Source organism: Mustelus asterias, chromosome 18 (genome assembly GCF_964213995.1).
Source record: "Mustelus asterias chromosome 18, sMusAst1.hap1.1, whole genome shotgun sequence".
Classification (NCBI taxonomy): domain Eukaryota; kingdom Metazoa; phylum Chordata; class Chondrichthyes; order Carcharhiniformes; family Triakidae; genus Mustelus; species Mustelus asterias.
In genome coordinates this window covers 90,121,790-90,193,878 of record NC_135818.1, presented here as the reverse complement: position 1 = coordinate 90,193,878, position 72,089 = coordinate 90,121,790, and the positions used below count along the sequence as shown (strand labels likewise).

Here is a 72,089-nt window from a genome sequence, read left to right as displayed (position 1 = left end):
CTGCCGAGGATGTTTCACCCCCCCACAGAAGTAACACCGCGGGCCTCCTGGAGCTGCTGCCATCGTCAGGTCCGAGGCTGGGAACGCAATCGCGCAGTTTTTCGAAACCGCTGAATAAAGTGGAGTCTGCGGCTGCACCTGCCACAATGTCCCCACGCGGTCGTCGGGGTACATCTCCAGACTTTTGGAGGCCGTTTCTAGAGCGTCAGCTAACTCTACGGTTTTAGTGAGGTCAAGGTTACCTTGCTCCAGCAGCCGAAGGCGAATGTACGACGAGCCGATTCCCGCCACGAACGCATCTCGAACTAGGTCGCTCATGTACTGGGCTGCCGACACTGGCTTGCAGTTGCAGGCTCTGGCTAGCTGCTGAAGTTCACACACGTACTGTTCCGTCGTTTCGCCGGGCTGCCGCCGTCGAGTGGCTAGAAGGTGTCGAGCATGGATCTCATTCGGTGGTTTGTTGTATCGCTTTTTGAGAAGCTCGATGGCCCCTTTGTAGTCGGGGGCCTCACGGATCACTAAGTATACAGCGTCGCTTACCCTCGCGTGGAGGACCCGCAATCTGTCGGCGTCGTTTTGAACTGCTGTGGAGGCGTCGAGGTAATCTTGGAAACACTTCAACCAATGGTCGAAAGTGTTCGACGCTCCCGCCGCACGTGGATCCAACGTAAGCCGCTCACGTTTCAGCATTTGCTCCATGGTTTTCTTTTGTTTTTGTCAAAAAAAGTTTTGTTGGTAATAAAATTGATGCGCGATAAATCACACGGGAGGCTGGATGTACCCGGGAAATAAAGGCTTTTATTACCAACAATAACGGAGCTACTATATACAATATACAATCCCAGACTAAAGGGTCACCAGGCAGAGCAGTGACCTTTATACCTCTCCCGGAAGGCAGAGCCAACTGGAGTGTACCATAGGACTATATTAACAGGTAGAACAGCCCAACCCTAACCCCAACAGTAACATATCTACAGACTCATAGTGCTGGCCAAACCATGGCTCACACTCCTGGTGGTAACCAACAATGGTTCACCACAGATAAGATAGAAGCAGGGAAGTTGTTTCCCCTGGCGGGTGAAACTAGAACGAGGGGGCATGGCCTCAAAATAAGGGGAAGCAGATTTAGGACTGAGTTGAGGAGGAACTTCTTCACACAAAGGGTTGTGAATCTGTGGAATTCCCTGCCCAGTGAAGCAGTTGAGGCTACCTCATTGAATGTTTTTAAGGCAAGGATAGATAAATTTTTGAACAGTAAAGGAATTGAGGGTTATGGTGAGCGGGCGGGTAAGTGGAGCTGAGTCCACAAAAAGATTAGCCATGATCTTATTGAATGGCAGGGCAGGCTCGAGGGGCCAGATGGCCTACTCCTGCTCCTAGTTCTTATGTTCTTATGGTTGGTGCAGACTCGATGGGCCAAATGGCCTTCTTCTGCATTGTGGGGATTCTATGAATGCAAAACACTGTGAATGCTGAAAATCTGAAATTAAATCAGAAATAACCTGAATTTCCTTTCCAATGTTGCTGCAAAGTTCCAGAGTTAAACTTCGGGCAAAATGTTCAGCTTGGGTCACTTTCAGGAATGTGGTGGGTGGGGGGGGGGGGGGGAGCCGCTGACTGTGGCCTGATGGGGACAGTCTATTTATTGCTTGCAGGAATATAGTTTGGAATTTTTTGTGCTGATGTTGATGGCAGGTTAAAGACAGGTCGAATTTCCCACTGATCTGTATCAGGAACCTCATTTGCATTCATTAGCATTTCATAAATGCTCATTCGAAGGCCAACTCACCAGAAGAGGTGCCTGACCACTGGATTATTGGAGGGGTCTGATTCTGACTGGAAGTAAGCGGTGTGCACTGAGTGACCTTCCCTTCATCAGACTTTGAGATGTATAGACATTGCTTTCCCCTCCATTTAAGAGCAATGCTGAGAGATTCTGGGTGTTTCCATCAGAAGCTGCACTAACGTTGGTTAAGGAAGACACAACCAGCTGGGAGGGGAAGATGGAGGCAAGAGTTGGGGAGTTGTGGTGGGATGGGATGGGGTGGGGGTGCAAGGGTCAGAGCGCAGTACTGAATGGCAGTCTTGAGGCAAGAGATATAAAACTGTCCGTAAAGCAGTCACAAACTGACCTGGGGTTGAGGCACACTGTCGGGGGGAATAGTATTATAATTCAGCTCAGAAACTCCAAAGTCTTTTATAAAGTCTGCCTGGATCATAAGTTTTGCATTTTGTTTTTTGTTAAGTTTCAACTGACCCACTAAAGAGCTTTCATCAAACAACATTTATTTAAGAATACAGTTAACATATGTAGAAAGAAAATTAGCAACAACTTTTACCAATTACAAACAAAAAAACACCATGATATTGTATAACCCTTAACAAGTATACAAAATGTTCCAACCGAACAAACTTCCTGATACAAAACCCTTGCCACAGGTTTAGCACTTAAAATAAGAATGTTCACGTGATGCTGGAACTTAGTCTTTTGTGTGGACAATTGAAACTCTGACTTCCCAGCCTTGTAACTTCTAGCAACCCTCTTGATATACACACAGATCAACTTGGAGTCAGAACAGCTTTCCAAAACACCAGAGAGAGAGATTCTAGGCAAGCCAACCAACAACAGCAGATTTTCCACTCCAGGAAGGCCAGGAGACCTGCTACCAGCTAGTCAACAGAATCTATAATACCAGGGACAGAGAGAAAAACTGCCTGCTTCCTGACAACCAGGGCAGCTTCTAATTCTAAAGCCAAAACTGAAAGTAAGTCTTTGGATTCTTCTGGGGAGAAACCATCTGACTTGTCAATCAATCTTCCCCCTCACAATGCAGGGTCATAAAAGATCCCAGAAAGTACTTGAGGCCCAGAGTAAAAATAAACAAAATCCCATTTAAACCATTGAAGCAACAATAAAAGGACTTCTAGCAGACAGCCCGGCGACAATGAAACCAAAAGGATTGCTTACAACTGCAGAGAACATGATTAAACAAAACACTTCTTAAAGGTGCACTAACATCACAATATTAAATATGCTCTCCTGGGGCTGAGGCCACACTGTCGGGGAGAATATTGAACGATTGTTGTGATGGTACTGTGCCTTTAAGAAATGTATTTGTGTCATGTTTCTTGTAAAGGGAATGTTTTAAACTTAAGCTCTGATCATGGTGCTGATGTGTCTGCTCCAGGCAGCCCACCTGCTGAGAATGATAATTGATCCGAGTTCCAGGTATTTGTTTTAGTCTGAGTTAATGCAGTTTTGTTATTTTTTTGGGTTGTCCCCTGGGGGTTTCAGATTTAATTAGCTGATTGACAAGAGCAGCTCATGTGCTAATAGGAAGAGTTTGGCTTATAGAGAGAACAAGCAGACAATTTCTGTTTGGATTTGTAAGGTGCGGCAGCTCATCTGTCTCTCTGGAAATTTAAGTTTCGGACCTGCTAGAAAATAGGTATCCCTCTCCAGAAGTATTAAAGGGCTTGAGGACTAGCAACCCACATAAGACTGTGTGTTTTTGCTAACTGATTTTGAAGAAGCTTTTAAGGCTATGGGGAATATTGCTTAAATTGGAACTAATAGAGATAGGATAGCAGTTAAGAACTATATCTTGTCATGTTCAAGTATTTCAATTGTTAAAAGTTTTTTTTTTGGTATATTTAAACTGCTTTGTCAAATAAAGTTTGTTTTAATAAAAAACTTCCTAGTGGGTAAATAGAATCACACCTGGAGCGAATCACCTTATCCTTGCACTAATGCCAAAATCAAAAATAGTTATGATCCAGTCTAACTTCATTATACCCCTTGGAGCTTCTGATCTGGTCTCCTAATTGGGGGCTCTTGCGGGATTAAAATCTATAATTCTTTGTTTGGCTTCAGATTATTGAACTCATAAGATGTGGGTGTTGAGTATTGGTTTTTTTCAGGTGTTGGATTTGATTCGTTTAAATAGGGAATGCTTTGTGGAATAATGGCTCTTTCAGTGGCTAAGGTTTCCCTGAGTGTGGAAAAAGTCACTCGGGATGGTTTACAAAAAATGGTTAAAACAAAGATTTTGGAATTGGCAAACAAGCTGAGTTGACGTTATCTGAAGGGAAGAGGAAGGAGATAACTGCAGCAATAGCTCAGCATTTAAAATAGCCAGAAACACAGTCTGAATTAGAAATGGCCAGAATTCAATTACAAATGAAAAAACTTGAATTAAAATCTGAAGCAAAAGAGAGAAAGGCAATTGCAGTGGAAAAAGTGAGTTGAGACAATCTGAATTGCAATTAAAAGAAAAAGAAAGAATAGCCCTGGTGCAACAAAAAGAAAAAAGAATTAGAACTTCAGGAATTGGAAAGACAGTTTGAGGTTGAAATGTGAGAGTAAAAAACGCAGGTGATTTTGCATTGGTTCAGGAATCAAAGTGTGGTTTTCGACATCAGTTTCAGCCGGTGAGGGATAGAAACTGGGGGAAGAGAAATCCTCAGGGTGCAAAAGCAAAGGAGATCTCATGGCAGGTAATAAAGACAGTGTTCCTCAGCTTAAAAAGGAAACACAGGAAGGTGGAAGAGAAATAAAATGCCTCAGATGTTTTCATTGTACTAAAGTTGGACACAAAGTCGCAGTGTTGGTGGTTTTGGAAAAGCACTGGGAAGACAGATGTGGTAAAACAGGATAAGCCAGTGAGGTTTGTTAAAGTGGTAAAGGAAAGCATGTCTGATGCTAAAGAGGTGCAAAACTATGTACAGCCTGGTCAGCAATTGGTTGATAAGAAGGTGCCAGAACTCTTTAAAGAATTTACTTGTGTGGGTAAAGTTTACCCATGTGTACCAGGAGGAGTAGGTAAATAGGTTAAAATTTTAAGAGATCAAGTCAATCTTTAATGGTGAGAGATGAGGAGATATGTAGCTTGGAAGGATCATTTCCAGAAAAAGTGGTAATATCTAGAATGCAGGGTGAGAAAAGTAGTGTTCCATTATATAAGGTGAGGTTGGAGAGTCTGGTGAAAGTGTTGGTAGGAATAATAGAGAAATTATCTTGTCCAGGAATACAGTTTATCTTGGGCAACGATATAACTGGACCACAAGTGAGAGTGATGCCTACTATGGTTGAAAAGCCAGTGGAGAATCAAACAAGTGAGATGTTACAGGAAGCTTATCATGGGATGCTCCCTGACTGTGTGGTAACAAAGTCACAAAGCCACAGGCTGAGACAGGAGGAGAAATCAAAGAGTGAAGGTGAGGAGACTGAAGTTCAGTTATCAGAAATAATTTTTGACCAGATGGTTGCAAAAGAACAAGAACAGGTAGAGTAAAAGGTGGATATCTTTACTTCAGGAAAGTTGGCAGAGTTACAACAGAAAGATGTAGAGATGGAGCAGTTGTATCAGAAAACGTAACATAAAATGAAGAACCTGAGTGTATACCAAAATGTTATTCCATTAATAATTATACTTTAACGAGGAGGTGGTGACCTTTACATATTCAGGCAGATGAAAAATGGGCAAATGTTCATCAAGTTGTATTACCGATGGGTTATAGAGAGGAGGTGTTGCCGGTAGCACATGAGGTACCAGTAGGAGGTCATTTAGGAATAAGGAAAATTCAAGAAAAAATACAAAAACATTTTTATTGTACGTGTCAGGCAATAGGAAAAACTCCAGCAGCAATAAAACCAACACCCTGATACCCATTCTGGCATTTGAGGAACCTTTAATGAGGAGCCTGATTTTGATTTGATTTATTATTGTCACATGTATTAGTGTACAGTGAAAAGTATTGTTTCTTGTGTGACAAAGCATACCGTTCATAGATGACATAGGAGAGAAGGAAAGGAGTGCAGAATGTAGGGCCTGATCGGGTGCGAAATCGGGGTAAAGTTGAGCATTGGGTCTTTAACGCAATCTGCACCCGAATCCGAGCAGATCGCGGCTTTACCGACACCCGATTCGGGCGCGGCCCGGACGATTTAAATGCATTTGCACACCCCCTCTCCTCCCCCCCCCCCAGAGGATGAGACGTCACACCCCCTCTCCTCCCCCCCCCCCAGAGGATGAGACGTCACACCCCCTCTCCTCCCCCCCCCCAGAGGATGAGACATCACACCCCCTCTCCTCCCCGCCCCCCCAGAGGATGAGACATCACACCCCCTCCCCTCCCACGCCCCCCCAGAGGATGAGACGTCACACCCCCTTCCCTCCCACGCCCCCCCAGAGGATGAGACGTCACACCCACTCCCCTCCCACCCCCGTCCCCCCCGACCAGAGGATGATCTGGGTCCCGCCCCCCTCCTCCTCCCGCCCACCCCCTCCCCCCCCCCGACCAGAGGATGGCCGTCAGAGAGCCGCTCTCTCCGCTTTCTGCTTTTTCTTTCTTTCGCGCCCGGCCGCGCTCTGTCAGATTTTTTTCAAACTGCGCATGTGCAGTTCAGAGCTCCGATCAGCCCGCCAGCGCTAAGCCCCGCCCACAGCGCGGATCGGGCCGGAGCTGGCATAACGCGTATGGGCGCGCTGGGAAGAGGATTCCAGGCGCGGATCTATTTGACACCCGGATTCGGCACTTAGACTCAAAATGGTAAAATTCCCCCCGTAGTGTTACAAAATTCCCATTTTGGTGGGAATAATGTAGGGAGGAGCTACACGATAAATGGAAGAACCATAAAGGGTGTAGAGACGCAGAGGGACCTGGGTGTGCAAGTCCACAGATCTTTGAAGGTGACGTCACAGGTGGAGAAGGTGGTGAAGAAGGCATATGGCATGCTTGCCTTTATAGGACGGGGCATAGAGTATAAAAGTTGGGGTCTGATGTTGCAGATGTATAGAACGTTGGTTCGGCCGCATTTGGAATACTGCGTCCAGTTCTGGTCGCCACACTACCAGAAGGACGTGGAGGCTTTGGAGAGAGTACAGAGGAGGTTTACCAGGATGTTGCCTGGTATGGAGAGGCTTGGTTATGAGGAGAGATTGGGGAAACTGGGGTTGTTCTCCTTGGAAAGACGGAGGATGAGGGGAGACTTAATAGAGGTGTATAAAATTATGAAAGGCATAGATAGGGTGAACGGTGGGAAGCTTTTCCCCGGGTCGGTGGTGACGTTCACGAGGGGTCATAGGTTCAAGGTGAAGCGGGGGAGGTTTAACACAGATATCAGAAGGACATATTTTACACAGAGGGTCGTGGGGGCCTGGAATGGGTTGCCGGGCAAGGTGGTGGAGGCGGACACACTGGGAACGTTTAAGACTTATCTAGACAGCTATATGAACGGAGTGGGAATGGAGGGATACAAAAGAGTGGTCTAGTTTGGACCAGGGAGCGGCGCGGGCTAATTGTTCTTTGTTTCTCGTTTCAAGGCTTCATTCTATGATCATCTTGCTGGTGCCAGTACAGAGCGAGACTGCGGATAGTTGGGAACCTGTCTCGGGGGCAGGGAATTCATATGGTGTTCGTGGAGGTGGAAATGAATAGGGTTGGGAAGCATTTTCCGATCAGGGCCAGTGTGATCTCCTGGACTCGTTTCGATCGCCTCAGGGGGTCGGAGAGGAATTTCCCAGATTTTTTTTTCCCCATATTGGCCCTGGGGTTTTCACTCTGGGTTTTCGCCTCTCCCTGGAGATCACATGGTCTGGAATGGTAGGGGTGAGTTAATAGGTTGTGATGAACAAAGCATCATAGCTGTGAGGGACAGCTCGGGGATAGGATATTAGTATGTAGATAGGCTGGGGATCCTGGATTCAGGATTCAATCCTGGACCGGGGAGCGGCGCGGGCTTGGAGGGCCGAAGGGCCTGTTCCTGTGCTGTATTGTTCTTTGTTCTTTGTTCTAAAGAACAGTACAGCACAGGCCCTTCGGCCCACCAAGTCTGTGCCAACACAGATGCCTCTCTAACTAATATTTTCTTGCCTCTATGTGGTCCATATCCCTCTATTCGCTGCCCATTCACGTGTCGATCCAGATGCCTCTTGAACGTTGTTATAGAATCTGCTTCCACCACCTCCTCCGGCAGCGCGTTCCAGGCATTCACCACCCTCTGTGTGAAAAACATGTCCCTTACATCTCTTTTAAACTTTCCCCCTCTCACTTTCAACCTATGCCCCCGAATAATTGACCTTCTGACCCTGGGAAAAAGACTCTGACTATCCACTCCATCCAAGCCTGTCATTATCAGGTCCCCCCTCATCCTCCAATGAAAACAATCCAAATTTGTTCAACCTTTCTTCATAGTCCATATCCTCCAAACCAGGCAACATCCTGGTAAATCTTTTCTGCACCCTTTCCAATGCATCAACATCCTTCCATTAGTGTGGAGACCAGAATTGTACACAATACTCCAAATGCAGTTATTTACAGTCATAGTTAGGGTGTAGAAAAAGATCAGCTCCATATATGATAGGTCCATTCAAAAGTCTGATGGCAGCAGGGAAGAAGCTGTTCTTGAGTCGGTTGGTACACGATCTCAGACTTTTGTATCTTTTTCCCGATGGAAGAAGGTGGGAGAGAGAATGTCCGGGGTGCGTGGGGTCCTTGATTATGCTGGCTGCTTTGCCGAGGCAGCGGAAAGTGTAGACAGAGTCAATGGATGGGAGGCTGGTTTGCGTGATGGATTGGGCTACATTCACGACCCTTTGTAGTTTCTTGCGGTCTTGGTTAGAGCAGGAGCCATCCCAAGCTGTGATACATCCGGAAAGAATACTTTCTATGGTGCATCTGTAAAAATTGGTGAGAATCGTAGTGGATATGTCAAATTTCCTTAGCCTTCTGAGAAAGTAGAGGCATTGGCGGGTTTTCTTAACTATAGCATCAGCACGGAGGGACCAGGACAGGTGATCTGGACACCTAGAAACCTGAAGCTCTCAACCATTTCCACTTCACCACCGTTGATGTAGACAAGGACATGTCCTCCATTATGCTTTCTGAAGTCAATGACTACCTCCTTCGTTTCACTGACATTGAGGGAGAGATTATTGTCGTCGCACCATTCATCAAATTCCTTTCCTGTACCCCATATCGTCATTGTTTGAGATCCGACCCACTACAGTGATGTCACCAGCAAACCTGTAGGCCATCAGGCCCTGGGGACTTGTCTGCTTTCAATCCCAATAGTTTGTTGAGCACAATTTCCCTATTAATGATGGTTATTCTAAGCTGCTCCCTTTCTATTTCCTCTGCATTATCTGTTATCATTGGGATGATACTACTGTCCTCCACCGTAAAAACTGAGGCAAAATATTGATTTAAGCGTCTCTGCCATTTCGGTGTTCCCCACTATTAACTCCCCAGTCTCATCCTCCAAGGGACCAATGTTCACTTTAGCTAATATCTTCCCTTTTATTTACTTATGGAAGCATAATTTACCTTTGTTCTTTTTATTACTTTTTTTTAAGTGACCCTTTGTTGATCTTTAAAAATGTTTCAATCTTCCAGCCTGTCACTGGTCTTTGCAATATGGGCTGCCTTTGTTTTTGTCTTTAGGTTGTCTTTAACTTTCTTGCTCAGCCATGGATGTTTTATTCTCCTCTTACAATCTTTCTTCCTCTCTGGAATATATTTCAGTTGGAAGGAATTAAATATCTCCTGAAAAACTGCCACTGCTCGTTAACTGTCACACCTTTAGCCTTCCTGCCCAACCCACATGGGCCAAGCCTGTCCTTAGGCCAACATAATTACCTTTGTTTAACTCCAAAATGCGAGTGTGGGACTCCAGTTTCTTGCCCTTGAACTGAATTTTAATTTCTATCATACAATGATCACCCTTCCCTAGAGGATCCTTCACTGTGAAGACATTAATTAACCCCTGCTTATTACACAACAGCAAATGCAGAATAGCCTGCTCTCTGGTTGATTCCACAACATATTTCTCCAAGAAACAATCTCTAATACATTCAATGAACTCTCCCTCGAGGCTACCCTTGCCAATTTAATTAATCCAATCTATGTGCATATTAAAATCACTTATGATTATTGCCAAACTTTTCTTACAAGCCCCCAGTATTTTGTGGTTTATACTGTGCCCTACTGTGAAACCTCTGTTTGGGGACCGAAAGATTACTCTCACCAGGGACTTCTTTCCTTTGCTATTTCTTATTTCTACCCAGCCTGATTCCATATCTTGATCTCCAGCACTTCTATCATTTCTCACTACACTGCTCCCTTCCTTAACTAGCAAAGCTACAACACCTCCTTTTCCAGTCCATCCTCCTGATATACTGATTACCCTTGGATATTCAATTTCCAGACCTGGTCTCCTTGTAACATGTCTCAGTAATCGCCACCAAGTCATACCCCTTTATCTCTATTTGCGCTGATAACTGTTAATTTTGTTCTAAATGCTTTGTGCATTCTGACACGAAGCTTTTAGGTTGTTCTATTATCAAAGTTAGATGTCAGTGTTGTAGCTGTACTGGAGCAGCTTGGCTAGGGGCACGGCAAACTCTGGAGCACAAGTCTTCAGAACTATTGCCGGAATACTGTCAGGGCCCACAGCCTTTGCAGTATCCAGTCCCTCCAACTGTTTCTTGATATGATAGGGAGTGAATCGAATTGGCTGGAGGCTGACAGCTGTGATGCTGGGGACCACTGGAGGAGACCGAGATGGATTATTCATTTGGCACTTCTGGCTGAAGATTGTTGCGAATGCTTCAGCCTTATCCTTTGCACTGATGTGCTGGCCTCCTCCATCATTGAGGATGGGGATATTTGTGGAGCCTCCTCTTCCAGTGAGTTGTTTAATTGTCCACCACCACTCATGGCTGGATGTGGCAGGTTTTAAACAGCGGTTTGACTTTCAGCATTTGCTGATTTGTTGGCAGGTTGCTCTCCTCCTGTTTAACTATCTTTCTAAATTGTGAATTATTACCAACTGAATCCGATAATGGAAAAACTTTGGTGGATAAAGTTTCGAGGAGTTGCCGTTATTGTGTGTGGTTGCGTGTGAACACACATGTACATTCCGAAACGCAAGTTATTCAAACGTAGAGAAAATAAGCCACTACAATTAAACCACTGGTTTCGAGTCCATACGTGTGGGCTAAACAATGAAGTCAATGTAACTGAATTTTAACGATAGGAAGGTGCATTGATGGAGGCAGAGGCTTGTTGCAATGAAAGGGTTAAGTGGGTAGGCGTTAACCTACTGCAGAACGGACTCAGCTCACACTACAGGAGCACAGAATTCTTGGAGGTTTTTCTCATCAATGTGTCAGGCCAGACGTCAGCACCACATCAAATAAAAACATGTGCGTTAATGAGGGCAATGTGAGAAGCAGGGCTTCCAGACAAAACCTCATTTCACTCAAAAAAAACAGCTCAACTTCCCCGCAGCACCAGAAAGCAATGTTCCCAGTGACGCCTCAAACTAGAAATTGACCATTTCAAACCATTTCAGCTCAAACACAAAAATAGTGCTGATGTTCAGTACACACAGCTCTCCCTGTGTACAGTGCTGATGTTCAGTACACACAGCTCTCCCTGTGTACAGTGCTGATGTTCAGTACACACAGCTCTCCCTGTGTACAGTGCTGATGTTCTGTACACACAGCTCTCCCTGTGTACAGTGATGATGTTCTGTACACACAGCTCTCCCTGTGTACAGTGATGATGTTCAGTACACACAGCTCTCCCTGTGTACAGTGCTGATGTTCAGTACACACAGCTCTCCCTGTGTACAGTACTGATGTTCAGTACACACAGCTCTCCCTGTGTACATTGCTGATGTTCAGTACACACAGCTCTCCCTGTGTACAGTGCTGATGTTCAGTACACACAGCTCTCCCTGTGTACAGTGATGATGTTCAGTACACACAGCTCTCCCTGTGTACAGTGCTGATGTTCAGTACACACAGCTCTCCCTGTGTACAGTGCTGATGTTCAGTACACACAGCTCTCCCTGTGTACAGTGCTGATGTTCTGTACACACAGCTCTCCCTGTGTACAGTGATGATGTTCAGTACACACAGCTCTCCCTGTGTACAGTGCTGATGTTCAGTACACACAGCTCTCCCTGTGTACAGTGCTGATGTTCTGTACACACAGCTCTCCCTGTGTACAGTGATGATGTTCAGTACACACAGCTCTCCCTGTGTACAGTGCTGATGTTCAGTACACACAGCTCTCCCTGTGTACAGTGATGATGTTCTGTACACACAGCTCTCCCTGTGTACAGTGCTGATGTTCAGTACACACAGCTCTCCCTGTGTACAGTGATGATGTTCTGTACACACAGCTCTCCCTGTGTACAGTGATGATGTTCAGTACACACAGCTCTCCCTGTGTACAGTGATGATGTTCTGTACACACAGCTCTCCCTGTGTACAGTGATGATGTTCAGTACACACAGCTCTCCCTGTGTACAGTGCTGATGTTCAGTACACACAGCTCTCCCTGTGTACAGTGCTGATGTTCAGTACACACAGCTCTCCCTGTGTACAGTGCTGATGTTCAGTACACACAGCTCTCCCTGTGTACAGTGCTGATGTTCAGTACACACAGCTCTCCCTGTGTACAGTGATGATGTTCTGTACACACAGCTCTCCCTGTGTACAGTGCTGATGTTCAGTCCACACAGCTCTCCCTGTGTACAGTGATGATGTTCTGTACACACAGCTCTCCCTGTGTACAGTGCTGATGTTCAGTACACACAGCTCTCCCTGTGTACAGTGATGATGTTCTGTACACACAGCTCTCCCTGTGTACAGTGATGATGTTCTGTACACACAGCTCTCCCTGTGTACAGTGATGATGTTCAGTACACACAGCTCTCCCTGTGTACAGTGATGATGTTCAGTACACACAGCTCTCCCTGTGTACAGTGATGATGTTCTGTACACACAGCTCTCCCTGTGTACAGTGCTGATGTTCAGTACACACAGCTCTCCCTGTGTACAGTGATCACTAAACCTTTAAACACAAGATCACTTTTAGAATCTAAATTCAGCACAAAACCTACTCTTAAAAATGTGGCTTTACTAACCCCACCAAAAGGTCACACTGTGCAGAACACTTCCTATTCTTAGTGTGATAGCTTTGCTTGCACACTATCTGTGAGTGCTGTGAAGTCTGGGCCATAGTTTGAGATAGTCAGTCTCATACAGTCCATCAGACCGGCACCTGGGAGATGAGTGCGATACTTTGACTTCATGATTTTCTGCTGGGAAAAGGCCACTTCACTGAGGAATGTGGAACCAAAGTAGATCTTCACCTTGAGTGCAGACAGTATCAGAGAGGTTATTTCTCTCTGCTTGCGAGTCCCCCAAAGTCTCTGTCCCTTGGCCTAACTTTCAATCTGTGTCATTTTACATGGTGATGATTTCCATGTGATATGTTGTTGCATTGCCTTGTGAAGCCATTCCAAACAGCCGCTTTCACTCAGGGCCACACTCCTGTCGACAACAAGAGAAATAGTCTCGCCTCTGACATTGGTGAAAAGAAATTCACTTTCCTATTCCTGGTGGTAATGGTCAGTTTTTCCCTCTTGGAGGCGATGGCCGAGTGTTATTATCACTCGATCGTTAATCTAGAAACTCAGCTGATGTTCTGGGGACCCGAGTTCGAATCCCGCCACAGCAGATGGTGGAATTTAAATTCAATAAAAAATATCTGGAATTGAGAATCTACTGATGACCATGAAACCGTTGTCAATTGTCAGAAAAATCCATCTGGTTCACTGGAAGGAAATCTGTCGTCCTTATCTGGTCTGGTCTACATGTGACTCCAGAGCCACTCTCAACTGTCCCCTGGGCAACTAGGGATTGGCAGTAAATGCAGCCAGCCAGCGACACCCATGTCCCACGAATGAATAAATAAAAAGTCCCTGGCTCCTCACTCATCATTTTGTCTTCACCCAGTTTACTCCACGTTTAGGCGCCTGCGGAAATCCCATTGCTGAGTGTCGGGGATTTTTGGTACAGTTTGGCAGCCAATGATGGTCGATTGTTCGAGATTCTGGGATCGATCTGTCCATCACGATCGACTGTTTGGAGACCACCGTCTGTGTGTAACACACTGATCTTGCGAGGCGGAGGGGCACCGCGTCTGTCTGCATGTCTATGCCTGGGCTGTTTCCATTGGGCCCCTGGGCTGTTTCGAGTGGGTCCCTGGGCTGTTTCCAGTTGGTGCTGTGTTCCTCTCCATCCATGGCTCGGTGGCACAGTGGTTAGCACTGCTGCCTCACAGCGCCTGCGACCCGGGTTCGATTCCCAGCTTGGGTCATTGTTTGTGTGGAGTTTGCGCATTCTCCCTGTGTTTGCGTGGGTTTCCTCCCACATTCTGAAAGACGTGCTGGTAAGGTGGATTGATGCAAACAGGTGCCAGATTCTGGCGACGAGGGGATTTTCACAGTAACTTCATTAGAACATAGAACAGTACAGCACAGAACAGGCCCTTCGGCCCACGATGTTGTGCCGACCTTCATCTGAAACCAAGATCAAGCTATTCCACTCCCTACCATCCTGGTGTGCTCCATGTGCCTATCCAATAACCGCTTAAATGTTCCTAAAGTGTCTGACTCCACTATCACTGCAGGCAGTCCATTCCACACCCCAACCACTCTCTGCGTGAAGAACCTACCTCTGATATCCTTCCTATATCTCCCACCATGAACCCTATAGTTATGCCCCCTCGTAATAGCTCCATCCACCCGAGGAAATAGTCTTTGAACGTTCACTCTATCTATCCCCTTCATCATTTTATAAACCTCTATTAAGTCTCCCCTCAATCTCCTCCGCTCCAGAGAGAACAGCCCCAGCTCCCTCAACCTTTCCTCATAAGACCGACACTCCAAACCAGGCAGCATCCTGGTAAATCTCCTCTGCACTCTTTCCAGCGCTTCCACACCCTTCTTATAGTGAGGTGACCAGAACTGCACGCAATATTCCAAATGCGGTCTCACCAAGGTCCTGTACAGTTGCAGCATAACCCCACGGCTCTTAAACTCCAACCCCCTGTTAATAAAAGCTAACACACTATAGGCCTTCTTCACAGCTCTATCCACTTGAGTGGCAACCTTTAGAGATCTGTGGATATGGACCCCAAGATCTCTCTGTTCCTCCACAGTCTTCAGAACCCTACCTTTGACCCTGTAATCCACATTTAAATTAGTCCTACCAAAATGAATCACCTCACATTTATCAGGGTTAAACTCCATTTGCCATTTTTCAGCCCAGCTTTGCATCCTATCTATGTCTCTTTGCAGCCTACAACAGCCCTCCACCTCATCCACTACTCCACCAATCTTGGTGTCATCAGCAAATTTACTGATCCACCCTTCAGCCCCCTCCTCTAAGTCATTAATAAAAATCACAAAGAGCAGAGGACCAAGCACCGATCCCTGCGGCACTCCGCTAGCAACCTGCCTCCAGTCCGAAAATTTTCCATCCACCACCCTCTGTCTTCGATCAGACAGCCAGTTACCTATCCAATCGGCCAACTTTCCCTCTATCCCACACCTCCTCACTTTCATCATAAGCCGACCATGGGGGACCTTATCAAACGCCTTACTAAAATCCATGTATATGACATCAACTGCCCTACCTTCATCAACACACCTAGTTACCTCCTCAAAAAATTCTATCAAATTTGTGAGGCACGATTTGCCCTTCACAAATCCGTGCTGACTATCCCGGATTAATCCGCATCTTTCTAAATGGTCGTAAATCCCATCCCTAAGGACCTTTTCCATCAATTTAACATTGCAGTGTTAATGTAAGCCTACTTGTGACTAAAAAATAAACTTTACTTTTGCTTTATCCACTTGATGATGCTCCAGCTTCAGAAACAAAAATGCATTTGCTCAAGTTCCAGGGCCAATCAGTTTGCTGGATTCCCGTTTCGGGCTATTTGATTGGATATTCAAATCAAGGAACGATCTTTTTCACTCCCTCACATTTGTCAGAATTTCCCAACTCGATCACTCTGGTTCCCTTTCCTCACCCATCAAACACACTCCCAAACAGCCCAATCCCAATCCCCAATCATTCCCCATCCCAATCCCAAACATTCCCCATCCCTGATCCCTATCCCGAATATCCCTATCCCAAATATCCCTATCCCAATCCCGATCCCAGCCCAATCCCACACGTTCCCTCCTGATCACTGATCGCTCCCCATCCAGATTCTGTACAAGGTGAAAGCCAATAGGAACTCACTCAGTGTTGTTCCAGTTCCAGAGCTGGGGAGAGGCTATTTGACTGGGTGAGGAAGCAACAGGAATATCTGTCCCCTTCTCTCCAGCTCCTCTTTGCTCTTCCGGATCTTTCCAACATTTCACTGATAGCGTGGGAGATGCTGCTGACCTGCACAGTGTCAGCACGATGCTCCTTCTCTCGAACAGACTTAATCTCCCCCAGTCTGGTGAGGCTGTTTCTGGAACTCCCACAACATCATCACCATCACCTTTAATCAATGCAGCAGCCTCATCCTCCTCACGCCCTGCTAACCCCCTCCTCACCCCCGGCTAACAGAGGGTGGTGGTTGATGGGAAATATTCATCCTGGAGTTGTTACTAGTGGTTACCGCAAGGATCTGTTTTAGGGCCACTGCTGTTTGTCATTTTTATTAATGACGTGGATGAGGGTATAGAAGGATGGGTTAGTAAATTTGCGGATGACACTAAAGTCGGTGGAGTTGTAGACAGTGCGGAGGGAAGTGGCAGGTTACAGAGGGACATAGATAAGCTGCAGAGCTGGGCTGAGAGGTGGCAAATGGAGTTTAATGCGGAAAAGTGCGAAGTGATTCACTTTGGAAGGAGTAACAGGAATACAGAGTACTGGGCTAATGGTAAGATACTTGGTAGTGTGGATGAACAGAGGGATCTGGGTGTCCATGTGCTTAGAACCCTGAAAGTTGGCACCCAGGTTGATAGGGTTGTTAAGAAGGTGTACGGTGTGTTAGCTTTTATTGGTAGAGGGATTGAGTTTCGGAGCCAGGAGGTCATGCTGCAACTGTACAAAACTCTGGTGCGGCCGCACTTGGAGTATTGCGTACAGTTCTGGTCGCCGCATTATAGGAAGGATGTGGAAGTGTTGGAAAGGGTGCAGAGGAGATTTACCAGGATGTTGCCTGGTATGGTGGGAAAATCGTATGAGGAAAGGCTGAGGGGCTTGAGGTTGTTTTCGTTAGAGAGAAGAAGGTTAAGAGGTGACTTAATAGACGCATACAAGATGATCAGAGGATTAGATAGGGTGGATAGTGAGAGCCTTTTTCCTCAGATGGTGATGGCTAACACGAGGGGACATAGCTTTAAATTGAGGGGTGACAGATATAGGACAGATGTTAGAGGTAGGTTCTTTACTCAGAGAGTAGTAAGGGCGTGGAATGCCCTGCCTGCAGCAGTAGTGGACTCGTCAACATTAAGAGCATTCAAATGGTTATTGGATAAACATATGGATGATATTGGAATAGTGTAGGCTAGATGGGCTTTAGATTGGTTTCACTGGTCAGCGCAACATCGAGGGCCGAAGGGCCTGTACTGCGCCGTAATGTTCTAACCCCCTCGCCCCCTGCTAACCCCCTCGCCTCCCTCACCCCTCCTCGCCCCTTCACCCCCTGCTAATCCCCTCACCCCCCCCCCCCCCCCCCCGGCTAACCCCCTCCGCACTCCCCTCAGGCACTGCTAACCCCCTCACCCTCTCCTCTTCCTGATCTCATTCACCCTCCCTCCTCTGTGAAGACAGAAGTAAAGTAATTGTTTAATTGTTCCACCTTTTTCTTGTTCTCTGTTATCAGTTCTCCTGTTCCAAACTGTAAGGGACCTACATTTGTCTTCAATCAACTTTTTCTTTTTAAATACTGAAATGCTTTTTATGTTCCTTGCAAGTTTACTCACATTCTTTAGTTTTCTTCTCTTGCTCAATCTCTTGGTCCCTCCTTTGCTGAATTTTAAACTCTCTCAATATTCAGGCTTGTTACTTTTTCTACCAGCTCCATATGACCCCTCTTTGGATCTAACATTAGCCTTAATTTCTTTTGTTAGTCATGGTTGAGCCACATTTCCTGTTGTGTTTTTACGTCAGAAAGGAATGTCTCACTGTTGCAATGCATGCATTTATTCCTTCAATATTAGCCTGCCCATCTATCACTCAATGCTGTAATCCAGCCAGCTTGTACAGGCTCCATCTTCACCAGAATCAGTCCCAATGCCTCATGAATCTAAATCCCCCCTTCCTACACCATCTCTCCAGCCACTCATTCATCCAGTCCACTCTATTCCTGATCTCGCCAGTAATCCTGAGATGACTACTTTGAGGTCCTGCTCTAAGTTACTTCCTAACTCCCTATATTGAGCTTCCACGATCTCATCCCTCTTCTTACCTATGTCCTTGATACCGACATGGGCCATGACTTCTGGCTGTTTACCCACCCCCTTCAGAACAACCTGCAGCCGCTCAGTAACATCCAGGCACCAGCGAGGCAGCATACCATCCTTGTGTCACGTCTTATCTGGTTCCCCTGATGATAGGATTACCGATCATTACTAGTTTCCCACTATTTTAGTCTCCCCACCTCCTATGCAGCTGAGCCATTTGTGGTGCCACAGGGGGATAGAGAGATGGGGCAATAGGAGGAATAGGGAGATGGTGGGAATAGGGAGATGGTGGGAATAGGGAGATGGGGGAGAAGAGGGAGATGGGGGAGAAGAGGGAGATGGGGGAGAAGAGGGAGATGGGGGAGAAGAGGGAGATGGGGGAGAAGAGGGAGAAGAGGGAGATGGGGGAGAAGAGGGAGAAGAGGGAGAAGAGGGAGATGGGGGAGAAGAGGGAGATGGGGGAGAAGAGGGAGAAGGGGGGAACAGGGAGAAGGGGGACGGGGGAATAGGGAGAAGGGGGACGGGGGAATAGGGAGAAGGGGGGATGGGGGAATAGGGAGAAGGGGGGATGGGGGAATAGGGAGAAGGGGGGATGGGGGAATAGGGAGAAGGGGGGACTGGGGAATAGGGAGAAGGGGGACAGAGGGATTGGGGGAATAGGGAGATGGGGGAAAAGGGAGATGAGGGAATAGGGAGATGGGGGAATAGGGAGATGGGGGAATAGGGAGAAGGGGGAATAGGGAGATGGGGGAATAGGGAGATGGGGGAATAGGGAGAAGGGGGAATAGGGAGAAGGGGGAATAGGGAGAAGGGGGAATAGGGAGAAGGGGGAATAGGGAGAAGGGGGAATAGGGAGCAGGGGGAATAGGGAGATGGGGGAATAGGGAGAAGGGGGAATAGGGAGAAGGGGGAATAGGGAGAAGGAGGAATAGGGAGAAGGGGGAATAGGGAGAAGGGGGGACAGGGTGATTGGGGAAATAGGGAGAAGGAGGGACAGGGAGATTGGGGGGAATATAGAACATAGAACATAGAACATTACAGCGCAGAACAGGCCCTTCGGCCCACGATGTTGCACCGACCAGTTAAAAACAAAACTGTGACCCTCCAACCTAAACCAATTTCTTTTCGTCCATGAACCTATCTACGGATCTCTTAAACGCCCCCAAACTAGGCGCATTTACTACTGATGCTGGCAGGGCATTCCAATCCCTCACCACCCTCTGGGTAAAGAACCTACCCCTGGCATCGGTTCTATAACTACCCCCCCTCAATTTAAAGCCATGCCCCCTCGTGCTGGATTTCTCCATCAGAGGAAAAAGGCTATCACTATCCACCCTATCTAAACCTCTAATCATCTTATATGTTTCAATAAGATCCCCTCTTAGCCGCCGCCTTTCCAGCGAAAACAATCCCAAATCCCTCAGCCTCTCCTCATAGGATCTCCCCTCCATACCAGGCAACATCCTGGTAAACCTCCTCTGCACCCTCTCCAAAGCCTCCACATCCTTCCTGTAATGTGGGGACCAGAACTGCACACAGTACTCCAAGTGCGGCCGCACCAGAGTTGTGTACAGTTGCAACATAACGCTACGACTCCTAAATTCAATCCCCCTACCAATAAACGCCAAGACACCATATGCCTTCTTAACAACCTTATCTACTTGATTCCCAACTTTCAGGGATCTATGCACACATACACCTAGATCCCTCTGCTCCTCCACACTATTCAAAGTCCTCCCGTTAGCCCTATACTCAACACATCTGTTATTCCTACCAAAGTGAATTACCTCACACTTCTCCGCATTAAACTCCATCCGCCACCTCTCGGCCCAACTTTGCAACCTGTCTAAGTCTTCCTGCAAACTACGACACCCTTCCTCACTGTCTACCACACCACCGACTTTGGTGTCATCAGCAAATTTGCTAATCCACCCAACTATACCCTCATCCAGATCATTAATAAATATTACAAACAGCAGTGGCCCCAAAACAGATCCCTGAGGTACACCACTTGTAACCGCACTCCATGATGAATATTTACTATCAACCACCACCCTCTGTTTCCTATCCGCTAGCCAATTCCTGATCCAATTTCCTAGATCACCCCCAATCCCATACATCTGCATTTTCTGCAGAAGCCTACCATGGTGAACCTTATCAAACGCCTTACTAAAATCCATATATACCACGTCCACTGCCTTGCCCCCATCCACCTCCTTGGTCACTTTCTCAAAAAACTCAATAAGGTTAGTAAGGCACGACCTACCTGCCACAAAACCATGCTGACTATCACCTATCAATTCATTACTCTCCAAATAACTATAAATCCTATCCCTTATAATTTTTTCCAACATCTTGCCGACAACAGAAGTGAGACTCACCGGTCTATAATTCCCGGGGAAGTCTCTGTTCCCCTTCTTAAACAATGGGACAACATTCGCTAACCTCCAATCTTCTGGTACTATACCAGAGGCCAACGACGACCTGAAGATCAGAGCCAGAGGCTCTGCAATCACTTCTCTTGCCTCCCAGAGAATCCTTGGATAAATCCCATCCGGACCAGGGGATTTATCTATTTTCAGACCCTCCAGAATATCCTGCACATCCTCCTTATCAACTGTAATACTGTCTATTCTACTCCCTAGCAACCCAGTGTCCTCCTCAGCTATATTCATGTCCCCTTGCGTGAACACCGAAGAGAAATATTGGTTCAATGCTTCACCAATCTCCTCCGGTTCCACACATAACTTCCCATAACATAGGGAGAAGGAGGGACAGGGGGATTGGGGGGAATAGGGAGAAGGGGGGACAGGGGGACTGGGGGGAATAGGGAGAAGGGGGGACAGGGAGATTGGGGGGAATAGGAAGAAGGAGGGACAGGGGGATTGGGGGGAATAGGGAGAAGGAGGGACAGGGGGATTGGGGGGAATAGGGAGAAGGAGGGACAGGGGGATTGGGGAAATAGGGAGAAGGGGGGACAGGGGGACTGGGGGGAATAGGGAGAAGGAGGGACAGGGGGATTGGGGAAATAGGGAGAAGGAGGGACAGGGGGATTGGGGAAATAGGGAGAAGGAGGGACAGGGGGATTGGGGGGAATAGGGAGAAGGAGGGACAGGGAGATTGGGGGGAATAGGGAGAAGGAGGGACAGGGGGATTGGGGAAATAGGGAGAAGGAGGGACAGGGGGATTGGGGAAATAGGGAGAAGGAGGGACGGGGGATTGGGGGGAATAGGGAGAAGGAGGGACAGGGGGATTGGGGGGAATAGGGAGAAGGAGGGACAGGGGGATTGGGGGGATCATTTACCATTAGCTTTAGAGAGCGATCAGTTGCAGACACTGTCAACTTTTCTAAAGCAGAATTCGTTTTGAAATGAAGACCAACACCTCATTGTACACAACACTGAATATTTACTGCTTGTTAAACAGCATAAAATTCTGATCTGGCTAAAAAATGATAAAGTTATAAACAGCAGAATAATAGTTTGTGTTGCCACCAGCAATGAGTCTGAGCTGGAACTCAGGCAGTTGAACCTACACAACATCAATGGCACATCCCCCAACACTGAAAGACACTGATAGTGGCAGTGGCATCCGGAACCTTCCCGGCTGTAAATACGCTGCATCATCTCGATGTGTACATCAGAAACCACACACTGAAGAAAGTGAAAATAGACGATGCTGTTCCTGAGCTCTCGCACACGAGGCAATCCCATTCCAATATTGACAGCCGATAATTCTCTCACTCCAGGGGCTGGTGGTTATAAACGCTGCCTGAACTGAAACCATCTTGTATTTCCGGGACACAGTTTCCTGTGTTAGGCTGACGTTTCCTGCATTGGTCAGAGTGCCCTCCTGTCCCAGAGGATTGCAGTTGTATGAAATACAGGTTTCTATGGCCTCATTGTACCAGCTCGGTCAATAACAGAGACAGCATGGGAACCCCAAAAACAGCACCTGGAATAGATGTTCCCAATCAGACACTCCATAATACTGGAGCCCAGAGAACTGGGGCCCTGGAATCCTAACTTCATCATGGAGGCATTGAGATCACATTAAACTGAGAGGGGAGGGAGCAAAGGAGGGAGCGAGCGAGTGAGGGAGGGAGGAAGGGAGGGAGCGAGGGAGTGAGCAAGGAGGCAGTAAGTGACGGAGGGAGCGAGGGAGGGAATGAGGGAGGGAGCGAGGGAGAGATTGAAGGCAGGAGCGAGGGAGGGAGAAAGCGAGGGAGGGAGTGAGGGAGGGAGCAAGGGAGTGTGTGAGGGAGCAAGGGAGGGAGGGAAGGAGGGAGTGTGTGAGGGAGGGAGCAAGGGAGGGAGCAAGGGAGAGAGGGAGAGAGCGAGGGAGGGAGGGAGTGAGGGAGGGAGGGAGCGAGGGAGGAAGTGAGGGAGAGAGTGAGGGAGCGAGGAAGTGGGCTACACAGGAGAGACAGAGGGCGAGAGAGAAACGGAGAGGTACAGGGAGAATGGAGGGATAAAAAGAGAGGAAGAATGACAGGGAGAGATGGCTTTTCTTCCTCTTGCGGTTTGGATATTTGATTCCACTGTGACGGAGGGGTAGGAGATTAATGTCGTCAAAACATGGAGAACAGTGTGGGGTTTTGGGGGCATTGTTTTATTATTTTTTCCAGGTCTGTAGAGGCAGGATATGAATGCTTGGGGAAATCAGAGCCTGTGCCTCATATCTACAGGAGTGTTTGCAGTTCCTGCTCTTCCACATTGCACACAGCATTCTGTTACTCTGCAAACTGGTCCCTTTTGTGTTTAAATCTGACTTCACTCCATCCAGATTGTTCTTGGAACCACAGCAACTCTGTCTTTTCTTCAATTGTTTACTCTTCCTCCATGTTCCTTTTTCACCAATCGGTCTCCTCATCTCTCCATCACTCCCTCTCTCCATCACTCCCTCCCTCCAGAGAATATCCCACATTGTCACTGATAGTCCCAAAGTGGGAGTAGCCCCATTCCCTCACTCCAAAATTGCTGTCATGACCATGGTAAGTGTGTATAATGTACACCACTGCCCAAAATGTCCTCATGTTGCAGTCTGTGTGATCCAGCACACTGCAGTTTCAGAGTATGTGTAAAGCAGCTGGTCATGTGAGTCTGTATTCCTGTCACTCCTGGTTCTTGCATATCACTAAATCTGAAGTCAATCTGCAACAAGATCGTTGAGAGATTCCCTGGGCTGCAGCAATTCTTTAAACCGTGAGCAGCGGGAATGATCTAAGGGCCGGGTCACTTTTCCAAAGCGGTTCTCAATCAATTGCAATTTCCAAGCTGCCTGAGGGGTTTGGAAATTTTCTCAATTCTTCAGTTGCTCAAGCAGTGGATTAGTCTCAGTCTCTGGGGTTTTGACACTGTCCGTTCTCACAATGCACGTAGGTCGGTGTCTGTTTAACATGTGAATCAGCTGCTGTCGTTCGTGTTTCAGTTCCTCAATCTGTGCTTTTAGCTCCGAATTCATCAGCTCGAGCCTCTCTGATTCCTGTGTGGAAAAGAAAGAGTAGACACTCATCTTCATTTAAACACACTTCAACATACATGAACACCTCCCAGTAAAGGAATTAGCATTTCAAATACATTGTTAATATTCATGGAAATGTGTAAATTAAAGATGGTCGTATCCTGGGCACCTACACAACTGCTTCAGGATTACATTTAAAAAATTGAAAAGACCAGATCACTACACCACTTTATGCAGTAGGATCTATCACTGATGATGTGATAGCAAGGCAGGGAGTTGATAAGACACCAACTTCGAATGAAGAAATCCTGCAAGCTTTCAACTCTTTCTTCAGTCTTCATTGGAACTTAACAATAAAGCGCTAAATTTAATTAAAGAACGCAAAGACCAGGTGAAAACACAGATTAATTCATCAACAATCCCTATTGGCTGGCAGGGAATTGTGACGATGGACTTTTAAAGGATTATTCATTCACAATAGATTCATAATCAGGGTCCTAGATGAAGTATTATCAGATTTTGGGTTGATTAGGAAGAGCCAGCATGGATTTCCAGAGTGGAAATGCTGCTTAACAACCTGGAGTTTTTTGTAGAGGTAACCGTAATGATGCACACTCACACACTTCCTTAGAAACACAAAATGATTATTAATAAGAAGAACTGTATGGCAGCCTCATGGCTGCACTGAGTTCCCTACATGTCTCCAGCTCAAGAGAGGGCTCCAGCCCCTAGGACAATTCGCCACTTCGAGTGCCAATTGGTCCCACAAGCCAGGTGACCCTTACTCTGCTGTGTTTCCCTTAAAGGTAGAATCACCATATCCCTCTCCCTTTAATTCCTTTATATAATCTTCAATAACCAAGTTACTCAGTAATAAATTCTAACTAAACATTATGTACATGAGTTGGACAATTATAAATCAATTCTATGAGGAGTTTTTCTGTTTTTTGTACAGCGGTGTAATTCTGTACTCTGAGATGCTTCCACAGGATCGACAGAACCGGAGCTGCAATAATGGATACACCTTCTGACACAGGCAGTTCATTGCTACTTGTCTCCAGGAGACATCAGTTATGTCTATAACAGATCGATCAGGCACTTCGGTGCTTACGGGATCGAAAACATTTCTTGATGGCAACACTGACTGCTGGAGCATCTCTCTACTCCTCAAATGGTCCACACGTTTACAAACAATCTGTCCCTCCATGTCTACTTGGGACAACAGAGGTCCCGTCTCAGAGGCAATAATTCCAGGGATCTAATCTGATTTACTACCAAAATTTCATATTATGACACCATAGAGTTTCAATGGATATATAAATGGGAAGCAGGCGGTAAATGTGGGACTTCTATTGAATGAGGCGGGTGAATTGAAATAGCAAAGAAATGGCGGATATACTAGATAAATTTTTGCATCAGTCTTCACTGTGGAAGACATTGCAAATATTGCTAAGTTATTAGATAGGTTGATTTCAAATAACATAGTAGAATTTACAATAATCCCAATCACAGGGGATGAAGTATTAGAGCAACTCAAGAGGCTAAATGCGGACAAGTCGCCGGGACCCAATTAACTGCAGGCTAGGATTTTAATGGAAGTGGCTGTAGAGATAGTGGACCCATTGGGTGAAAATTTTTGTAACTCGCTAAATTCCAGGAAGGTACTAGAAGATTGGAAAACAGCCAATGTGATTCCCTTGTTCAAAAAGGGAGGAAAGACAGAAAGCAGGAAACTATAGGCCAGTTAGTTTAACATTTATTATTGGCAAGATGCTGGAGTCAATAATCAAAGAGGAAATAGCCAATCATTTCGGAAAGCTGAATATAATCAAACCTGGTCAACATGGTTTTATGAAAGGTAAATCATGTTTGACAAATTTGCTCAAATGCTTTGAGGATGTAACAGAGAGAGTAGATAGAGGGGGACCTGTGGATGTAGCATATTTAGATTTCCAAAAGGCATCTGACAACATGTCACATAAGAGGCTGGTGCAGAAAGGAAAATAATGTGGAGATGCCAGCGTTGGACTGGGGTAAACACAATAAGAAGTTTAACAACACCAGGTTAAAGTCCAACAGGTTTATTTGGTAGCAAAAGCCACACAAGCTTTCGGAGCCCCAAGCCCCTTCTTCAGGTGAGGAAGGGGCTTGGGGCTCCGAAAGCTTGTGTGTCTTTTGCTACCAAATAAACCTGTTGGACTTTAACCTGGTGTTGTTAAACTTCTTATTGCAGAAAGGAAAACCCAGGGAATTGGAGCAAGTGTGTTAGCATGGGTCAAAAAGTGGATGTCACATACAAACCCGAGAGTTGGAATAAATAGGTCAAGATTTTATCAATGAGCCATCACCACTGCAACAATAAAAAGCCCAGATTAAGTACATCATGTGACACAAGAACACAAGAAAGAGAAGCAGGAGTGGCCACCAGGCCCTTCCAGCCTGCCCCGCCATTCAATATCATCATAGAAATCATAGAATCATAGAAACCCTACAGTGCAGAAGGAGGCCATTCGGCCCATCGAGTCTGCACCGACCACAATCCCACCCAGGCCCTACCTCCACATATTTACCCACTAATCCCTCTAACCTACGCATCCCAGGACTCTAAGGGGCAATTTTTAACCTGGCCAATCAACCTAACCCGCACATCTTTGGACTGATCATGGCTGATCTATGCCAGTCTCATATGGGACTAGTGAAGACGTTCAGGGCTGATTCCTTGGCCCACAATTGTTCACTATTTATATTAATGACCTGGAGGAAGGAACAGAATGTGAGGTGTCCAAATTTGCCAATGATATGAAGATAGGTGGAAGGGCAGGTTGTGATGAGGAGACTGTGATTCTGCAGCGGGATAGAGATAGATTGGGTGACTGGGCGAAAACCTGACAAATGGAGTTTACTGTGGGGAAGTGTGAGGCCACGCAGCTTGGTAGGAGGAATCAAAAGACAGATTATTACCTAAATGGAGAGAGACTGCAGGTGAGTGAAGTACAGAGGGATCTGGGTGTTTTAGTGCATAAATCACAAAAAGCTAGCAAGCCAATCCAACAAGTAGTTAGGAAGGCAAATGGCATTTTGGCTTTTATTGCAAAGGGATTAGAGCTTTAAAATAGGGAGGTTTTGTTGCAATGGTACAGGGTGTTGGTGAGGCCTCATTCCTGGGATGAGAATGTTGTCTATCAAGAGAAACTAAATAATCTGGGTCTGAATTCCTTGGAGTTTAGAAGAGTGAGGGGTGACCTTATTCAAACACACAAGATCCTGAGGGGGTTTGACAAGGTAGATGGTGAGATGTTGTCACTAGTGGGAGAGTCTCGAACAAGGGGATAAAGGGCCGGTTATTTAAAACTGAGGTGCGTAGAAATTTCTCTTCTCAGAGGGTGGTGAATCTCTGGAATTCTCTGCCCCAAAGGGTGGTGGAGGCTGGGTCATTAGAAGTATTTAAATGGAGGTGGATAAATATTTGATAGATCGAGGAATATAGGGTGATGGGGAAATGGCACAGAAAAGGAGCTGAGACCGGCATAGATCAGCCATGATGATATTGAATGGTGGGGCAGGCTAGAAGCACCTGGCGGCCACTCCTGCTTCTCTTTCTTGTGTTCTTGTGTCATATTATGTACTTAATCTGGGCTTTTTATTGTTACAGTGGTGATGGCTCATTGATAAAATCTTGAGGCTTGCATATTTAAACATAAACACTTTTACTGGCAGGCTTTAACTATGTACAGTTCTAAATATGGTCTTGCAAGGAGCTGTTCCACACAGGACTGCTGCACATTCAGGTTCTGTCCTAGACTGTTCTCTGATCATGAGACTACATGCATCACTCTGTGGGCGATGCCATGTTCCAGCCTCACGCTAACCCTTGCTCTGCCGAGCACCAGACAATATAATGCATGCAGGCACATGTCATCACAACGCAACACAGTCTTCTGTCTTGACAGCTCTTTCACATTATTGATCTGTCTTGTGTGACGGAATGATCGTAATACTCTGTTTCTGCTTCTTGTGCTTTTCCATTCACGTGACTATTTCAGCAATCTTGTCCTGCCACATAGAACGGGATTTTATGACCTCGCTTGGGTGAGATTGTAAAATCCCGCCTGAGGCTAGCGGAGATTTCCGTTCTGCAAACCTCGCCCCCCCTGATTCCGGGGCGAGCGGGGCGGTAAAAATTCCAGCCATAATCTCAGTTTCTTTCTCTGTCTGAATTGCTGATTCCGCTGTCAATTTCGCTGTTTTACCTCTTCAGTTAATTTCTCATTTCCAAGCTTCCTTCTTCAAACTCTTATTCTCCCGAGTCAATTCCTCACTGGATTTGTTCTTATTTTCTAGTTGCTTTTCATGGAATTCAGCTTATTCTGCATTGTCTCCTTAATTTCTCCTTTTTCTTAACTTCATTTTGTAAATCTTTGTAACTTGTTTTAAGTTTGCTGTCAGTCATTTCATCTTGTTGTTTTAATGTTCAATAGTGCCTTGTTCCTTTTCAAGTCTTTAATTTCTATGTTTCTTCCGAGGGGAATCGATCATGTTCTTACTGGACAGATACATTTCACCAATGGAACCTTTATTTCTACTTGTTTAAACTTCAGCCAAACCCTATTGGCATCGTTGTTGGTTGGGACTGTCTCCGACAAAGTGTTGACTTGTTTCCATCCTGCAATTCTCTCATTGTCTTTCATTTGGTTATTTAGTGTCTTTCACTGCCCTCCTTTTGGGGTCTTTGTTGGCTCCTCTGAGGTCTTCCGTTGCTGATGGACCTTTTAGAGAGTTACTCTCTATTTGTGGTCTTCTCCAATTTTCCTGCCCATAGCCATTTGAACCATTGAATCCATGCCGTGCAGAGGGAGGCCATTCAACCCATCAAGTCTGCGCTGACTCTCGGAAAGAGCATCTTAACCAGGTCCACTCCCCATAATCCCGCGCATTTACCAGGGCCAATCCACCTAACCTACACATCTTTGTTCCTTGATGTGGTTGCTGCTTTAAATTAGCACTTTAAGACTTTGATTTACTGAGCTGTCAGCAGTGGCTGGCTTCCTTGTTATTTTTCCTTCACTTTAGGTTTTGGTGCAAACCTTGGCTACTCTTTGCTGAACATTTTAAACTTCACCAATCACTGAGGGCAGGTCGATTCCGGAGTGATTTTCTTCTGGACATTTGGAGAATCCGTTTCTTTTCTTTGTTGTGTTGGATTTTTGTGAATTTCACTTGGAGACCCAACGTTCCGAAGGTCCAAGTGGACATTGCTTTTAAAGGCTGTTAACCTGTTTTTGATTGAAATTCTGGGATTGTTGCCATGGAAGCACCACAGGTTCTCCTCCAACATTGGGAATGTTCCAGCTCCCGGTTTTGCAGCGAGTTGCGGCACTCTTCTCTTTGCAGCATTGATTTCTGGAAGCACTTTTCTTTTATGACAAAATTTTACAGCAACTCGTTTATTAAACTTTAAGCACTTGCTTCAGAGGGAGTTTGCTCATATTTCTAAACTGATGATCGTACCAATAAATTCACGGTTGTTCTGCATCTCTCACTCAGCCTATCGAATGCAGGGAGTCTCCTGGACCACCTCACCCCCATGTCTACAATGGAAGTGGATGTTTCTGCATTTTGCTAAAGCCTGCCGATGGATTCTCATGATGTGGAGATGCCGGAGTTGGACTGGGGTAAACACAGTAAGAAGTCTAACAACACCAGGTTAAAGTCCAACAGGTTTATTTGGTAGCAAAAGCCACTAGCTTTTGGAACAGGTTGTCCCTTCGTCAGGTGGGTGGGAGTTCTGATTACAAACAGGGCACAAAGACACAAGCTCAATTTACATGAATAACAATTGGAATGTGAGTCTCTACAGCTAATCAAGTCTTAAAGGTACAGACAATGTGAGTGGAGGGAGCATTAAGCACAGGTTAAAGAGATGTGTATTGTCTCCAGACAGGACAGCTAGTGAGATCTTGCACATCCAGGCAGGTTGTGGGGGTTACAGATGGTGTCACATGAACCCAATATCCCGGTTTAGGCCGTCCTCATGTGTGCGGAACTTGGCTATCAGTCTCTGCCTAGCGACTCTGCGCTGTCGTGTGTTGTGAAGGCTGCCTTGGAGAACGCTTACCCAGAGATCAGAGGCTGAATGCCCGTGACTGCTGAAGTGCTCCCCCACAGGAAGAGAACAGTCTTGCCTGGTGATTGTCGAGCGGTGTTCATTCATCCGTTGCCGCAGCGTCTGCATGGTTTCCCCAATGTACCATGCCTCGGGACATCCTTTCTTGCAGTGTATCAGGTAGACAACATTGGCCGAGTTGCAAGAGTATGTGCCGTGTACCTGGTGGATGGTGTTCTCACGTGAGATGATGGCATCCGTGTCGATGATCCGGCACGTCTTGCAGAGCTTGCTGTGGCAGGGTTGTGTGGTGTCGTGGTCACTGTTCTCCTGAAGGCTGGGTAGTTTGTGGACAATGGTCTGTTTGAGGTTGTGCGGTTGTTTGAAAGCAAGAAGTGGGGTGTGGGGATGGCCTTGGCGAGATGTTCGTCTTCATCAATGACATGTTGAAGGCTCCGGAGGAGATGCCGTAGCTTCTCCGCTCCGGGGAAGTACTGGACGACGAAGGGTACTCTGTCCACTGTGTCCCGTGTTTGTCTTCTGAGGAGGTCGGTGCGGTTTTTCGCTGTGGCGCGTCGGAACTGTCGATCGATGAGTCGAGCACCATATCCTGTTCTTATGAGGGCATCTTTCGGCGTCTGGAGGTGTCTGTTGTGATCCTCCTCATCCGAGCAGATCCTGTGTATACGGAGGACTTGTCCGTAGGGGATGGCTTCTTTAACATGTTTAGGGTGGAAGCTGGAGAAGTGGAGCATCGTGAGGTTATCTGTGGGCTTGCGGTACAGTGAGGTGCTGAGGTGACCGTCCTTAATGGAGATGCGTGTGTCCAAGAATGCAACCGATTCCGGAGAGTAGTCCATGGTGAGTCTGATGGTGGGATGGAACTTGTTGATGTCATCATATAATTGTTTCAGTGATTGTTCACCATGAGTCCAAAGGAAGAAAATGTCATCGATGTATCTAGTGTATAGCATCGGTTGAAGGTCCTGTGCGGTGAACAAGTCTTGTTCGAACCTGTGCATGAAGATGTTGGCATATTGAGGTGCGGATTTGGTCCCCATGGCTGTTCCGTGTGTCTGGATGAAGAACGGGTTGTTGAAGGTGAAGACATTGTGGTCCAGGATGAAGCGGATGAGTTGTAAAATTCCATCTGGAAACTGGTAGTTGTCGGCGACTGATAGCCAGGTTCCACACACATGAGGACGGCCTCAACCGGGATATTGGGTTCATGTCACACTATCTGCAACCCCCACAATCTGCCTGGGTGTGCCAAATCTCACTAGCTGTCCTGCCTGGAGACTTAGGCTTAGACTTAGACTTAGAACAGTACAGCACAGAACAGGCCCTTCGGCCCATGATGTTGTGCCGAGCTTTATCTGAAACCAAGGTCAAGCTATCCCACTCCCTATCATCCTGGTGTGCTCCATGTGCCTATCCAATAACCGCTTAAATGTTCCTAAAGTGTCTGACTCCACTAGCACTGCAGGCAGTCAATTCCACACCCCAACCACTCTCCGAGTAAAGAACCTACCTCGGACATCCTTCCTATATCTCCCACCATGAACCCTATAATTATGCCCCCTTGTAATAGCTCCATCCACCCGAGGAAATAGTCTTTGAACGTTCACTCTATCTATCCCCTTCATCATTTTATAAACCTCTATTAAGTCTCCCCTCAACCTCCTCCGCTCCAGAGAGAACAGCCCTAGTTCCCTCAACCTTTCCTCATAAGACCTACCCTCCAAACCAGGCAGCATCCTGGTAAATCTCCTTTGCACTCTTTCCAGTGCTTCCACATCCTTCTTATAGTGAGGTGACCAGAACTGCACACAATATTCCAAATGTGGTCTCACCAAGGTCCTGTACAGTTGCAGCATAACCCCACGGCTCTTAAACTCCAACCCCCTGTTAATAAAAGCTAACACACTATAGGCCTTCTTCACAGCTCTATCCACATGAGTGGCAACCTTCAGAGATCTGTGGATATGGACCCCAAGATCTCTCTGTTCCTCCACAGTCTTCAGAACCCTACCTTTGACCCTGTAATCCACATTTAAATTTGTCCTACCAAAATGAATCATAGAAATCATAGAAACCCTACAGTATAGAAAGAGGCCATTCGGCCCATCGAGTCTGCACCGACCACAATCCCACCCAGGCCCTACCCCCATATCCCTACATATTTACCCACTAATCCCTCTAATGTACACATCTCGGGACACTAAGGGCAATTTTAGCATGGCCAATCAACCTAACCCGCACATCTTTGGACTGTGGGAGGAAAACGGAGCACCCGGAGGAAACCCACGCAGACACGAGGATAATGTGCAAACTCCGCACAGACAGTGACCCAAGCCGGGAATCGAACCCAGGTCCCTGGAGCTGTGAAGCAGCAGTGCTAACCACTGTGCTACCATGCCGCCCATTTATCTCCCACCATGTTTATCACTTATCACTTATCACCTCACATTTATCAGGGTTAAACGCCATTTGCCATTTTTCAGCCCAGCTTTGCATCGTATCAATGTCTCTTTGCAGTCTACAACAGCCCTCCTCCTCATCCACTACTCTACCAATCTTGGTGTCATCAGCAAATTTACTGACCCACCCTTCAGCCCCTCCTCTAAGTCATTAATAAAAATCACAAATAGCAGAGGACCAAGCACTGATCCCTGTGGCACTCCGCTAGCAACCTGCCTCCAGTCCGAGAATTTTCCATCCACCACCACCTTCGATCTTCGGTCTTCGATCAGATAGCCAGTTACCTATCCAATCGGCCAACTTTCCCTCGATCCCACACCTCCTCACTTTCATCATAAGCTGACCATGGGGGACCTTATCAAACGCCTTACTAAAATCCATGTACATGACATCAACTGCCCTACCCTCATCAACACACTTCATCAACACAACAGACATAGATAGGATGCAAAGCTGGGCTGAAAAATGGCAGATGGATTTTAACCCTGATAAATGTGAGGTGATTCATTTTGGTAGGACAAATTTAAATGTGGATTACAGGGTCAAAGGTAGGGTTCTGAAGACTGTGGAGGAACAGAGAGATCTTGGGGCCCATATCCACACTCCTCAAAAAATTCCATCAAATTTGTGAGGCACGACTTGCCCTTCACGAATCCGTGCTGACTATCCCGGATTAATTCGCATCTTTCTAAATGGTCGTAAATCCCATCCCTAAGGACCTTTTCCATCAACTTACCAATCACCGAAGTAAGACTAACCGGCCTATAATTACCAGGGTCATTTCTATTCCCTTTCTTAAACAGAGGAACAACATTCGCCACTCTCCAGTCCTCTGGCACCATCCCCGTGGACAGTGAGGACCCAAAGATCAAAGCCAAAGGCTCTGCAATCTCATCCCTTGCCTCCCAAAGAATCCTAGGATATATTTCATCAGGCCCAGGGGACTTATCGACCTTCAGTTTATTCAAAACTGCTAGTACATCCTCCCTCCGAACATCTACTTCCTCCAGCCTATTAGCCTGTAACACCTTCTCTTCCTCAAAAACATGGCCCCTCTCCTTGGTGAACACTGAAGAAAAGTATTCATTCATCACCTCTCCTATCTCGACTGACTCCATACACAAGTTCCCACTACTGTCCTTGACTGGCCCTAACCTCACCCTGGTCATTCTTTTATTCCTCACATAAAAGTAAAAAGCCTTGGGGTTTTCCTTGATCCGACCCGCCAAGGACTTCTCATGCCCCCTCCTAGCTCTCCCAAGCCCCTTTTTCAGCTCATTCCTTGCTAACTTGTAACCCTCAATCGAACCATCTGAACCTTGTTTCCTCATCCCTACATAAGCTTCCCTCTTCCTTTTTCCACCTCTTTTGTGAACCATGGTTCCCTCACTCGGCCATTTCCTCCCTGCCTGACAGGGACATACCTGTCTTTCTCTGCATGGAGGTCAGTGACCAGTGGAGTGCCCCAGGGATCTGTTCTGGGACCCTTGCTGTTTGTCATTTTCATAAATGACCTGGATGAGGAAGTGGAGGGATGGGTTGGTAAGTTTGCTGACGACACCAAGGTAGGTGGTGTTGTGGATAGTTTGGAGGGATGTCAGAAGTTGCAGCGAGACATAGATAGAATGCAAGACTGGGCGGAGAAGTGGCAGATGGACTTCAACCCGGATAAGTGTGTAGTGATCCATTTTGGCAGATCCAATGGGATGGAGCAGCAGTATAAAATGAAGGGTACCATTCTTAGCAGTGTAGAGGATCAGAAGGACCTTGGGGTCCGGGTCCATAGGACTCTTAAATCGGCCTCGCAGGTGGAGGATGCGGTCAAGAAGGCGTATGGCGTACTAGCCTTCATTAATCGAGGGATTGAGTTTAGGAGTCGGGAGATAATGCTGCAGCTTTATAGGACCCTGGTTAGACCCCACTTGGAGTACTGCGCGCAGTTCTGGTCACCTCATTACAGGAAAGATGTTGAAGCCATTGAAAGGGTGCAGAGGAGATTTACAAGGATGTTGCCTGGATTGGGGGGCATGCCTTATGAGGATAGGTTGAGGGAGCTTGGTCTCTTCTCCCTGGAGAGACGAAGGATGAGAGGTGACCTGATAGAGGTTTACAAGATGTTGAGGGGTCTGGATAGGGTGGACTCTCAGAGGCTATTTCCAAGGGCTGAAATGGTTGCTACGAGAGGACACAGGTTTAAGGTGCTGGGGGGTAGGTACAGGGGGGATGTCAGGGGTAAGTTTTTCACTCAGAGGGTGGTGGGTGAGTGGAATCGGCTGACGTCGGTGGTGGTGGAGGCAAACTCGTTGGGGTCTTTTAAGAGACTTCTGGATGAGTACATGGGATTTAATGGGATTGAGGGCTATAGATAGGCCTAGAGGTGGGGATGTGATCGGCGCAACTTGTGGGCCGAAGGGCCTGTTTGTGCTGTGGCTTTCTATGTTCTATGTTCTATGTTCTACCTATCAAGAATACACAGTATTTGTTCCTTGAAAAAGTTCCACTTTTCATTAGTGCCTTTCCTTGAGTTTCTGTTCCCATCTTATGCCCCCTAATTCTTGCTTAATCGCATCCTAATTACCTCTCCCCCATTATAAACCTTGCCCTGCCGTACGGCCCTATCCCTCTCCATACAGAGACCCTAAAGAGACAATACACATCTCTTTAACCTGTGCTTAATGCTCCCTCCACTCACATTGTCTGTACCTTTAAGACTTGATTAGCTGTAAAGACTCACATTTGAATCATTATTCATGTAAATTGAGTTTGTGTCTTTGTGCCCTGTTTGTGATCAGAACTCCCACCCACCTGATGAAGGGGCAGCGCTCCGAAAGCTAGTGGCCTTTGCGACCAAATAAACCTATTGGACTTTAACTTGGTGTTGTTAGACTTCTTACTGTGGATTCTCAGCCAGGGTTTCACTGTGTAGCCCACGCTGCCTGGAACTGTCCAACTCTACTCAGACTCTGTTCAGACTACACTCAGTGACGGGCTAACCCTAACCCCAACACCAAACCCCAACCCCAACCCCCAACCCCCAACCCTAATCCTAACCCTCACCCTAACCCTAATCCTAACCCTAATCCTAATCCTAATCAGCTCAATTCACTGTCAGTGTGAGAATTGCGGGAACGACTCAATGCACCATGTGTAACTTTCTCACCTTCTGGAGGAAATCTGTTCTCTCTTTCTTTTTATTTCGACAGCGAGCTGCAGCCACCTTGTTTTTCTCTCTCCTCCGTTTCCGCCGCTCATCATCCTCCTGATCCGTCTGGAAAAGATTTTAAATGTGAACATTCCACCTGAACTGACAGTATACTACCACTGGGGGGCAGCATTTACACCATTATCAGCCTCACCAGATTCCCGTTACTCAGTGTTCAATTAAACAGCCTTTTCTCTATATCTGGGCCAAATACTATCCTGAACAGCAACATTTCATTTACTGTGAACAAACCACATGATCTACAAAACGTCACCGTCCTTCATACTGTCAAACAGATAAAACATTGCAACTAATTTATAGCAGTGATTGCAGAGTAAAGCTCCCACCACACTGTCCCCATCAAACTCTCCCAGGACAGGGACAGCACGGGGTGAGATACAGAGTAAAGCTCCCTCTACACTGTCCCCATCAAACACTCCCAGGACAGGTACAGCATGGGGTTAGATACAGAGTAAAGCTCCCTCTACACTGTCACCATCAAACACTCCCAGGACAGGTACAGCACGGGGTTAGATACAGAGTAAAGCTCCCACCACACTGTCCCCATCAAACACTCCCAGGTCAGGTACAGCACGGGGTTAGATACAGAGTAAAGCTCCCTCTACACTGTCCCCCATCAAACACTCCCAGGACAGGTACAGCACGGGGTTAGATACAGAGTAAAGCTCCCTCTACACTGTCCCCCCATCAAACACTCCCAGGACAGGTACAGCACGGGGTTAGATACAGAGTAAAGCTCCCTCTACACTGTCCCCATCAAACACTCCCAGGACAGGTACAGCACGGGGTTAGATACAGAGTAAAGCTCCCACCACACTGTCCCCATCAAACACTCCCAGGACGGGTACAGCACGGGATTAGATACAGAGTAAAGCTCCCTCTACACTGTCCCCATCAAACACTCCCAGGACAGGTACAGCACGGGGTTAGATACAGAGTAAAGCTCCCTCTACACTGTCCCCATCAAACACTCCCAGGACAGGTACAGCACGGGGTTAGATACAGAGTAAAGCTCCCTCTACACTGTCCCCCATCAAACACTCCCAGGACAGGTACAGCACGGGGTTAGATACAGAGTAAAGCTCCCTCTACACTGTCCCCCCATCAAACACTCCCAGGACAGGTACAGCACGGGGTTAGATACAGAGTAAAGCTCCCTCTACACTGTCCCCATCAAACACTCCCAGGACAGGTACAGCACGGGGTTAGATACAGAGTAAAGCTTCCTCTACACTGTCCCCCATCAAACACTCCCAGGACAGGTACAGCACGGGGTTAGATACAGAGTAAAGCTTCCTCTACACTGTCCCCATCAAACACTCCCAGGACAGGTACAGCACGGGGTTAGATACAGAGTAAAGCTCCCTCTACACTGTCCCCATCAAACACTCCCAGGACAGGTACAGCACGGGGTTAGATACAGAGTAAAGCTTCCTCTACACTGTCCCCATCAAACACTCCCAGGACAGGTACAGCACGGGGTTAGATACAGAGTAAAGCTTCCTCTACACTGTCCCCATCAAACACTCCCAGGACAGCTACAGCACGGGGTTAGATACAGAGTAAAGCTCCCTCTACACTGTCCCCATCAAACACTCCCAGGACAGGTACAACACAGGGTTAGATACAGAGTAAAGCTCCTTCTACACTGTCCCCCATCAAACACTCCCAGGACAGGTACAGCTCAGGGTTAGATACAGAGTAAAGCTCCCTCTACACTGTCCCCATCAAACACTCCCAGGACAGGTACAACACGGGGTTAGATACAGAGTAAAGCTCCCTCTACACTGTCCCCATCAAACACACCCAGGACAGGTACAGCACAGGGTTAGATACAGAGTAAAGCTCCCTCTACACTGTCCCCATCAAACACTCCCAGGACAGGTACAGCATGGGGTTAGATACAGAGTAAAGCTCCCTCTACACTGTCCCCATCAAACACTCCCAGGACAGGTACAGCACGGGGTTAGATACAGAGTAAAGCTCCCTCTGCACTGTCCCCCATCAAACACTCCCAGGACAGGTACAGCACGGGGTTAGATACAGAGTAATTCGCATTCCAACCATTATTTTGTAAATTGGGTTTGTGTCTTTATATGCCCTGTTTGTGAACTGAAATCCCACTCACCTGACGAAGGAACAGCGAGCGCTCCGAAACCTAGTGGCTTTTGCTACCAAATAAACCTGTTGGACTTTAACCTGGTGTTGAGACTTCTTACTGTGTTTACCCCAGTCCAATGCCGGCATCTCCACATCATGCCCATCAAACACTCCCAGGACAGGTACAGCACGGGGTTAGATACAGAGTAAAGCTCCCTCTACACTGTCCCATCAAACACTCACAGGACAGGTACAGCACGGGATTAGATACAGAGTAAAGCTCCCTCTACACTGTCCCATCAAACACTCACAGGACAGGTACAGCACGGGATTAGATACAGAGTAAAGCTCCCTCTACACTGTCCCATCAAACACTCACAGAACAGGTACAGCACGGGGTTAGATACAGAGTAAAGCTCCCTCTACACTGTCCCCATCAAACACTCACAGGACAGGTACAGCACGGGATTAGATACAGAGTAAAGCTCCCTCTACACTGCCCCCATCAAACACTCCCAGGACAGGTACAGCATGGGGTTAGATACAGAGTAAAGCTCCCTCTACACTGTCTCCATCAAACATAGTAAGAGTTTTAATAACACCAGGTTAAAGTCCAACAGGTTTGTTTGGTAGCAAATACCATTAGCTTTTGGAGCGCTGCTCCTTCGTCAGATGGAGTGGAAATGTGCTCTCAAACAGGGCACAGAGACACAAAAATCAAGTTACAGAATACTGATTAGAATGCGAATCCCTACAACCAGCCAGATCTTAAAGATACAAACAATGTGGGTGGAGGGAGTATTAAGCACAGGTTAAAGAGATGTGTATTGTCTCCAGACAGGACTGCCTGCAAGTCCAGGAGGCAAGCTGTGGGGGTTACTGATAATGTGACATAAATCCAATATCCCGGTTTAGGCCGTCCTCATGTGTGCGGAACTTGGCTATCAGTTTCTGCTCAGCGACTCTGCGCTGTCGTGTGTCCTGAGGCATGGTACATTGGGGAAACCATGCAGACGCTACGACAACGGATGAATGAACACCGCTCGACAATCACCAGGCAAGACTGTTCTCTTCCTGTGGGGGAGCACTTCAGCAGTCACGGGCATTCAGCCTCTGATCTTCAGGTAAGCGTTCTCCAAGGCGGCCTTCACGACACACGACAGCGCAAAGGCGCTGAGCAGAAACTGATAGCCAAGTTCCGCACACATGAGGACGGCCTAAACCGGGATCTTGGATTTATGTCACATTATCAGTAACCCCCACAGCTTGCCTCCTGGACTTGCAGGCTGTCCTGTCTGGAGACAATACACATCTCTTTAACCTGTGCTTAATGCTCCCTCCACTCACATTGTCTGTATCTTTAAGATCTGGCTGGTTGTAGGGATTCACATTCTAATCAGTATTCTGTAACTTGATTTTTGTGTCTCCTTGCCCTGTTTGAGAGCAGATTTCCACTCCATCTGACGAAGGAGCAGCGCTCCGAAAGCTAATGGTATTTGCTACCAAATAAACCTGTTGGACTTGAACCTGGTGTTATTAAAACTCTTACTGTGTTCACCCCAGTCCAACGTCGGCATCTCCACATCATGTCCATCAAACACTCCCAGGACAGGAGCAGCACCGGATTAGATACAGAGTATAGCTCCCTCTACACTGTCCCCATCAAACACTCCCAGGAGAGGTACAGCACGGGGTTAGATGCAGAGTAAAGCTCCCTCTACACTGTTCCCATCAAATACTCCCAGGACAGGTACAGCACGGGGTTAGATACAGAGTAAAGCTCCCTCTGCACTATCCCCATCAAACACTCCCAGGACAGGTACAGCACAGGGTTAGGTACAGAGTAAAGCTCCCTCTACACTGTTCACGTCAAACACTCCCAGGACAGGTACAGCACAGGGTTAGATACAGAGTAAATCTCCCTCTACACTGTCCTCATCAAACACTCCCAGGACAGGTACAGCACAGGGTCAGATACAAAGTAAAGCTCCTTCTACACTGTCCCTATCAAACACTCCCAGGACAGGTACAGCACGGGATTGGATACAGAGTAAAGCTCCCTCTACACTGTCCCCATCAAACACTCCCAGGACAGGGACAGCACGGGGTTAGATACAGAGTAAAGCTCCCTCTACACTGTCCCCATCAAACACTCCCAGGACAGGTACAGCACAGGGTTAGATACAGAATAAAGCTCCCTCTACACTATCCTCTATCAAACACTCCCAGGACAGGTAGAGCATGGAGGTAGATACAGAGTAAAGTTCCCTCTCCATCGTCCCCATCAAACACTCCCAGGACAGGTACAGCACAGGGTTAGATACAGAATAAAGCTCCCTCTACACTATCCTCTGTCAAACACTCCCAGGACAGGTAGAGCATGGAGGTAGATACAGAGTAAAGTTCCCTCTCCATCGTCCCCATCAAACACTCCCAGGACAGGTACAGCATGGGGTTAGATACAGAATAAAGCTCCCTCTAAACTGTCCCCATTAAATACTGATGTGGAGATGCTGGCGTTGGACTGAGGCAAACACAGTAAAAAGTCTCACAACACCAGGTTAAAGTCCAATAGGTTTATTTGGTAGCAAAAGCCACTAGCTTTCGGAGCGCTGCCCCTTCGTCAGGTGAGTGGGAGTTCTGTTTTCAAACAGGGCATATAAAGACACAAACTCAATTTACAAAATAATGGTTGGAATGCAAGTCTTTACAGGTAATCAAGTCTTAAAGGTACAGACAATGTGAGTGGAGAGAGGGTGAAGCACAGGTTAAAGAGATGTGTACTGTCTCCAGCCGGGATAGTTAGTGAGATTTTGCAAGCCCAGGCAAGTCGTGAGCGTCGTGAGGGTTACAGATAGTGTGACATGGACCCAAGATCCCGTTTGAGGCCGTCCTCATGTGTGCGGAACCTGGCTATCAGTCTGCTCAGCGACTCTGCGCTGTCGTGTGTCGTGAAGGCCGCCTTGGAGAACGCTTACCCGAAGATCAGAGGCTGAATGCCCATGACTGCTGAAGTGCTCCCCAACAGGAAGAGAACAGTCTTGCCTGGTGATTGTCGAGCGGTGTTCATTCATCTGTTGTCGTAGCGTCTGCATGGTCTCCCCAATGTACCATGCCTCGGGACATCCTTTCCTGCAGCGTATCAGGTAAAGAACGTTGGCCAAGTTGCAAGAGTAGGTACCGTGTACCTGGTAGATGGTGTTCTCACGTGAGATGATGGCATCCGTGTCGATGATCCGGCACATCTTGCAGAGGTTGCTGTGGCAGGGTTGTGTGGTGTCGTGGTCACTGTTCTCCTGAAGGCTGGGTAGTTTGCTGCGGACAATGGTCTGTTTGAGGTTGTGCGGTTGTTTGAAGGCAAGAAGTGGGGGTGTGGGGATGGCCTTGGCGAGATGTTCGTCTTCATCAATGACATGTTGAAGGCTCCGGAGGAGATGCCGTAGCTTCTCCGCTCCGGGGAAGTACTGGACGACGAAGGGTACTCTGTCCACCGTGTCCCGTGTTTGTCTTCTGAGGAGGTCGGTGCGGTTTTTCGCTGTGGCGCGTTGGAACTGTCGATCGATGAGTCGAGCGCCATATCCTGTTCTTATGAGGGCATCTTTCAGCGTCTGGAGGTGTCTGTTGCGATCCTCCTCATCCGAGCAGATCCTGTGTATACGGAGGGCTTGTCCGTCGGGGATGGCTTCTTTAACGTGTTTAGGGTGGAAGCTGGAGAAGTGGAGCATCGTGAGGTTATCCGTGGGTTTGCGGTATAGTGAGGTGCTGAGGTGACCGTCCTTGATGGAGATGCGTGTGTCCAAGAATGAAACCGATTCCGGAGAGTAGTCTATGGTGAGCCTGATGGTGGGATGGAACTTGTTGATGTCATCATATAGTTGTTTCAGTGATTGTTCACCATGAGTCCAAAGGGAGAAAATGTCATCGATGTATCTAGTGTATAGCATCGGTTGAAGGTCCCGTGCGGTGAAGAAGTCTTGTTCAAACCTGTGCATGAAGATGTTGGCATATTGAAGTGCAAATTTGGTCCCCATGGATGTTCTGTGTGTTTGGATGAAGAACTGGTTGTTGAAGGTGAAGACATTGTGGTCCAGGATGAAGCGGATGAGTTGTAAAATTGCATCTGGAGACTCGCAGCTGTTGGCGTTGAGTACTGAGGCAGTTGCAGCAGTGCCATCATCGTGGGAGATGCTGGTGTAGAGTGCCGAGACATCCATTGTGACGAGGAGTGCTCCTGGTTCAACTGCTCCATGTGTGCTGAGTTTCTGTAGGTGGATGGAGCTATTACGAGGGGGCATAACTATAGGGTTCATGGTGGGAGATACAGGAAGGATATCAGAGGTAGGTTCTTCACGCAGAGAGTGGTTGGGGTGTGGAATGGACTGCCTGCAGTGATAGTGGAGTCAGACACTTTAGGAACATTTAAGCGATTATTGGATAGGCACATGGAGCACACCAGGATGGTAGGGAGTGGGATAGCTTGATCTTGGTTTCAGATGAAGGTCGGCACAACATCGTGGGCCGAAGGGCCTGTTCTGTGCTGTACTGTTCTATGTTCTATGTAAGTCCGTAGTGTTGCAACAAAAGCTGGGGGTTCTTTGTACAATGGGTTTCAAGATGTCCTCGACATAGCCGGAGAGGTTCTCGCATAGGGTCCCATTGCCCGATACGATGGGACGGCCGGGTGTGTTTGCCTTGTGTATCTTCGGGAGGCAGTACAGATCTCCAACGCGGGGAGTGCGTGGGATGAGAGCACGGAGGGTGCTCTGAAGGTCTGGATCAAAGGTCTTGATCAGTCTGTTGAGTTGACGGGTGTGTTCTTTGGTCGGATCTGCGTGTAACTGTCTGTAGTGTTCCTTGTTGTTCAGTTGTCGGTACACTTCTTTGCAGTAATTCGTTCTGTTCAGTATGACGATGGCCCCTCCTTTGTCTGCTGGTTTGATGACAATGTTGCGGTTGGTCTTGAGAGCGTGGATGGCGTTGCGTTGTGATTGGGTGATGTTCAGGGCTGTCTTGTGAGTGCAGCTGATGAATCTGGTGTTGACGCACCTCCTGACGGCTTGGGCATACATGTCAAGTCGAGGGCAGCGGCCTTCTGGAGGAGTCCAATTCGACTCTTTCCTCTTCGGTTGCTGCACTGCGGATCTCTCTGTCGGCTGTTCCGGTTCATTGGCTGTCTCATTGTGTTCGCTGTTGGCCTCTTGGGGTTTGTGGAAGAACTCCCTCAGCCTCATTCGCCTGATGAATTCCTCTGTGTCTGCTGCGAGACTGATGGGGTCTATTTTGGTGGTGGGGCAAAAATTGAGCCCTCGGCTGAGAACTTTGATTTCATCTGGCTGAAGTGTGTAGTCGGACAAGTTGACAATGGACTTCCCTGCAGTGGTACTGTTTTCTACTGTGGTACCGGGGGAGGCTTGGTTGCTGCTGGTGGTGATGCCGAGTTTCTCAAGTTTCCTGTTCTTGGTGTGCATGTAGATGGTGTAGTTCCTTTATCTCGTCTGCTTGGCAGAGTTTCGCAGCTGGTCTGCGTCCTGAGCGCAAGTTGAGAATATGGATTCTATCTTGGTTTCCAGGATGCGGCGTTTGCTGTAGAGTTGGTGTATGAGGTGGTTGAGGAGTGTGAGAGAGGTGCAACGGCAAAGGCTCTCGGCATAGTCTGTGCAATAGGTTGACCTGAGTGGGTTCGTGATCTGTAGTCCTTTCGATATCTTGTCTGCTTTCTTGCATCTTTGTAGAAACTTGATGTCTGTTTTGATATGCACGATCTTCTTGGAGATCCTCTCCACTTGGAGCCAGCAGTTTGCAGGACAGGGACAGCACGGGATTAGATACAGAGTAAAGCTCCCTCTACACTGTCGCCATCAAACACTCCCAGGACAGGTACAGCATGGGGTTAGATACAGAATAAAGCTCCCTCTACACTGCCCCCATCAAACACTCCCAGGACAGGTACAGCACAGAGTTAGATACAGAATAAAGCTCCCTCTACACTGCCCCCATCAAACACTCCCAGGACAGGTATAGCACGGGCTTAGATACAGAGTAAAGCTCCCTCTACACTGTCCCCATCAAAAACTCCCAGGACAAGTACAGCACAGGGTTAGAGACAGAGTAAAGCTCCCTCTACATTGTCCCCACCAAACACTCCCAGGACAGGTACAGCACAGGGTTAGATACAGAATAAAGCTCCCTCTACACTGCCCCCATCAAATACTCCCAAGACAGGTACAGCACAGGGTTATATACAGAGTAAACCTCCCTCTACACTGTCCCCTATCAAACACTCCCAGGATAGGTACAGCACGGGGTTAGATACAGAATAAAGCTCCCTTTACACTGTCCCCATCAAACACTCCCAGGACAGGTACAGCACGGGGTTAGATAGAGAGTAAAGCTCCCTCTACACTGTCCCCATCAAACACTCCCAGGACAGGTACAGCACGGGGTTAGATACAGAATAAAGCTCCCTTTACACTGTCCCCATCAAACACTCCCAGGACAGGTACAGCACGGGATTAGATACAGAGTAAAGCTCCCTCTACACTGTCCCCATCAGACACTCCCAGGACTGGTTTCAGCATGGGGTTCGATACAGAGTAAAGCTCCCTCTACACTGTCCCCATCAAACACTCCCAGGACAGGGACAGCACGGGGTTAGATAGAGAGTAAAGCTCCCTCTACACTGTCCCCATCAAACACTCCCAGGACAGGTACAGCACGGGGTTAGATGCAGAGTAAAGCTCCCTCTACACTGTCCCCATCAAACACTCCCAGGACAGGTACAGCACGGGGTTAGATACAGAATAAAGCTCCCTCTATACTGTCCCCCATCAAACACTCCCAGGGCAGGTACAGCACAGGATCAGATACAGACTAAAGCTCCCTCTAAACTGGCCCCATCAAACACTCCCAGGACAGGTACAGCACGGGTTTAGATACAGAGTAAAGCTCTCACTACACTGTCCCCATCAAACTCTCCCAGGACAGGTACAGCACGGGGTTAGATACAGAGTAAAGCTCCCTCGACACTATCCACTATCCACCACACAACCCTGCCACAGCAACCTCTGCAAGACGTGCCGCATCATCGACACGGATGCCATCATCTCACGTGAGAACACCATCTACCAGATACACGGTACCTACTCTTGCAATTTGGCCAACGTTGTCTACCTGATACGCTGCAGGAAAGGATGTCCCGAGGCATGGTACCTTGGGGAAACCATGCAGATGCTATGACAACGGATGAATGAACACCGCTCGACAATCACCAGGCAAGACTGTTCTCTTCCTGTGGGGGAGCACTTCAGCAGTCACGGGCATTCAGCCTCTGATCTCCGGGTAAGCGTTCTCCAAGGCGGCCTCCATGACACACGACAGCGCAGAGTCGCTGAGCAGAGACTGATAGCCAGGTTCCGCACACATGAGGACGGCCTCAACTGGGATATTGGGTTCATGTCACACTATCTCTAACCCCCACAACATGCCTAGGCTTGCAAAATCTCACTGGCTGTCCTGTCGGGGGACAATACACATCTCTATGACCTGTGCTTAATGCTCCCTCCACTCACATTGTCTGTTCCTTTAAGACTTGATTAGCTGTAAAGACTCACATTCACGAGGGGTCATAGGTTCAAGGTGAAGGGGGGGAGGTTTAACACAGATATCAGAAGGACATATTTTACACAGAGGGTGGTGGGGGCCTGGAATGCGCTGCCAGGCAAGGTGGTAGAGGCGGGGACACTGGGAACATTTAAGACTTATCTAGATAGCCATATGAACGGAGTGGGAATGGAGGGATACAAAAGAATGGTCTAGTTTGGACCAGGGAGTGGCACGGGCTTGGAGGGCCGAAGGGCCTGTTCCTGTGCTGTATTGTTCTTTGTTCTTTGTTCCAATCATTATTCATGTAAATTGAGTTTGTGTCTTCCTGCCCTGTTTGTGACCAGAACTCCCACCCACGTAACGAAGGAACAGCCTGTTCCGAAAGCTAGTGGCGTTTGCTCCCAAATAAACCTGTTGGACTTTAACCTGGTGTTGTGAGACTTCTTAGTGTGTTTACCCCATCAAACACTCCCAGGACCGGTACAGCACACCGTTAGATACAGCGGAATGCTCCCTCTACACTGTCCTCATCAAAGACTCCCAGGACAGGTACAGCACGGGGTAGGATGCAGAGAAAAGCTCCCTCCACACTGTCTCCCACCAAACACTCCCAGGACAGGTACAGCACGGGGTTAGATAGAGAGAAAAACTTCCTCTACACTGCCCCGATCAAACACTCCCAGGACAGGGGTACAGCACGGGGTAGATACAGAGTAATGCTCGCTCTACACTGTCAACAACAAACACTCCCAGGACTGGTAGAGCATTGGGGTTCAATACAGAGTATAGCGCCCTCTACAGTGTCCCTATCAAACACTCCCAGGACAGGTACAGCACGGGGTTAGATACAGAGTAAACCTCCCTCTACACTGTCTCCATCAAACACTCAAAGGACAGGTACAGCACGGGGTTAGATACAGAGTAAAGCTCCCTCTACACTGCCCCCATCAAACACTCCCAGGACAGGTACAGCACAGCGTTAGATACAGAATAAAGCTCCCTCTACACTGTCCCCCATCAAATACTCCCAGGACAGGTACAGCACAGGGTTAGATACAGAGTAAAGCTCCCTCTACACTGTCCCCATCAAACATTCCCAGGGCAGGTACAGCACGGGGTTAGATACAGAGTAAAGCTCCCTCTGCACTGTCCCCTATCAAACACTCCCAGGACAGGTGCAGCACAGGGTTAGATACAGAGTAAAGCTCCCTCTACACTGTCCCCATCAAACACTCCCAGGACAGGTACAGCACAGGGTTAGATACAGAGTAAAGCTCCCTCTACACTGTCCCCATCAAACATTCCCAGGGCAGGTACAGCACGGGGTTAGATACAGAGTAAACCTCCCTCTACACTGTCCCCATCAAACACTCCCAGGACAGGTACAGCACGGGGTTAGATACAGAGTAAAGCTCCCTCTACACTGTCTCCATCAAACACTCCCAGGACAGGTACAGCAGGGGTTAGATACAGAGTAAAGCTCCCTCTACACTGTCCCCATCAAACACTCCCAGGACAGGTACAGCACGGGGTTAGATACAGAGTAAAGCTCCCTCTACACTCTCCCCCATCAAACACTCCCAGGACAGGTACAGCACGGGGTTAGATACAGAGTAAAGCTTCCTCTACACTGTCTGTGGTGAACCATAGATGGTTACCCCTATGGGTACTGAACCGTAGATGGTTATCACTATGGGTCCTTGTACATATGTTACTCTTGTTACTGTTGGGGTTCGGGTTGGGGTGTTCCACCTGTTGGTATTGTTCTGTGGTACACTCCGGTTGGCTCCGCCTTCCTATAGGAGTATAAAGGTCACTGCACTTCCTCGTGACCCTTTAGTCTGGGATTGTATTGTTAAGCAGTATGCTCTATTCTTGTTGCTATTAAAAGCCTTTATTTCCCGGGTACGATCCAGCTCCCTCTACACTGTCGCCTTCAAACAGTCCCAGGACAGGTACCACACGGGGTTAGATGCAGAGTAAAGCTCCCTCTACACTGTCCCCATCAAACACTCCCAGGACAGGTACAGCACGGGGTGAGATACAGAGTAAAGCTCCCTCTACACTATCCCCATCAAAGGCTCCCAGGGCAGGTACAGCACGGGGTTAGATACAGAGTAAAGCTCCCTCTACACTGTCCCCATCAAACACTCCCAGGGCAGGTACAGCACAGGATCAGATACAGACTAAAGCTCCCTCTAAACTGGCCCCATCAAACACTCCCAGGACAGGTACAATACGGGTTTAGATACAGAGTAAAGCTCTCACTACACTGTCCCCATCAAACACTCCCAGGACAGGTACAGCACGGGGTTAGATACAGAGTAAAGCTCCCTCTACACTGTCCCCATCAAACATTCCCAGGACAGGTACAGCATGGGGTTAGATACAGAGTAAAGCTCTCTCTACACTGTCCCCATCAAACACTCCCAGGACAGGTACAGCATGGGGTTAGATACAGAGTAAAGCTCCCTCTACACTGTCCCCATCAAACACTCCCAGGACAGGTACAGCATGGGGTTAGATACAGAGTAAAGCTCTCTCTACACTGTCCCCATCAAACACTCCCAGGACAGGTACAGCATGGGGTTAGTTACAGAGTAAAGCTCCCTCTACACTGTCCCCATCAAACATTCCCAGGACAGGTACAGCACGGGGTTAGATACAGAGTAAAGCTCCCTCGACACTGTCTCCATCAAACACTCCCAGGACAGGTACAGCACGGGGTTAGATACAGAGTAAAGCTCCCTCTACACTGTCTCCATCAAAGACTGTAAGAAGTCTAACAACACCAGGTTAAAGTCCAACAGGTTTATTTGGTAGCAAAAGCCACTAGCTTTCGGAACAGGCTGTCCCTTCGTCAGGTGGGTGGAAGTTCTCATCACAAACAGGGCAGAAAGACACAAACTCAATTTACATGAATAATGATTGGAATGTGAGTCTTTACAGCTAATCAAATTTTAAAGGGACAGCACGGGGCTAAATACAGAGTAAAGCTCCCTCTACACTGTCCCCCATCAAACACTCCTAGGATCGGTACAGCACAGGGGTTAGATACAGAGTAAAGCTCTCTCTACACTGTCACCATGAAACACTCCCAGGACAGGTCCAGCACAGGGTTAGATACAGAGTAAAACTCCCTCGACACTATCCACTATCCACCACACAACCCTGCCACAGCAACCTCTGCAAGATGTGCCGGATCGTTGACACGGATGCCATCATCTCACGTGAGAACACCATCCACCAGGTACAAGGTGCCTACTCTTGCAACTCGGCCAACGTTGTCTACCTGATACGCTGTAGGAAAGGATGTCCCGAGGCATGGTACATTGGGGAAATCATGCAGACGCTACGACAACGGATGCATGAACACCGCTCGACAATCACCAGGCAAGACTGTTCTCTTCCTGTTGGGGAGCACTTCAGTGGTCACAGGCATTCAGCCTCTGATCTCCGGGTAAGCGTTCTCCAAGGCGGCCTCCATGACACACGACAGCGCAGAGTCGCTGAGCAGAGACTGATAGCCAGGTTCCGCACACATGAGGACGGCCTCAACTGGGATATTGGGTTCATGTCACACTATCTGTAACCCCCACAACCTGCCTGGATGTGCAAAATCTCACTAACTGCCCTGTCGGGAGACAATACACATCTCTACGACCTGTGCTTAATGCTCCCTCCACTCACCATGTCTGTACCTTTAAGACTTGATTAGCTGCAAAGACTCACATTCCAATCATTATTCATGTAAATTGAGTTTGTGTCTTTCTGCCCTGTTTGTGATCAGAACTCCCACCCACCTAACGAAGGGACAGCCTGTTCCGAAAGCTAGTGGCTTTTGCTACCAAATAAACCTGTTGGACTTTAACCTGGTGTTGTTAGACTTCTTCGTGTTTACCCCATCAAACACTCCCAGGACCGGTACAGCACACCGTTAGATACAGGGGAATGCTCCCTCTACACTGTCCTCATCAAAGACTCCCAGGACAGGTACAGCACGGGGTTAGACACAGAGTAAAGCTCCCTCTGCACTATCCCCATCAAACACTCCCAGGACAGGTACAGCACGGGGTTAGATACAGAGTAAAGCCCCCTCTACACTGTCCCCAATCAAACACTCCCAGGACAGGTACAGCACGGGGTTAGATACAGAGTAAAGCTCCCTCTGCACTATCCCCATCAAACACTCCCAGGACAGGTACAGCATGGGGTTAGATACAGAGTAAAGCCCCCTCTACACTGTCCCCAATCAAACACTCCCGGGGCAGGTACAGCACGGGGTTAGATACAGAGTAAAGCTCCCTCTACACTGTCCCTCATCAAACACTCCCAGGACAGGGACAGCACGGGGTTAGATGCAGAGTAAAGCTCCCTCTACACTGTCCCCATCAAACACTCCCAGGACAACAGGGACCCTCCCAGGACAGGGGGCGGCACGGTAGCACAGTGGTCGGGTGGCACGGTAGCACAGTGGTCGGGCGGCACGGTAGCGCAGTGGTTAGCACTGCTGCTTCACAGCTCCAGGGACCTGGGTTCGATTCCCGGCTTGGGTCACTGTCTGTGTGGAGTTTGCACATTCTCCTCGTGTCTGCGTGGGTTTCCTCCGGGTGCTCCGGTTTCCTCCCACAGTCCAAAGATGTGCGGGTTAGGTTGATAGGCCATGTTAAAATTGTCCCTTAGTATCCTGAGATGTGTTGGTTAGAGGGATTAGCGGGTAAATATGTAGGGATATGGGGGTAGGGCCTGGGTGGGATTGTGGTCAGTGCAGACTCGATGGGCCGAATGGCCACTTCCTGCACTGTAGGGTTTCTATGATTTCTTCTATGAGGACAGGTACTTCATGGGGTTAGATAGAGAGTGGAGCTCCCTGGCCCCATCAAACACACCCAGGACAGGAACAGCACAGGGTTAGATACAAAGTAAAGCTCCCTCTACAGTGTTCCCATCAAACACACCCAGGACAGGTACAGCATAGGCTTCGATGCAGAGTAAAGCTCCTTCTATCCTGTCCCCCATCAAACACTCCCAGGACAGGAACAGCACAGGGTTAGATACAAAGTAAAGCTCCCTCTACAGTGTTCCCATCAAACACTCCCAGGACAGGTACAGCATGGGGTTAGATACAGAGTATAGCTCCCTCTACACTGTCCCCCATCAAACACTCCCAGGACAGGTACAGCATGGGGTTAGATACAGAGTATAGCTCCCTCTACACTGTCCCCATCAAACACTCCCAGGACAGGTACAGCATGGGGTTAGATACAGAGTAAAGCTCCCTCTACACTGTCCCCATCAAACACTCCCAGGACAGGTACAGCACGGGGTTAGATACAGAGTAAAGCTCCCTCGACACTGTCCCCATCAAACACGATGTGCAGAGGCCGGCGTTGGACTGGGGTGAACACAGTAAGAGTTTTAACAACACCAGGTTCAAGTCCAACAGGTTTATTTGGCAGCAAATACCATTAGCTTTCGGAGCACTGCTCCTTCGTCAGATGGAGTGGAAATCTGCTCTCAAACAGGGCACAGAGACATAAAATCAAGTTACAGTATACTGATTAGAATGCAAATCCCTACAGCCAACCAGATCTTAAAGATACAGACAATGTGGGTGGAGGGAGCATTAAGCACAGGTTAAAAAGATGTGTATTGTCTCCAGACAGGACAAGTCCAGGAGGCAAGCTGTGGGGGTTACAGATAGTGTGACATGAACCCAATATCCCGGTTGAGGCCGTCCTCATGTGTGCGGAACTTGGCTATCAGTTTCTGCTCAGCGACTCTGCGCTGTCGTATGTCGTGAAGGCCGCCTTGGAGAACGCTTACCCGAAGATCAGAGGCCGAATGCCCGTGACCGCTGAAGTGCTCCCCAACAGGAAGAGAACACTCTTGCCTGGTGATTGTCGAGCGGTGTTCATTCATCTGTTGTTGTAGCGTCTGCATGGTCTCCCCAATGTACCATGCCTCGGGCCACCCTTTCCTGCAGCGTATCAGGTAGACAACGTTGGCCGAGTTGCAAGAGTATGTACCGTGTACCTGGTAGATGGTGTTCTCACGTGAGATGATGGCATCCGTGTCGATGATCAAACACTCCATCAAACACTCCCAGGACTTGTACAGCATGGGGTTAGATACAGAGTAAAGCTCCCTCTACACTGTCCCCATCAAACACTCCCAGGACTGGTACAGCACAGGGTTAGATACAAAGAAAAGCTCCCTCTACAGTGTTCCCATCAAACACTCCCAGGACAGGTACAGCACGGGGTTAGATACAGAGTAAAGCTCCCTCTACACTGTCCCCCATCAAACATTCCCAGGACTGGTACAGCACAGGGTTAGATACAGAGTAAAGACCCCTCTACACTGTCTCCATCAAACACTCCTAGGACAGGTACAGCACGGGGTTAGATACAGAGTAAAGCTCCCACTACACTGTCCCCATCAAATACTCCCAGGACAGGTACAGCACGGCATTAGATACAGAGTAAGGGTCTCCCTATATTGTCCCCATCAAACACTCCCAGGACAGGTACAGTATGGGGTTCGATACAGAGTATAGGTCCCTGAACACTGTCCCCCCCCATCAAACACTCCCAGGACAGGTACAGCATGGGGTTAGATACAGAGTAAAGCTCCCTCTACACTGTCCCCATCAAACACTCCCAGGACAGGTACAGCACGGGGTTAGATACAGAGTAAAGCTCCCTCTACAGTGTCCCCATCAAACACTCCCAGGACAGGTACAACAGGGCGTTAGATACCGAGTAAAGCTCCCTCTACACTGTCTCCATTAAACACTCCCAGGACAGGTCGAGTACGGGGTTAGATAGAGAATAAAACTTCCTCTACACTGTCCCCATCAAACACTCCGAGGACAGGGACAGCACGGGGTTAGATACAGAGTAAAGCTCCCTCTACACTGTCCCCATCAAATACTCCCAGGACAGGTACAATACGGGGTTAGATACAGAGTAAAGGTCCCTCTACACTGTGCCCATCAAACACTCTCAAGACAGGGACAGCACAGGGTTAGATACAGAGTAAAGCTTCCTCTACACTGTCCCCCATCAAACACTCCCAGGACAGGTACAGCATTGGGTTCGAGACAGAGTATAGGTCCCTGTACACTGTCCCCCCCATCAAACACTCCCAGGACAGGTACAGCATGGGGTTAGATACAGAGTAAAGCTCCCTCTACACTGTCCCCATCAAACACTCCCAGGACAGGTACAGCACGGGGTTGATACTGAGTAAAGCTCCCACTACACTGTTCCCATCAAATACTCCCAGGACAGGTACAGCACGGGATTAGATACAGAGTAAGGGTCTCCCTATACTGTCCCCATCAAACACCCCCAGGACAGGTACAGTATGGGGTTCGATCCAGAGTATAGGTCCCTGAACACTGTCCCCCCCATCAAACACTCCCAGGACAGGTACAGCATGGGGTTAGATACAGAGTAAAGCTCCCTCTACACTGTCCCCCATCAAACACTCCCAGGACAGGTACAGCAGGGGGTTAGATACAGAGTAAAGCTCCCTCTACAGTGTCCCCATCAAACACTCCCAGGACAGGTACAGCATGGGGTTAGATGCAGAGTAAAGCTCCCTCTACACTGTCCCCATCAAACACTCCCAGGACAGGTACAGCACGGGTTTGGATACAGATTAAAGTTCCCACTACACTGTCCCCAACAAATACTCCCAGGACAGGTACAGCACGGGATTAGATACAGAGTAAGGGTCTCTCTACACTGTCCCCATCAAACACTCCCAGGACTGGTACAGCATGGGGTTAGATACAGAGTAAAGCTCCCTCGACAGTGCCCCCAGCAAACACTTCCAGGACAGGTACAGCAGGGGTTAGATACAGAGTAAAGCTCCCTCTACACTGTCCCCATCAAACACTCCCAGGACAGGTACAGCACGGGGTTAGATACAGAGTAAAGCTCCCTCTACACTGTCCCCATCAAACACTCCCAGGACAGGTACAGCACGGGGTTAGATACAGAGTAAAGCTCCCTCTACACTGTCCCCATCAAACACTCCCAGGACAGGTACAGCACGGGGTTAGATACAGAGTAAAGCTCCCTCTACACTGTCCCCATCAAATACTCCCAGGACAGGTACAATACGGGGTTAGATACAGAGTAAAGGTCCCTCTACACTGTGCCCATCAAACACTCTCAAGACAGGGACAGCACAGGGTTAGATATAATGTAAAGCTCCCTCTACACTGTCCCCATCAAACACTCCCAGGACAGGTACAGCATGGGGTTCGATACAGAGTATAGGTCCCTGTACACTGTCCCCCCCATCAAACACTCCCAGGACAGGTACTGCACGGGGTTAGATACAGAGTAAAGCTCCCTCTACACTGTCCCCATCAACACTCTTAGGGCAACTACAGGATGGGATTAGGTACAGAGTAAAGGTCCCTCTACACTGTCCCCATCAAACACTCCCAGGACAGGTACAGCACGGGGTTAGATACAGAGTAAAGGTCCCTCTACACTGTCCCCATCAAACACTCCCAGGACAGGTACAGCACGGGGTTAGATACAGAATAAAGCTCCCTCTACATTGCCCCCATCAAACACTCCCAGGAGAGGTGATAGATCGCTGTTGTCACCTCCTCGTTGTTCAGGACATTGAAAAAGCTGCAACAGTAAAATTAATTCCCACTTTCTTTCTGTTAATCTCCGAGCTCTTTGAAATGGAAGTTAATTCTCACCTCGGGCTTCAGTGAGAGTGTTTGCTTGCTGTATTTCACTCCCAGGAAATGGAGAGGTGAGATGATGGTACCCACATGCTGGAGATGTGTGAATTTCTGTTGCTGCGTTCTGAGTGTGTTTGTTGGCATTGCCCTGAAGGTTTCAATGACAGGGACAGATCCTGTTCTTAACGAGTGATCCGCAATCTCTCCAGGCATCATCACCAGAGGATCCAAAGATAGCTTCTTGTCTCTGTCTGAATCCCTGGGACAGACAGAGATTGAGTTCAAGGTCACAATCCTCAAATTCCAGTCACCAAGAACGAGCAATTAACAAGCAAACTCATCCCGACAGTCCAGGGACTGAACTTCACAAACTTCATCTTCCTTCTCACTATCATGATAGGAGCTAAAAAACACTCACTGACCTTTGTTGCCTTTTTGCTGACCCCCACTGACCCTCACTGACCCTCGCTGACCCCCGCTGACCCTCACTGACCCCCAACTGATCCCCGCTGACCCCCATTGACCCCCACTGACCCTCGCTGACCCTCGCTGACCCCCACTGATCCTCATTGACCCCCACTGACCCCCCACTGACCCTCACTGATCCTCACTGATCCCCCACTGACCCTCACTGACCCCCGCTGACCCTCACTGATCCCCACTGGCCCCCATTGACCCTCACTGACCCCCACTGACCCTCACTGATCCTCACTGACCCCTGCTGACCCTCACTGACCCCCGCTGACCCCCATTGACCCTCACTGACCCCCACTAATGCTTGCTGACCCCCAATGACCCTCGCTGACCCCAATGACCCTCACTGACCCTCGCAGACCCTCACTGGCGCTCACTGGCCCTCACTGACCCCCACTGACCCTCACTGACCCCCACAGATCCTTGCTGACCCTTGCTAACTCTGACTGACCCCCCCTGACCCTCGCTGACCCCCACTGACCCTTGCTGACCCCCACTGGCCCTCATTGACCCCCACTGACCCTCACTGACCCCTGCTGACCCTTGCTGACCCTCACTGACCCTCACCAACCCTCACCAACCCTCACCAACCCCCACTGACCCTCACCAACCCCCACTGACCCTCACTGACCCCCACTGACCCCCACTGACCCCCACTGACCCTCGCTGGCCCTCGCTGGCCCTCGCTGGCTGTCTCTGGACAATTGGAGCTTGCTGATTCTCGCTGACCCTTAAACAATGTGACTGTGTATACAGTCCTCTGGATGTGGTCTCACTAATGCCCTATATAACTGAAGGATAACGTCCCTACTTCTGTCCTTGTACTCCAGTTTCTGAAAGTAAGCGTGCAGGTACAGCAGGCAGTAAAGAAGGCAAATGGTATGTTGGCCTTCATAGCGAGAGGATTTGAGATTAGGGATAGGGATGTCTTGCTGCAATTATACAGGGCCTTGGGTGAGGCCTGGAGTACTGTGTGCAGTTTTGGTCTCCTTATCTGAGGGAGGATATTCTTGCTATAGAGGGAGAATGTTTACCAGGCTGATTCCTGGGAATGGCAGGTCTGTCATATGAGGAGAGACTAAGTCAGTTCGGATTATATTTGCTGGAGTTCAGGAGAATGAGAAGGGATCTCATAGAAACTTAGAAAATTCTAACAGGACTAGACAGGGTAGGCGTAGGGAGGATGTTCCCGATGGTGGGGGAGTCCAGAACCAGGGGTCACAGTCTGAGGAACCGGGTAGACCATCTAGGACGGAGGTGAGGAGACATTTCTTCACCCAGAGAGTGGTGAGTCTGTGGAATTTATTTATCCACAGCATGTGACTCTTTCAAAGAACTCCAATAAATTGTTTAAATATGATTTCTCTTTCACAAAACCATGTTGACTCTGCCTGATTGTCTTGAACTTATCCAAATGCCCTGCTATGTATTTACCCATAGCTTCTAACATTTTTCCTACAACAGGCTAATTGGCCTGTAGTTTAAAAGCAAAATACTGTGGATGCTGGAATCTGAAACAAAAATAGAAAATGTTGGAAAATCTCAGCTTCTGTGAACAGAGAATGGAGCCAACGTTTCGAGTCTGGATGACCCTTTGTCAGGACTGTAGTTTCCTGCTGTGGTAAACCACTGTTAGCTTATTACCTATATATGTGACATGCCTGGACACACCCCTGCCGGCCCTACCCGAGACTCCTCCCCCCCGGTCCTGGTATAAAGGCGACTGCTCCCCACCCCCCTGCCTCAGTCTGGACCAGTTCATCGGCATGGGTGTGCTCCAAGTCTTTTGCTAATAAAAGCCTATTTGTTCTTGCATACAAACTAGTCTTTGCTCGATTGATGGTGCATCACCTGCTTTCTGTCTCCCTCCTTTTTTGTATAAAGGAGTGATATTTACTATCCTCCAATTGAATGGAACCGTCCCCAAATATAGGGACTTTTGGAAAATTAAAACCAATGCATCAACTATCTTATCAGTCACTTCTTTCAAGAACTTAGGGTGAAGCCCATCTTGACCCAGATTTGTCAGCCTGCAGACCCAACAATGAGCCCAATACCACTTCCCTGGTGATTGTAATTTTCCTGAGTTCCTCCATCCCTCCCATTTCCTGACTTACAGCTATTTCTGGGATGTTACTTGTGCCCTTGATAGAGGAAACAGATGCTAAATACCTGTTTAACCCGTCTGCCATATCTCTACGTTCCATTAGCAATTCTCCAGACTCACGTTCTATAGGACCGATGCTCACTTTATCTGCTTTCTTATTTAAATATCTATAGAAACTCTGACTGTCCACCTTTTTATTACTGGCCAGCCTTCTCTCGTACTCTAGTTTCTCCCTCCTTATCAATCTCTTTGTCATTCTTTGGTGTTCTTTATATTTTTCCAATCTTCTGACCTGCCATTCATCTTTGCACAAATAATATGCTTTTTCTTCAAGTTGTATACTGTCTTCAACGTTTTTAAGTTAACCACAGATGATGGGCCCTCCCCTTAGGATTTTTCTTTCTCGTTTGAATGTGTCTATTGTGCATTCGGAAATATCCCTTTAAATGTCTGCCATTGAACCCCTATCAATATACTCCTTAAGCAAATTTGCCAGTTCACTCGTTAGCTCTGCTTTCCTGCTGTCATAATTGGTCTAATTTAAGTTTAAAATACTATGTGGGACATAGTCTTCTCTCCCTCAAACTGAATGTAAACTTCAATCATATTATGATCGCTGTTACCGAGATGTACCTTCACTATGAGGTTATCAATTCACCCTATCACATTGCACAATACCAGGTCTAGTATAGTCTGCCCTCTGGTTGACTCCAGAATGTGCTGTTCTGAGAAACTACCCCAAAAAACATTAATAAATCATATAGTGCTGAAGGAGACCATTTGGCCCATCGAGTCTGCACCGACCACAATCCGATCCAGGCCCTTATCCCCATACATTTACCCTAGCTAGTCCCCTGGACACTAAGGGGCAATTTAGCATGGTCAATCCACCTAACCCGCACATCTTTGGCCTGTGGGAAGAAACCAGAGCATTCGGAGGAAACCCATGCAGACACAGGGAGAAAGTGCAAACTCCACACATACAGTGACCCAAGCTGGGAACTGAACCCAGGTCCCGGGCGCTGTGAGGCAACAGTGCTAACCACCGTGCCACCGTGCCTATTCTACAAACAATGTGTCTATTCTACAAACTCATCGATGCTACCTTTGCCCATCTAATTTTTCCAATCTATAGGTAGATTAAAATCCCCCATGATTATCACGGTACCTTTCTGACAAGCACCCACGATCTCTTCTTTCATACTCTGTCCTATTGTGTAGTTAAAATTTGGGGGCCTGGACAGGACTCTCAAAAGTGGCTTCTTGCCTTTATTATTTCTCATCTCAACCCAAACCGCTTCTACATCCTGGTTTCCTGAACTTGGTCATCCCTCTCTGATATTCTAACATCATCATTGACTAACAGAGCCGCCCTTTCACCTGTTCTCAACTTCCTGTCCTTCCAAAATGTCACAGACTCTTCAATATTCACGTACTAATCCCTGTCATCCTGTAACCATGTGCCTGCAATGGCTATCAGACCATATCAGTCTATCAGTCCTGCCATCCCAGGAATCAGTCTGGTAAACCTTCGCTGTGCTGATGAGTCCAGTTCAGTTTCTCATCAATGGTAACCGCCAGGATGTTGATAGTGGGAGATTCAGTGATGGCAATGACATTGAGTGTAAAGGCGTGATTATTAGATCCTCATTTGTTGGGGATGGTCATTGCCTGGCACTTGTATGGCACAAATGTTACTTGTCACTTGTCAGCCCAGGTTTGGATGTCATCCAGTACCCTCTGCATTTGAACATGGACTGCTTCAATATCTGAGGAGTCGCAAATGGTGCTGAACATTTTCAGATGATTGCACAACATCCCCACTTCTGACCTTATGATGGAAGGAAGGTCATTGATGAAGCAGCTGAAGATGGTTGGGCCTAGGACACTATCCTGAGGGACTCCTGCAGTGATGTCCTGGAGCTGAGATGACTGGCCTCTCCCCCCAATTCTTCAGAATTATTACCAGAATGTTATCAGGGCCCATTGCCTTTGCAGTATCTAGTGCCTTCAGCTGTTTCTTGATATCACGTAGAGTGAATCGAATTGGCTGAAGAATGAAATCTGACATCAAGACTGCTGGGGACCTCCTGATGAGACCAAGATGGATCATCCACTCGGCACTTCTGGCTGAAGATTGCTGCGAATGCTTCAGCCTTATCTTTTGCACTGATGTGCTGGGCTCCTCCATCATTGAAGATGGGGATATTTGTACATACGAACATACAAATTAGGAGCAGGAGTAGGGCCACTTGGCCCCTCGATCCTGCTCCACCACTGAATAGGACCATGGCAGATCTGACTGTAACCTTAACTCCACATCCTGTCTACCCCCAATAACCTCTCACCCCTTGTTAATCAAGAATCTATCTAGCTCTACCTTAAAAATATTCACGGGATGGGTTTTACAGCCATTGCTAGCGGTGACCCTCTGCCGTGGCTTCCCGGACAGCAGAGGGTACAAACAACAGGATATTCCATTGACAGCGATGGGACTGGGAAATCTCACCATCAGCCAATCACGCCTCAGGGGGAGGGGTGTGAGAAATCCCATCCAAAGACTCTGCTTCCACTGCCATCACGCAAGAGAGTTCCTGAAACTCAGCACCCTCAGAGGAAAACATTCTCCTCATCTCCCTCTTAAACACTGAGCCCTCGTTCTAGATTCTCCCACACAAAGAAACATCCTTGGGGTAGGGGGAGGAGGGGGTGGGGGGAATCTCAGGAAGGATGCGCTGGCCCTGGAGAGGGTCCAGAGGGGGTTCACGAGAGCGATCCCAGGAATGAAAAGCTTGATGTATAAGGAGCGTTTGAGGACTCTGGGGGTCTGTACTCGATGGGAGCTTAGAAGGATGAGGGGGGAATCTCATTGAAACTTACAGAATACTGAAAGGCCTGGATAGAGTGGATGTGAGGCAGATGTTTCCATTAGTCGGACAGACTAGGATCCGAGGGCACAGCCTCAGAGTAAAAAGATGACTCTTTAGAACCAAAGTGAAGAGGAATTTCTTCAGCCAGAGAGTGGTGAATCTGTGGAACTCTTTGCTGCAGAAGGCTGTGGAAGCCAGGTCATTGAGTGTCTTTAAGACAGAGATCGATAGATTCTTGATTGGTAAGGGGATCAAAGGTTACGGGAAAAAGATAGGAGAATGGGGTTGAGAAACTTACCAGCCATAATTGAATGTCAGAGCAGACTCGATGGGTCGAATGGCCTAGTTCTGCTCCTATATCTTATGCTAATTTTCTACACAAGGGGTAATTTCTCTCTGCCTGGGGGCTAATTTCCTACACCGGGTTAATTGTTCTACACAGGGGTAATGTTTCTCCGGGCGGGGGTGGGGGGGAGGGGGTGTTATTTCTCTACACGGGGGGGGGGGGGGGGGGTCTATATTTTGGCCCTGGGGTATTTTATGGGCAGACTGGAGTATTTTTAAAGGGCAAGGGTTTCAATTAAACAGTGAAGTTTGCGGTTATTTGGGGGGGAGGGTCGGGGTCCCGGGGAGGGGGGGTCCCACTGTAATTCACCCCCAAAATTAGCAACAAAAGTGGCTGGAAGTTTCTTAAAAAAAGGCACAACTTATTGGCGAAGTTGCAGAAAGTTTTGCCGGGGGAGAGGTGGAGTATGCGGGAATGGGCAGGGAAAGGTTGGAGGGGCCGATTGGCCGAGCTGCTAGCAGATTGCGGAGATTAGAGTGAGCGCATTGTACCTGTCAGAATGAGGGTTGCAATCTCCTTCCCGGCGATTCAGTCTTGGACAAAGTGCAGCAAGCCGGGCCCTTGCATCAGCCTCTGTTTTTATTGCGATCCCAGATTCTGGGAGGGTTTGGGAATGCGGAACCACTCCGGATCCAAACTCACGTCATTCCGTCTCCATAGCTCAGCCCTAGCGACCAAACAACAGAGAAAGTTCAGCACAAGAAGTTTACTGAGAAACTGGAATCAAAACCGACAGAGAGAGAGACAGACAGAGAAAGAGAGAGAGACAGACAGAGAGAGAGAGAGAGACAGAGAGAGGGAGATCGAGGGTGAAACAGAAAGAGAGAGAAACAGAGAGAGAGAGAGACAGAGAAAAGAGAAACAGAGACACACAGAGAGAGAGAAAGCGACAGAAAGAGAAAGAGAGAGAGAGACCGAGGGTGAAACAGAGAGAGTAAGAAGTTTAACAACACCAGGTTAAAGTCCAACAGGTTTATTTGGTAGCAAAAGCCACACAAGCTTTCGAGGCTCTGAGCCCCTTCTTCAGGTGAGTGGGAATTCTGTTCACAAACAGAACTTATAAGACACAGACTCAATTTACATGAATAATGGTTGGAATGCGAATACTTACAACTAATCCAGTCTTTAAGAAACAAAACAATGGGAGTGGAGAGAGCATCAAGACAGGCTAAAAAGATGTGTATTGTCTCCAGACAAGACAGCCAGTGAAACTAAAAATTAACGATAGAGGGTTGGCAGCAGGAGAAATACTTAATACAATTAATGTAACCAGAGAGGCAGTGCTGGGTAGACTAATGGGACTGAAGGTGGACAAGTCCCCGGGTCCGGATGGAATGCATCCCAGGGTATTGAAAGAAATGTCAGAGGTAATAGTGGATGCGTTAGTGATTATTTATCAAAACTCGTTGCATTCTGGGGTAGTGCCGGTTGATTGGAAAACGGCTAATGTTACGCCGCTGTTTAAAAAAGGAAGGAGACAAAAGGCGGGTAACTATAGGCCGGTCAGCTTAACGTCTGTAGTAGGGAAAATGCTGGAATCCATTATTAAAGAGGAGATAGCAGGGCATCTGGATAGAAATGGTTCGATCAATCAGACGCAGCATGGATTCATGAGGGGAAAGTCGTGCTTGACGAACATGTTGGATTTTTATGAAGATGTGACTAGGGCGGTTGATGGAGGAGAACCGGTGGATGCGGTGTTTTTGGATTTCCAAAAGGCGTTTGATAAGGTGCCCCATAAAAGGCTACTGAAGAAGATTAGGGCACACGGAGTTGGGGGTAGTGTGTTAAAGTGGATTGGGGACTGGCTATCCGACAGGAAGCAAAGAGTCGGAATAAATGGGTGTTTTTCCGGTTGGAGGAAGGTGACTAGTGGCGTGCCGCAGGGATCGGTACTCGGGCCGCAACTATTTACCATTTATATAGATGATCTGGAGGAGGGGACAGAGTGTAGGGTAACGAAGTTTGCAGACGACACAAAGATAAGTGGAAAAGTGAATCGTGTGGAGGACGGAGAAGATCTGCAGAGAGATTTGGACAGGCTGAGTGAGTGGGCGAGGATATGGCAAATGGAGTATAACGTTGATAAATGCGAGGTTATACACTTTGGAGGAAATAATAACAAATGGGATTACTATCTCAATGGAAACAAATTAAAACATGCTACCGTGCAAAGGGACCTGGGGGTCCTTGTGCATGAGACGCAAAAGCCCAGTCTGCAGGTACAACAGGTGATCAAGAAGGCAAATGGGATGTTGGCCTATATTGCGAAGGGGATAGAATATAAAAGCAGGGATGTCTTGATGCACCTGTACAGGGCATTGGTGAGGCCGCAGCTGGAATACTGTGTGCAGTATTGGTCCCCTTATATGAGGAAGGATATATTGGCATTGGAGGGAGTGCAGAGAAGGTTCACCAGGTTGATACCGGAGATGAGGGGTTTGGATTATGAGGAGAGGCTGAGGAGATTGGGTTTGTACTCGTTGGAGTTTAGAAGGATGAGGGGGGATCTTATGGAGACTTATAAGATAATGCGGGGGCTGGATAGGGTGGAGGCGGAGAGATTCTTTCCACTTAGTAAGGAAGTTAAAACTAGAGGACACAGCCTCAAAATAAAGGGGGGTCGGTTTAAGACAGAGTTGAGGAGGAACTTCTTCTCCCAGAGGGTGGTGAATCTCTGGAATTCTCTGCCCACTGAGGTGGTGGAGGCTACCTCGCTGAATATGTTTAAAGCGCGGATGGATGGATTCCTGATCGGTAAGGGAATTAAGGGTTATGGGGATCAGGCGGGTAAGTGGTACTGATCCACGTCAGATCAGCCATGATCTTATTGAATGGCGGGGCAGGCTCGAGGGGCTAGATGGCCTACTCCTGCTCCTATTTCTTATGTTCTTATGTTCTTATGTTTGGCACTGGGAAGTTCTGAAGAACAAAGGGATCTTGGCGTGTTTGTCCATAGATCTCTGAAGGCGGAAAGGCGGGTTAATAGGGTGGTGAAAAAGGCATATGGCACACCCGCCTTTATCAATCGGGGTATAGATTACAAAAGCAGAGAGGCCATGTTGGTGAGGCTACAGCTGGAGTGCTGTGTAGTTCTGGTCGCCACATTATAGGAAGGATGTGCTGACACTGGAAGAGGGTGCAGAGGAGATTCACCAGGATGCTGCCTGGGATGGAACATTTACATTATGATGAGAGGTTGGATAGGCTTGGGTTGTTTTCTCTGGAGCAGAGAAGACTGAGGGGTGACCTGATTGAGGTGTACAAGATTATGAGGGGCATGGACAGAGTGGATAAGGAGCAGCTGTTCCCCTTAGTTGAAAGGTCAGTCACGAGGGGACACAAATTAAAAGTGAGGGTTGGGAGGTTTAGGGGGGATTTGAGGAAAAACCTTTTTACTCCGAGGGTGGTGATGGTCTGGAATGCGCTGCCTGGGAGGGTGGTGGAAGGTGGAATGCCTCACATCCTTTTAAAAATCCTTTGCGTCAGTATTCACAAAGGAGAGGGATGTGTTGACTGGGAGTGTCTCGGAGGGGAGTGTTGACCCGTTAGCGAAAATCTCCATTACAAGGGAGGAAGTGTTAGGTTTGTTAGAGAATATAAAGACTGACAAATCCCCAGGGCCTGATGGAATCTATCCAAGGCTGCTCAGGGAGACGAGAGATGAAATCGCTGGGCCTCTGACGCAAATCTTTGTCTTCTCACTGGACACAGGTGAGGTCCCAGAGGATTGGAGGATAGCTAATGTGGTCCTGTTATTTAAGAAGGGTAGGAAGGATAACCCGGGAAATTATAGGCCGGTGAGCTTGACGTCCGTGGTACGGAAGTTGTTGGAGAGGATTCTTAGAGATAGGATGTATGCGCATTTAGAAAGGAATAAACTCATTAACGATAGTCAGCATGGTTTATTGAGAGGGAGGTCATGCCTCACTAACCTGGTGGAGTTTTTTGAAGAAGTGACGAGAATGGTTGACGAGAGAAGGGCCGTGGATGTCGTCTATATGGACTTTAGTAAAGCGTTTGACAAAGTCCCTCATGGTAGGTTGGTGCAAAAGGTTGGATCTCATGGGATAAAAGGGGAGGTGGCTAGATGGGTGGAGAACTGGCTTGGTCAAAGAAGACAGAGGGTGGTAGTGGAAGGGTCTTTTTCCGGCTGGATGCCTGTGACTAGTGGTGTTCCGCAGGGCTCTGTATTGGGACCTCTGCTGTTTGTGATTTGTATAAACGATCTGGAAGAAGGTGTAACTGGGGTGATCAGTAAGTTTGCGGGCGACACGAAAATGGCTGGACTTGCAGATAATGAGGAACATTGTCAGAGGCTACAGAAGGATATAGATAGGCTGGAAATTTGGGCAAAGAAATGGCAGATGGAGTTCAATCCAGATGAATGCGAAGTGATGCATTTTGGTAGAACTAACGTAGGGGGGAGCTATACGATAAATGGCAGAACCATAAAGGGTGTAGATACGCAGAGGGACCTGGGTGTGCAAGTCCACAGATCCTTGAAGGTGACGTCACAGGTGGAGAAGGAAGTGAATAAGGCATATGGCATGCTTGCCTTTATAGGACGGGGCATAGAGTATAGAAGTTGGGGTCTGATGTTGCAGTTGTATAGAACGTTGGTTCGGCTGCATTTGGAATACTGCGCCCAGTTCTGGTCGCCACACTACCAGAAGGACGTGGAGGCTTTAGAGAGAGTGCAGAGGAGGTTTACCAGGATGTTGCCTGGTATGGAAGGGCTTAGTTATGAGGAGAGATTGGGTAAACTGGGGTTGTTCTCACTGGAAAGACGGGGGATGAGGTGTATAAAATTATGAAAGGCATAGATAGGGTGAACGGTGGGAAGCTTTTTCCCAGGTCAGTGGTGACGTTCACGAGGGATCATAGGTTCAAGGTGAGGGGGGGGGGGAGATTTAACACGGATATCAGAAGGACGTATTTTACACAGAGGGTGGTGGGGGCCTGGAATGCGCTGCCGGGCAAAGTGGTGGAGGCGGACACACTGGGAACGTTTAAGACTTAAATAGACAGCCATATGAACGGAGTTGGAATGGAGGGATACAAAAGAATGGTCTAGTTTGGACCAGGGAGCGGTGCGGGCTTGGAGGGCCAAAGGGCCTGTTCCTGTGCTGTATTGTTCTTTGTTCTTAAAATACCTGGATGAGCACTTGGCACGCCATAACATTCAGGGCTCTGGGCCGAGTGCTGGCAAGTGGGCAGGTCAGGGCCTTTAATGCATTGTTACGAACTCGATGGACTGAAGAGCCTCTTCTGCACTGTAGTATTCTGTGATTCCATGAATTTTCTATTTTGGCATTAGTGTGAGGCTAAGATGTTTCTCTCTGGGCGCGATTCTACTGACAAACTGGGGAGCTTTATCAAAACAAATATGGCTTAACAACAAACTTTAACTATAACAAATGAATGAGCTTAACTTTTAACAATTGAACAATACATAAACATACGATACAAATCTTAATTGCTAACCTATCTCAATGAGTTCCAATTTAAGCAATATTCCGCTTATAGACTTAAACCCCTTATTTAAAATTAGTTAGAGAAACACAAGCATACTTGCTGTGACTTAAGTTACCAGTCCTAGAGATTTCAGAACACCTCTGGAGACAGCAAGAGAGAGAGAGAGAAACACTGCTTTCCTCTGGCAGCCCAAGCAGCAATTGCTTTTATTTTTTAAATGAAACAGAAACAGTATTTCTTCCCTGAAAACTTCGCTCCTTCCATTAAGTTCATGACTCTATCCCTGTCAACCAACCTAATCAAAACTCTACACTGAAACCCCCGGGGAGACCCAAGTAAAAACAAATGCATCAGCTCTGCTTAAGATGAGTACTTACCCTGTGCTTCCAGCTACTAATTCAAAGGTTTTGCGAGACAATATGGCACCCTGCAAAATAGATCTGAATTCAAAACATACCCCGACAAGAAACATGATATACATATATTTCTTTAAGGCACAGTATCATCGCAATATATATATACATACATACATATAGAGTGAGAGAGAAACACAAACCCAGGAATGAAAACAGAGAACCAAATGCAATATTGGTGGCCGGGTGTCAGTGGAGAGAGAACATGTGGTATTCATTGGCACCATCAAGGTTTTCAAAGAACAGAGAATAAAGAAAAGTACAGCACAGGAACAGGCCCTTCGGCCCTCCAAACCCGTGCCGTCCATGATACTCTAACTGAACTAAAGGAAAACCCTTCTGCCCTTACTCGGTCCGTATCCCTCTATTCCCCCTCTATTCATGTAGAACATAGAACATAGAACATTACAGCACAGAACAGGCCCTTCAGCCCACGATGTTGTGCCGACCTTAATCTGAAACCAAGATCAAGCTATCCCACTCCCTACCATCCTGGTGTGCTCCATGTGCCTATCCAATAACCGCTTAAATGTTCCTAAAGTGTCTGACTCCACTATCACTGCAGGCAGTCCATTCCACACCCCAACCACTCTCTGCGTGAAGAACCTACCTCTGATATCCTTCCTATATCTCCCACCATGAACCCTATAGTTATGCCCCCTTGTAATAGCTCCATCCACCCGAGGAAATAGTCTTTGAACGTTCACTCGATCTATCCCCTTCATCATTTTATACACCTCTATTAAGTCTCCCCTCAATCTCCTCCATGTACCCATCCAGATGCCTCTTAAATGTTGCTAATGTGTCTGCTTCCACCACCTCCTCTGGCAGTGCGTTCCAGGTACCCACTACTCTCTGTGTGAAAAACTTCCCCCGCACATCTCCCTTAAACTTCCCCCCTTTCACCTTGAACTTGTGCCCCCTGGTAATTGACACTTCCACCCTGGGAAAAAGCCTCTGACTCTCCACCCTGTCTGTGCCTCTCATAATTTTGTAGACCTCTATCAGGTCTCCCCTCAGCCTCTGTTTTTCCAGTGAAAACAATCCTAGTTTATTCAACCTCTCCTCATAGCCGACACCCTCGAGACCCGGCAACACCCTGGTGAACCTTCTTTGCACTCTCTCCAAAGCTTCTACCTCCTTCCATTATTGTGGTGCCCAGAACAGCACACAATGCTCCAAATGCAGCCTAACCAAGGTTTTATACAGCTGCAACATGATTGCCCAACTCCTGTACTCAATGCCCCGCCTGATGAAGGCAGGCATGCCATATACCTTCTTAATCACCTTGGCCACCTGTGTTGCCACTTTTAGGGAACTAAAGTGGACCTGCACGCCCAGATCCCTCTGTATGTTAATGTTCCTAAGGGTTTTGCCATTTACAATATAATTCACACCTAAATTTGATCCTCCAAAATGCATCACCTCGCATTTGTCCGGATTAAACTCCATCTGCCATTTCTGTGCCCAAGTCTCCAATCTATCTATATCCTGTTGTATCCTCTGACAATCCCCGGCACTATCAGCAACTCCACCAGTCTTCGTGTCATCTGCAAACTTACCAATCAGACCACCACATTTTCAGATCTTTTATATATACTACAAACAACAGAGGTCTCAGCACAGATCCCTGTGGAACACCACTAGCTACAGATCTCCATTCTGCTTGCATTCATCAGCCGGGGCATTGAGTTTAAAAATTGGCAAGTCATGTTGCAGCTTTATAGAACCTTAGTTAGGCCGCATTTGGAATATAGTGTTCAATTCTGGTCGCCACACTACCAGAAGGATGTGGAGGCTTTGGAGAGGGTACAGAAAAGATTTACCAGGATGTTGCCTGGTATGGAGGGCATTAGCTATGGGGAGTCATGGGGACTCGTTTCGATCGCCTCAGGGGGTCGGAGAGGAATTTCCCAGATTTTTTTTTTCCCCATATTGGCCCTGGGGTTTTTCACTCTGGGTTTTCGCCTCTCCCTGGAGATCACATGGTCTGGAATGGGGGGGTGGGGGGTGAGTTAATAGGTTGTAATGAACAAAGCATCGTAGCTGTGAGGGACAGCTCGGTGGATAGGATATTGGTATGTAGATAGGCTGGAAAATTGGGCGGGGATCCTGGATTCAGGATTCAATCCTGGACCGGGGAGCGGCGTGGGCTTGGAGGGCCGAAGGGCCTGTTCCTGTGCTGTATTGTTCTTTGTTCTTTGTTCTTTGTTGGAGAAACTTGGTTTGTTCTCACTGGAACGATGGAGGTTGAGGGGTGACCTGATAGAAGTCTACAAGATTATGAGGGGCATGGACAGAGTGGATAGTCAGAAGCTTTTTCCCAGGGTGGAAGAGTCAATTACTAGGGGGCACAGGTTTAAGGTGCGAGGGGCAAGGTTTAAAGGAGATGTACGAGGCAGATTTTTTACACAGAGGGTGGTGGGTGCCTGGAACTCGCTGCCGGGGGAGGTAGTGGAAGCGGACACGGTAGTGACTTTTAAGGGGCGTCTGGACAAATACATGAATAGGATGGGAATAGAGGGATATGATCCCTGGAAGTGTAGGGGGTTTTAGTTCAGCCGGGCAGCATGGTCGGTGCAGGCTTGGAGGGCCAAAGGGCCTGTTCCTGTGATGTCATTTGCTTTGTTCTTTGTTCTTTGGAAAACACCCTTCCACCACCACTCTCTGTCTTCTATAACCGAGATGTGGAGATGCCGGCGTTGGACTGGGGTAAACACAGTAAGAAGTTTAACAACACCAGGTTAAAGTCCAACAGGTTTATTTGGTAGCAAAAGCCACAAGCTTTCGGAGCCGTAAGCTCCTTCTTCAGGTGAGTGGGAATTCTGTTCACAAACAGGGCATATAAAGACACACTCAATTTACAGAATAATGGTTGGAATGCAAATACTTACAACTAATCAAGTCTTAAAGGTACAAACAATGTGAGTGGAGAGAGCATTAAGACAGGCTAAAGAGATGTGTACTGTCTCCAGGCAGGACAGCCAGTGAGACTCTGCAAGTCCAGGCAAACTGTGGGGATTACAGATAGTGTGACATGAACCCAATATCCCGGTTGAGGCCGCCCTCATGTGTGCGGAACTTGGCTATCAGTTTCTGCTCAGCGACTCTGCGCTGTCGTGTGTCGTGAAGGCTGCCTTGGAGAACGCTTACCCGAATATCAGAGGCCGAATGCCTGTGACGCTCATGGGCATTCGGCCTCTGATATTCGGGTAAGCGTTCTCAAAGGCGGCCTTCACGATACACAATGGCGCAGAGTCGCTGAGCAGAGACTGAGAGCCAGGTTCCGCACACATGAGGATGGCCTCAACCGGGATATTGGGTTCATGTCACACTATCTGTAATCCCCACAGTTTGCCTGGACTTGCAGAGTCTCACTGGCTGTCCTGCCTGGAGACAGTACACATCTCTTTAGCCTGTCTTAATGCTCTCTCCACTCACATTGTTTGTACCTTAAAGACTTGATTAGCTGTAAGTATTTGCATTCCAACCATTATTCTGTAAATTGAGTGTGTCTTTATATGCCCTGTTTGTGAACAGAATTCCCACTCACCTGAAGAAGGAGCTTACGGCTCCGAAAGCTTGTGGCTTTTGCTACCAAATAAACTTGTTGGACTTTAACCTGGTGTTGTTAAACTTTTTACTGTGTTCTATAACCAAGCCAATTCTGTATCCAACTAGCCAGCCCACCACGAATCCCATGTGATTTTAGTTTTTGTACCAATTTGCCATGTCGGACCTTGTCAAACACCTGACTAAAATCCATATAAACTACATCCACAGCCCTTCCCTCATCAATTATCTTTGTCACTGTTTCAAAAAGCCTAATCAAGTTGGTGAGACATGACCTTCCCTGTACAAAACCATGCTGCCAGTCACTAACTAGTCCATTTTCTTTCCAATGTGCATATATCCTGTCCCTCAGTATCTTCTCCAAAATCTTCCCCACCACTGACATCAGGCTCACTGGTCTATAATTTCCTGGATTATCCCTGCTTCCTTTCTTAAACAAGGGAATAACATTGGCTATTCTCCAGTACTCTCGAATTTCACTGTGGTCAAAGAGGATGTGAAGATATCTGTTAAGGCCCCAGCTATTTCTTCCCTTGCCTCCAGTAGTAACTTGGGATAGATCCCATCCGGCCCCGGGGACTTGTCTACCTGAATGCAATTTAGGATACTCGACACTTCCTCCTTTGATATATTGACATTCTCTAGAGCGTTCGCACACCTATCCCTGACCTCAACATCCGTCATGTCCTTCTCCTTGGTGAATACAGATATAAAGTACTCATTAAGGATCTCACCCACTTCCTGTGGCTCCACGCATAACTTCCCTCCATTGTCCTTGACTGGGCCTACCCTTTCTCTTGCTACCCTCTTATTCCTAATATATGCATAAAAAGCCTTGGGATTCTCCTTGACCCTGTTTGCTAAAGACATTCATGGCCCCTTTTAGCTCTCTTAATTCCATGTTTAAGTTCCTTCCGACTTTCACTGTACTCCTCAAGGGCTTTGTCTGTTTTCAGATGTCTCGACCTATCGCATGCTTCCTTTTTCCTTTTGACGAAGCTTACAATTTCCCTTGTCATCCATGCCTCCTGAATCCTGCCATTTCCATCCTTCATTTTTGCGGGGACATGCCTGTCCTGCACTTCAATCAACTGGTCTTTAAAAACCCTCCACATGTCAGAGGTGGATTTGCCCTCAAATAGCCGCTCCCAATCCACATTCCCCAGTTCCTGTCTAATTTGGATCTAATTGGCCCTCACCCAACTAAGCACCCGGATCCAAGGGCCACTCTTGTCCTTATCCATGACCACCCAAAATCTTATGGAATTATGGTCACGAAACCCAAAATGCTCCCCCACTGAAACATCGATCACCTGGCCCAGCTCATTCCCCAATACCAAGTCCAGTATGGCCTCCTCCCTGGTTGGATTGTCAACATACTGTATCAAAAAGCCCTCCTGGACACATCTAACAAATTGCACTCTATCTGAGCCCCTGGCTGCAAGGGATTCCCAGTCAATATGGGGGAAGTTAAAGTCACCCAACACAATACCCTGCTTTTTTCACACCTTCTCAGTATCTGACTACACAGCTGCTTCTCTGTCTCCTGCGGGCTGTTGGGAGGTCTATATTATACTCTCAACATTGTGCTTTCACCCTTCCTATTCCTGAGCTCCACCCATAATGCCTCACTGCAAGATCCCTCCAATGTCTCCTCCCTCGACACCGTGCTGTGCTCCCTAATCAGAATGCAACTCCCCCACCCCTTTTGTTTCCCCTTCTGTCCCGTCTAAAACAATGATGTCCCGCAATGTTAAGCTGCCAATGCTGTCCCTTCTTTAACAATGTCTCCTTAATTGCAGTAAGATCATAATTCCATGCAGTAATCCAGGCTCTCAGTTCATTTGTCTTACTGTTACACTTCTTGCATTGAACCAAACGTACTCCAGACCTCCAGTCTCACTGAGCCCCGCGGCCTCCCTCTGCCGGCTCTTACTCTGCGCTGTGTCTATCTCAGTCTCACTGAGCCCCGCGGCCTCCCTCTGCCGGCTCTTACTCTGCGCTGTGTCTATCTCAGTCTCACTGAGCCCCGCGGCCTCCCTCTGCCGGCTCTTACTCTGCGCTGTGTCTATCTCAGTCTCACTGAGCCCCGCGGCCTCCCTCTGCCGGCTCTTACTCTGCGCTGTGTCTATCTCAGTCTCACTTTTTTCCAGAGTCTCTACACTTACTGGCCTGCTGGTCTGGTTCCCAACCTCCTGCCCCATGAGTTTAAACCCTCCCAAACAGCACTAGCAAACCTCTGCCCAGGATACTGATGATGTGGAGATGCCAGCGTTGGACTGGGGTGAACACAGTAAGAAGTCTCACAACACCAGGTTAAAGTCCAACAGGTTTATTTGGTAGCAAATACCATAAGCTTTCGGAGCACTGCTCCTTCGTCAGATGGAGTGGAAATGTGCACTGTTTGAGAGCCTGTTTGTGAGACTTCTTACAGGATATTGATGCCCATCCAGTTCAGGTGCAACCTGTCCTTCTTGTACAGGTCCCACCTTCCCAGTGACCCATATCTTTAAAGCCCTCTCTCCTACACCAGCTCTTTACCACGATGTGCTGGGCTCTTTCATCATTGAGAATGGGAATATTTGTGGAGCCACACCCTCCAATGAGTTGTTTAATTGTCCTTCACCATTCACGGCTGGATGTGGCAGGACTGCAGAGCTTAGATCTGATCCATTGGTTGAGAAATTGTTGAGCTCCGTCTATTACTTGCTGCTTATGCTGTTTGACATGCACATAGTCCTGTGTTGCAGCTTCACCAGGTTGACACCTCATTTTTAGATATGTCTGGTGCTGTTCCTGGTATACCCTCCTGAACTTTCCATTGGACCAGAGTTGATCCCCTGTCTTGGTGGTAATGGTGGAGTGG

The 72,089-nt window shown here is 47.8% G+C and overlaps 1 protein-coding gene across 1 annotated transcript; it reads right to left on the bottom strand.

Moving 5' to 3' along the window:
* Positions 1–21,663: 21,663 nt before the first annotated feature.
* Positions 21,664–60,363, bottom strand: LOC144506868 (jun dimerization protein 2-like). The gene is made up of 4 exons (XM_078233227.1): positions 60,251–60,363; positions 53,978–54,221; positions 35,479–35,586; positions 21,664–23,755 (listed from the first exon to the last, which is right to left on the bottom strand). Exons 2-4 carry the CDS (start codon positions 54,176–54,178, stop codon positions 23,573–23,575), a joined length of 492 nt encoding a protein of 163 aa, XP_078089353.1. The 5' UTR covers positions 54,179–54,221; positions 60,251–60,363; the 3' UTR covers positions 21,664–23,572.
* Between the last annotated feature and the right edge of the window lie 11,726 nt (positions 60,364–72,089).

Bases quoted from the DNA above. Each gene is read 5' to 3' on its own strand.
- LOC144506868 (XM_078233227.1), bottom strand. From the start codon at position 54,178: ATGATGCCTGGAGAGATTGCGGATCACTCGTTAAGAACAGGATCTGTC. The intron at 35,587-53,977 runs GTGAGAATTAAC...AATCTTTTCCAG, and splicing joins CACTCTCACTGAAGCCCGAG to ACGGATCAGGAGGATGATGA. The intron at 23,756-35,478 runs GTGAGAAAGTTA...TTTTCCACACAG, and splicing joins GAACAGATTTCCTCCAGAAG to GAATCAGAGAGGCTCGAGCT.